At 43.8% G+C, this 72,089-nt stretch overlaps 1 protein-coding gene and 1 pseudogene across 3 annotated transcripts; both read right to left on the reverse strand.

Annotated features, from left to right (window-relative positions):
- Window positions 1-21,679: 21,679 nt before the first annotated feature.
- Window positions 21,680-24,132, reverse strand: LOC123111325 (glutathione transferase GST 23). Of its 3 annotated transcripts, none has more exons than XM_044532091.1 (3): window positions 23,679-24,132; window positions 23,258-23,580; window positions 21,680-22,390 (listed from the first exon to the last, which is right to left on the reverse strand). In XM_044532091.1, exons 1-3 carry the CDS (start codon window positions 24,015-24,017, stop codon window positions 22,150-22,152), a joined length of 903 nt encoding a protein of 300 aa, XP_044388026.1. In that variant the 5' UTR covers window positions 24,018-24,132; the 3' UTR covers window positions 21,680-22,149. The 3 variants fall into 3 exon arrangements, with proteins under 3 accessions (XP_044388026.1, XP_044388027.1, XP_044388028.1); XM_044532092.1 differs by having other exon boundaries at window positions 21,680-22,376; window positions 23,679-24,128; XM_044532093.1 differs by lacking the exon at window positions 21,680-22,390 and having other exon boundaries at window positions 23,098-23,580; window positions 23,679-24,119.
- Window positions 24,133-27,220: 3,088 nt separating this feature from the next.
- LOC123111326 (beta-galactosidase 15-like) lies at window positions 27,221-55,360 on the reverse strand (annotated as a pseudogene).
- Between the last annotated feature and the right edge of the window lie 16,729 nt (window positions 55,361-72,089).

Consider the following 72,089-nt stretch of genomic DNA (forward strand, 5'->3'; position numbering starts at 1 on the left):
AAAACTCAAAACAAAACTCGTAAGCTTCGTTAGTATAAAAAAATAAAACCACCACTTAGGTACTGTAATGAACTCATTCTAAATTCATATTGGTGTTAAACCTACTGTATTCCAACTTCTCTATGGTTCATACCCTTACATACTGCCATAGATTCATCAAAATAAGCAAACAACACAATGAAAACAGAATCTGTCAAAAACAGAACAGTCTGTAGTAATCTGTATCAAACGTATACTTCTGGAACTCCAAAAATTATGAATTAAATTGCTGGACCTGAGGAATTTGTCTATTAATCATCTGAAAAAATAATCAACCTAAAATCACTCTCCAGTAAATAATTACAGCTAATCTCGTGAGCACAAAGTATCTGTTTTTTACAGCAAGATCATAAAGACTTCACCCAAGTCTTCCCAAAGGTTCTACTTGGCACTTTATTGAAACAAAAGCTATAAAACATGATTACTACAGTAGCATATTCATGTGGACACACAAAAACAGTAAGGATAAATATTGGGTTGTCTCCCAACAAGCACTTTTCTTTAATGCCTTTCTAGCTAGGCATGATGATGACAATGATGCTCACATAAAAGATAAGAATTAAAACATAAAGAGAGAATCATGAAGTATATGACTAGCACATTTAAGCCTAACCCTTTTCCTATGCATAGGGATTTTGTGAGCAAACAACTTATGGGAACAATAATCAATTAGCATAGGAAGGTAAAACATGCATAGCTTAAAAAAATTAAGCACCTAGGGAGGAAACTTGATATTATTGCCATTCCTAATAGCATATATTCCTCCCTCATAATAATTTTCGGGAGCATCATGAATGAATTAAACAATATAACCAGCACCTAAAGCATTCTTTTCATGATCTACAAGCATAGAAAATTTACTATTCTCCACATAAGCAAATTTCTTCTCGTGAATAGTAGTGGGAGAAAACTCAACAAAATAATTATCATGTGAGGCATAATCCAATTGAAAACTAAAATCATGATGAAAACTTTCATGGTTATCACTATTCTTAATAGCATACAAGTCATCACAATAATCATAATAGATAGCAACTTTGTTTTCATAATCAATTGGAACCTCTTTCGAAATAGTGGAATCATCACTAAATAAAGTTGACACTCTTCCAAATCCACTTTCATATTCATCACAATAAGATTCAACATCCTCCAAAATAGTGGGATCACTACTTCCTAAAGTTGACACTCTTCCAAACCCACTTTCATCAATATAATCATCATAAGTAGGAGGCATGCTATCATGAAAATAAATTTGCTCATCAAAACTTGCGGGACAAAAAATATCATCCTCATCAAACATAGCATCCCCAAGCTTGTGGCTTTGCATATCATTAGCATCATGGATATTCAAGGAATTCATACTAACAACATTGCAATCATGCTCCTCATTCACATATTTCATGCCAAGCATTCTATGTAATTCTTCTTCTAGCACTTGAGCACAATTTTCCTTTCCATCATTCTCACGAAAGATATTAAAAAGATGAAGCGTATGAGACAAACTCAATTCCATTTTTTTGTAGTTTTCTTTTATAAACTAAACTAGTGATAAAACAAGAAACAAAAAGATTCAATTGCAAGATCTAAAGATATACCTTCAAGCACTCACCTCGCCAGAAAAGAGCTTAGTTGACGGGGTGTGAGTACCGTTTACCTAGCCTCCCCGGCAACGGCGCCAGAAAAGAGCTTGATGTCTACTACACAACCTTCTTCTTGTAGACGTTGTTGGGCCTTCAAGTGCACAGGTTTGTAGGACAGTAGCAAATTTCCCTCAAGTGGATGACCTAAGGTTTATCAATCCGTAGGAGGCGTAGGATGAAGATGGCCTCTCTCAAACAACCCTGCAACCAAATAACAAAGAGTCTCTTGTGTCCCCAACACACCCAATACAATGGTAGATTGTATAGGTGCACTAGTTCGGCGAAGAGATGGTGATACAAGTGCAATATGGATGGTAGATAAAGGTATTTATAATCTGAAATTATAAAAACAGCAAGGTAGCAAGCGACAAAGTGAGCGTAAACGGTATTGCAATGATAGGAAACAAGGCCTAGGGTTCATACTTTCACTAGTGCAAGTTCTCTCATCAATAATAACATAGATAAATCATATAACAATCCTTAAAGATGCAACAAAGAGTCACTCCAAAGCCACTAATAGCGGAGAACAAACGAAGAGATTATGGTAGGGTGCGAAACCACCTCAAAGTTATCCTTTCTGTTCTATCTATTCAAGAGTTCATAGTAAAATAACATGAAGCTATTGTTTCCGCTCAATCCATCATAGAGTTCATACTAGAATAACACCTTAAGACACAAATCAACCAAAACCCTAATGTCACCTAGATACTCCATTGTCACCTCAAGTATCCATGGGCATGATTATACGATATGCATCACACAATCTCAGATTCATCTATTCAACCAACACAAAGTACTTCAAAGAGTGCCCCAAAGTTTCTACCGGAGAGTCAATAACGTGTGCCAACCCCTATGCATAGGTTCATGGGTGGAACCCGCAAGTTGGTCACCAAAACATACATCAAGTGGCACATGATATCCCATTGTCACCACAGATAAGCACGGCAAGACATACATCAAGTGTTCTCATAAAAGACTCAATCCGATAAGATAACTTCAAAGGGGAAAACTCAATTCATCACAAGAGAGTAGAGGGGGAGAACCATCATAAGATCCAACTATAATAGCAAAGCTCGGGATACATCAAGATCGTGCCATAGAGGGAACACGAGAGAGAAATCGAGAGAGAGAGAGAGATCAAACACATAGCTACTGGTACATACCCTCAGCCTCGAGGGTTAACTACTCCCTCCTCGTCATGGATAGCGCCGGGATGAAGAAGATGGCCACCGGTGAAGGATCCCCCTCCGGCAGGGTGCCGGGAAGGGCTCCTGAGAGGTTTTTGGTGGCTACAGAGGCTTGCGGCGGCGGAACTCCCGATCTATCTTGATATTCGATGGTTTTAGGGTACGTAGGCTTATATAGGTGAAAGAAGTCGGTCGGGAGGTGCTCGAGGGGCCCACGAGACAGGGGGCGCGCCCAGTAGGGGGGGGGGCGCCCTCCTATCTCGTGGCCTCCTCGAGGCTCTTCTGACGTGAACTCCAAGTCTCCTGGGTGATATTCTTCCCAAAAATAATGCTGCCGAAGGTTTCATTCCGTTTGGACTCCGTTTGATATTCCTTTTCTTCGAAATACTGAAACATGCAATAAAACAGCAATATGGGCTGGGCTTCCGGTTAATAGGTTAGTCCCAAAAGTAGTATAAAAGTGTATAATAAAGCCCATAATCATTCAAAACGGATAATATAATAGCATGGAACAATCAAAAATTATAGATACGTTGGAGACGTATCAATCCGACAACCCCGAAGTGACAATAATCGGGATACTTCTCAGTGATGACCATAGTTTGAGGAGTTCATGTATTCACTATGTGTTAATGCTTTGGTGCGGTAATCTCTTAAAAGGAGGCCTTAATATCCCTTAGTTTCTACTAGGACCCCGCTGCCACGGGAGTGTAGGACAAAAGATGTCATGCAAGTTCTTTTCCATAAGCACGTATGACTATATTCGGAATACATGCCTACATTACATTGATGAATTGGAGCTAGTTCTGTGTCACCCTATGTTATAGCTATTACATGAGGAATCACATCTGACATAATTATCCATCACTGATCCAATGCCTACGAGCTATTCACATATTGAGTTTCGCTTATTTACTTTTCCGTTGCTACTGTTACAACTACTACAAAACTATTATCTTTACTTTTGCCACTATTACCTTTATTATCATACTACTTTGCTACTAAATACTTTGCTGCAGATACTAAGTTATCCAGGTGTGGTTGAATTGACAACTCAACTGCTAATACTTAATAATATTCTTTGGCTCCCCTTGTGTCGAATCAATAAATTTGGGTTGAATACTCTACCCTCGAAAGCTGTTGCGATCCCCTATACTTGTGGGTTACAACGACGGAACAAATCAGGCAGTGGGCCGCCCCGGGGATTGGGGTGACCCGAGCGATGTGGCGTCGGCGAGGGGCACGGGCAGCGAGCGGCCGCGGTGAGGAGTGATGTCTACTACGCAACCTTCTTCTTGTAGACGTTGTTGGGCCTCCAAGTGCAGAGGTTTGTAGGACAGTAGCAAATTTCCCTCAAGTGGATGACCTAAGGTTTATCAATCCATGGGAGGCGTAGGATGAAGATGGTCTCTCTCAAACAACCCTGCAACCAAATAACAAAGAGTCTCTTGTGTCCCCAACACGCCCAATACAATGGCAAATTGTATAGGTGCACTAGTTCGGCAAAGAGATGATGATACAAGTGCAATATGGATAGTAGATATATGTTTTTGTAATCTGAAAATATAAAAACAGCAAGGTAACTAATGATAAAAGTGAGTGTAAACGGTATTGCAATGGTAGGAAACGAGGCCTAGGGTTCATACTTTCACTAGTGCAAGTTCTCTCAACAATAATAATATAATTGGATCATATAACTATCCCTCAACATGCAACAAAGAGTCACTCCAAAGCCACTAATAGCGGAGAACAAACGAAGAGATTATGGTAGGGTACGAAACCACCTCAAAGTTATCCTTTCTGCTCGATCTATTCAAGAGTCTGTAGTAAAATAACATGAAGCTATTCTTTCCGTTCAATCTATCATAGAGTTCATACTAGAATAACACCTTAAGACACAAATCAACCAAAACCCTAATGTCACCTAGATACTCCATTGTCACCTCAAGTATCCATGGGCATGATTATACAATATGCATCACACAATCTCAGATTCATCCATTCAACCAACACAAAGTATTTCAAAGAGTGCCCCAAAGTTTCTACTAGAGAGTCAAGACGAAAATGTGTGCCAACCCCTATGCATAGGTTCATGGGCAGAACCCGCAAGTTGATCACCAAAACATACATCAACATCATGTGATATCCCATTGTCACCACAGATAAGCACGACAAGACATACATCAAGTGTTCTCAAATCCTTAAAGACTCAATCCGATAAGATAACTTCAAAGGGAAAACTCAATCCATTACAAGAGAGTAGAGGGGGGAGAAACATCATAAGATCCAACTATAATAGCAAAGCTCGCGATACATCAAGATCGTATCACCTCAAGAACACGAGAGAGAGAGAGATCAAACACATAGCTACTGGTACATACCCTCAGCCCCGAGGGTGAACTACTCACTCCTCGTCATGGAGAGCGCCGGGATGATGAAGATGGCCACCGGTGAGGGATCCCCCCTCCGGCAGGATGCCAGAATGGGCTCCCGAGAGGTTTTTGGTGGCTACAGAGGCTTGCGGCGGCGGAACTCCCGATCTATTGTTGTCTTCCGAAGGTTTTAGGGTATATGGACTTATATAGGCGAAAGAAGTCGGTCAGGGGAGCCATGAGGGGCCCACGAGGGTGGAGGGCGCGCCCCCTACCTCGTGGCCTCCTCGAAGCTTCCCTGACTTCAGATCCATGTCTCTTGGATCACGTTCGTTCAAAAAATCACGCCCCCGAAGGTTTCATTTCGTTTGGACTCCATTTGATATTCCTTTTCTTCGAAACACTGAAGTAGGCAAGAAAACAACAATATGGGCTGGGCCTCCGGTTAATAGGTTAGTCCCAAAAATAATATAAAAGTGTATAATAAAGCCCATAAACATCCAAAACAGATAATATAATAGCATGAATGCTTCATAAATTATAGATACGTTGGAGACGTATCAAGGAGCCGCGAGACAGGGGCTGCGGTGGTGGGGAACAGAGGAGGGGAGCGAACGAGGATTAGGGCAAACTGACCCGAACCGCACCCCGCGCTATATATGTGCCCTAGAAAACCCCAGACAACTGGTGCCTAGGCCAGGGAAAAAATTAACGGAAGACTGGATAGACCGGACGACCGGCCTGAGGGCAACAAAAGGCTTTTTATGGACGACCGGAGTTCTACAGACGTCTGGTGCCTGGGCCAGGAAAAATTAACGGAAGACCGGATAGACCGGACGACCGGAAGGGGGAAAACAGAAGGCTTTTTACAGACGTCTGGACAGTACCGGACGACCGACACACAGGAAGTTTTTCTGTAAAAGATAATGGAGATGATGACAAAGGTAGGAAATGATGATGACAATGATGATCTAACCCATGTGTAAGGGTACTAACGATGATTTCAGTATGGAGTAAGAAGAATTAGTATAGTGTCAAGTAGTGAGTATCCTATGTCAATGAAACAACAACAACAAACATAGATCACACCGATCTAACCCATGTTTGAGTATACGCGACATGGCACCGCAAGAATTTGAACTTTGGGTGCATAATCACTACTCCATCATTGTAAGGCACCGTAGTTAGAATAACATCATAGCTTTGAGAGTGTTTGTTCTATTTATGCATTGCATAGGGTGAGAGTACTCATGAGTTGAGTGTCCCCCCTAAATATATGCCTACATCAATACAAGACATTAAGTTCATGCATGAATGGGTACTATATTTCACATAATATTGTCAAGCTCCAAGATACCAAGTTCACGCCTAAGTCGACAAAACCTTGCTTCATCCAATGGCTTGGTGAAAATATCTGCAAGTTGCATATCTGTTCCAACATGAGCAATGTCAATATCACCCTTCTCCACATGATTTCTCAAGAAGTGATACCTAATATCAATGTGCTTGGTGCGGGTATGATCCTTGGGGTTCAGCAATATTGATGGCACTTTCATTATCACATAGAAGAGGCACATGTCTATAGGTGATACCGTAATCCTTCAAAGTTTGACTCACCCATAGTAATTGAGTTGCGCAACTGGCGGTTGCAATGTATTCAACTTCTGCGATAGAGAGGGCAATACAATTTTGTTTCTTCAAGGACCAACTTACCAAGGAGCGTCCAAGAAACTGACATGTGTCAGAGGTGGACTTATGATCCACTTTGTCTCCAGCCCAATCCGCATCCATGTACCCAATGAGATCAAACTTAGCATCCTTGGGGTACCATAGACCCAACTTTGAGGTGTGAGCAAGGTATCTAAGAATATGCTTAACCGCCTTATGATGACTTTCCCTAGGGGAAGCTTGAAATCTAGCACACATGCATACACTAAACATGATGTCTGGTCTAGATGCACAAAGATAGAGCAATGAACCAATCATAGAGCGGTAAATAGATGGGTCGAACGGAATACCATTTGTGTCTTCAGTGAGTGCAATTTTGGTTGGCATGGGTGTCTTACATGGACTAGCATCTGACATGCCAAACTTCTCTAGGATATCCTTGAGGTATTTTGCTTAAGACATGAAAATTCCTTCTTGAAATTGTTGAATTTGAAATCCGAGGATGAACTTCAAATCCGCATTGAGTGACATTTCAAAATTCTTGGTCATGGAAGCCGCAAACTTCTTGCACAAATGAATGTTAGGAGAACCAAAAATAATATCATCTACATAGATTTGACATAAGATCAAATCACCCTTGTCCCTCTTAGTAAAAAGAGTGGGATCGATCACCCCTCTCACAAAACCATCATCGAGTAAAAACTTCTTAAGATGATCATACCAAGCACGAGGTGCTTGTTTGAGGCCATACAAAGCCTTATGAAGTTTATACACATAGTCTTTGTGATCGGGATCAACGAACCTAGGTGGTTGTGATACATATACTTCTTCTTGTAGAGGACCGTTAAGGAAAGCATTCTTCACATCCATTTGATGTAATGTAAAACCATTGAAAGCAGCATAAGCAATTAAGATGCGAATGGATTCAAGACGGGCAATGGGGGCAAAGGTCTCACCAAAGTCCAAACCTTCAACTTGTGAGTACCCTTGTGCCACTAACCTTGCCTTGTTATGGATGATTACACCATTCTCATCTTGCTTGTTCTTGAAAATCCATTTTGTTACAATGACATTGTGCTCGGTAGTTGGCCTCTTGCCTAATGACCACACTTGGTTGCGTTCAAAACTGTTCAACTCTTCTTGCATAGCAACGAGCCAATCGTTGTCCATCAATGCCTCTTGTACCTTGAGAGGCTCAACACTTCCGATATGCCGGTGAGAATTTTGTCAACATCAACATGATCGGCCACATGAGGCATGATGGATGTAAGAGTTTCACGAGGTTCAACTTCATGTCCATCATCCACGTCCTCAACATATGGATCCTTAACGTGTGGTGGAAGATCTTCTTCATCTTGCATTTGTTGAGGTTCATCGTCAATGATTGCACTTTCTTGTTCTTTCCCGTGAGGATGATCTTGTTCTTGATGATTATCATGAAGTGGAACTTGATCATCATCTTGTACTTGGTCTACGGGCATTGGTTGAGCAATAGGAGCTTGTGGTGGTATGGGTGTTGAAGTAGTTTGATGATGCATGAAGCTTCCATCTTATTCTTCTTCATCATGAGGTTCTTGATCCATTGGAAGAAGTGCACCAACACCCATGGTCAAAATATCTTGAGAGGAATCTTCTTCACCTACATCCCTTAGATCAACTTGCTCCCCATGGGAGCCATTAAATTCATCAAACACCACGTCACAAGTTTCTGCAACACATCCATTTCATTTGTTGTAGACTCTATAGGCGTGATAGTTTGATCCATAGCCAACAAATATGCCCTCAATGGTTTTGGATTGAAATTTTCCTAACCGTTCTCTTTTGTTGAGAATGAAACATTTGCACCCAAATACATGAAAGTACTTGACATTCGGCTTGTTCCCTGTTAGGAGCTCATATGGAGTCTTTTCCAATATAGTGTGGAGGAAGAGTCGGTTTGATGCATGGCATGCGGTGTTGATGGCCTCGGCCCAAAAACTATGTGGCGACCTGTATTCATCCAACATGGACCTTGCCATCTCCACAAGTGTGCGGTTCTTCCTTTCTGCTACACCATTTTGTTGGGGAGTGTATGGAGCTGAATATTGATGCTCAATCCCTTCATCACTAATAAACTCTTCCAAGGTGTAGTTCTTGAACTAAGAGCCATTATCACTTCGTATTGCCAAGATTTCTTTGTCAAACTTGCGTTGTGTTTGCTTGGCAAAATAAATGAAGGTGGTCTTCGTCTCGTCCTTGGATTTGAGGAAGAAGACCCATGTATATCTTGAGTAATCATCAACAATGACAAGTCCATACTTTTTCCCACCAAGTCTATCCCATGAAGGAGGCCCAAAAAATCCACATGAAGGAGCTCCAAAGGCCTTGAAGTAGACACAATATTCTTGATGGGTGCTTTGATTGATGTTGCTTCCCGGCTATGAATGCACTACAAACACGATCTTTCTCAAAAGAGACATTGGTTAGTCCAAGGATGTGATTACCTTTTAAGAGATCCTGAAGACTTCTCATGCCGACATGGGCTAGCCGGCGATGCCATAGCCACCCCTTGTCAGCCTTGGCCATTAGACAAGTTGCATGGAATGTGCTCTCTTTCGAGAAATCAACCGTGTAAAGGTTGCCATCCAACTCTCCAACAAAGGCCACTTCGAGAGTATCTCTCTTAAAGACTTTCACATCCGTTAGTCCAAAGAGTGTATCATAACCAACATAAGCCAATTGGCGAACAGAAAGCAAATGGTATTTAAGGGATTGGACAAGCATGCCATTTGTAAGAGACATGTCATTTGTGATAGCCACCATGCCCAACCCGAGTACCTGTCCTTTTGATCCTCCACCAAACATAATGCTCATAAATGGTTGAATAGCTTCCATGAAATCGTAGAGCAATTTGCTATCTCCGGTCATATGATTGGTACATCCACTATCAATCACCCATTTTACTCCACCGGAGAAGATAACCTACACACAATTATTACTTGGTTAGAGGCACCCATTTTGCAATGGGACCTCTCAAGTTAGTCACAAGGGTCTTAGGGACCCAAATAGCATAAAACCGAAATGCATTTCTAGGACCAACAAAGTTTGCATAAACTTCTCCATCCTTAGTCTTACGAAGTACATAGGATGGAGGCATGAACTCTTTTGGCTTGTTGAGAGTGGGCATGCACCTTGTGGCCTTCCCACTAACAACCTTACCTTTCTCCTTGTGCCCTTCTTGTACAAATGTTTCTTTTAGAGGGGTGGTGCACTTTTGAGCGGACGTCTTCTTCTTGCTTGTGCTTGGGTCAAACCCGAGTCCCTCTTTGGAAAACACCTCATTGTGTTGGCTCAATACCTCATTAAGGTTATTTTGCCCTTGAGCACATGTCATGAGACCTTTCTCGATTTGAGCCTTGAGAAAGCGATTCTCCTCAAGAAAATATGCTAGATCACTACTAGAGTTAGTAGTACAAGCATCAACATTGATAATAGGAGAAGAATAAGCATTGGCTAGAGTTTCAAGATAAGTAAGCTTGAGCGTCTCAAAACTCTTTGTAAGAAGGGCGAGCTCTTCTTCCTTAGCCTTGAGACACACGGATAGGAGCTCACAATCCTTAGAGAGAGAAGCATAGATTTCACAAGCTTACTTTTATCATTCATCAACTCTTCGCAAGAGTCAATAGCCTTTTACAAGGAGGCACTATCTTTAGTATGAACATCAATGTTTGCACCAATTTTCAAGCATAGTTCATCATTTCGTGCTTCCTTATATTGGACTTTCCACTCAAGGATTTCATATTTTTCCTTTTCCTCGGTGACGAGGGTTTCGAGTTCCTTAATGGTGATGGTGTGCTTACTCACTGATGTCTACTACACAACCTTCTTCTTGTAGGCGTTGTTGGGCCTGCAAGTGCACATGTTTGTAGGACAGTAGCAAATTTCCCTCAAGTGGATGACCTAAGGTTTATCAATCCGTAGGAGTCGTAGGATGAAGATGGTCTCTCTCAAACAACCCTGCAACCAAATAACAAAGAGTCTCTTGTGTCCCCAACACACCCAGTACATGGGTAAATTGTATAGGTGCACTAGTTCGGCAAAGAGATGGTGATACAAGTGCAAAATAGATAGTAGATAAAGGTTTTTGTAATCTGAAATTATAAAAACAGCAAGGTAGCAACCGATAAAAGTGAGCATAAACGGTATTGCAATAATAGGAAACAAGGCCTAAGGTTCATACTTTCACTAGGGCAAGTTCTCTCAACAATAATAACATAGATAGATCATATAACAATCCCTCAACATGCAACAAAGAGTCACTCCAAAGCAACTAATAGCGGAGAACAAACAAAGAGATTATGGTAGGGTACGAAACCACCTCAAAGTTATTCTTTCGGATCAATCTATTCAAGAGTTCGTACTAGAATAACACCTTAAGACACAAATCAACCAAAACCCTAATGTCACCTAGATACTCCATTGTCACCTCAAGTATCCGTGGGCATGATTATACAATATGCATCACACAATCTCAGATTCATCTATTCAACCAACACAAAGTACTTCAAAGAGTGCCCCAAAGTTTCTACCGGAGAGTCAAGAACGTGTGCCAACCCCTATGCATAGGTTCATGGGCAGAACCCACAAGTTGGTCACCAAAACATACATCAAGTGGCACATGATATCCCATTGTCACCACAGATAAGCACGACAAGACATACATTAAGTGTTCTCATAAAAGACTCAATCCGATAAGATAACTTCAAAGGGAAAACTCAATTCATCACAAGAGAGTAGAGGGAGAGAAACATCATAAGATCCAACTACAATAGCAAAGCTCGAGATACATCAAGATCATGCCATAGAGAGAACACGAGAGAGAGAGAGAGAGATCAAACACATAGCTACTGGTACATACCCTCAGCCTCAAGGGTGAACTACTCCCTCCTCGTCATGGATAACGCCGGGATGATGAAGATGGCCACCGGTGAAGGATCCCCCCTCCGGCAGGGTGCCGGGAAGGGCTCCCGAGAGGTTTCTGGTGGCTACAGAGGCTTGCGGCTGCGGAACTCCCGATCTATATTGATATTCGATGTTTTTAGGGTACATAGGCTTATATAGGCGAAAGAAGTCGGTCAGGAGGTGCTCGAGGGGCCCATGAGACAGGGGGGCGCGCCCTCTATCTCGTGGCCTCCTCGAGGGTCTTCTGACGTGAACTCCAAGTCTCCTGGATGATATTCTTCCAAAAAATCACGATGCCGAAGGTTTCATTCCGTTTGGACTCCGTTTGATATTCCTTTTCTTCAAAATACTGAAACAGGCAATAAAACAACAATATGGGCTGGGCCTCCGGTTAGTAGGTTAGTCCCAAAAATGATATGAATGTGTAAAGTAAAGCCCATAAACATCCAAAAAGGGTAATATAATAGCATGGAACAATCAAAAATTATAGATACGTTGGAGACGTATCAAGCATCCCCAAGCTTAATTCCTGCTCGTCCTCGAGTAGGTAAATGATAAAAACAAAATTTTTGATGTGGAATGCTACCTAGCATAATTCTCAATGTCATTTTATTTATTGTGGCATGAATGTTCAGATCCAAATGATTCAAGATAAAAGCTTACAAAACATAAAAATAATAATGCTTCAAAGCATACTAACAAATAATCATGTCCTATCAAAATAGCATAGCCAAAGAAAGCTTATCCCTACAAAATCATATAGTTAGGCCATGCTTCATTTTCATTACACAAAATACTCCCATCATGCACAACCCCGATGACGAGCCGAGCAATTGTTTCATACTTTTTAACGCGCTTCAGCTTTTTTCAACTCTTACGCGATACATGAGCGTAAGCCATGGACATAGCACTATGGTGGTAAATGGTGGTGGTTGTGAGGACAAAAGGAGGGAGAAGATAGTCTCACATCAACTAGGCGTATCAACGGGCTATGGAGATGCCCATCAATAGATATCAATGTGAGTGAGTAGGGATTGCCATGCAACGGATGCACTAGAGCTATAAATATATGAAAGCTCAACAAAAAGAACTAAGTGGGTGTGCATCCAACTCGCTTGATCACGAAGACCTAGGGCATTTTTGAGGAAGCCCATCATTGGAATATACAAGCCAAGTTCTATAATTAAAAATTCCCACTAGTATATGAAAGTGACAACATAGGAGACTCTCTATCATGAAGATCATGGTGCTACTTTGAAGCACAAGTGTGGAAAAAGAGATACTAGCATTGTCCCTTCTCTCTTTTTCTCTCATTTTATTATATTTTTTTTCTTTTCTCCCTTTTTTTTCTTTGGCCTTTCCCTTTTTTGGCCTTTCTCTTTTTCTTTCTTTTTTTTTCTTTTTTTTAAGTCTGAAGTCTCATCCCGACTTGTGGGGGAATCATAGTCTTCATCATCCTTTCCTCACCGAGACAATGCTCTAATAATTAAGATCATCACACTTTTATGGATTTACAACTCAAGAATTACAACTCAAAGCTAGAACAAGATATGACTCTATATGAATGCCTCCGGCGGTGTACCGGGATATGCAATGAATCAAGAGCGACATGTATGAAAATTATGAAGGTGTCCTTGCCACAAATACGATGTCAACTACATGATCATGCAAAAAGCAATATGACAATGATGGAACGTGTCATAATAAACGGAACGGTGGAAATTTGCATGGCAATATATCTCGGAATGGCTATGGAAATGCCATAATAGGTAGGTATGGTGGCTGTTTTGAGGAAGGTAAATAATGGGTTCAAAACCGGCAAAAGTTGCGCGGTAATAAGAGATGCTAGCAAAGTGGAAGGATGAGTGTGCGTATATCCATGGACTCACATTAGTCATAAAGAACTCATATACTTATTGCAAAAGTCTAATTAGCCCTCGAGGCAAAGTACTACTACGCATGCCCCAAGAGGGATAGATTGGTAGGAAAAGACCATCGCTCGTCCCCGACTGCCACTCATAAGGAAGACAATCAAAAGAGTACCTAATGCAACAAATTTGTCACACAACTTTTACCATACGTGCATGCTACGGGACTTGCCAACTTCAACAAAAGTATTTCTCAATTTCATAATTACCCACTAGCATGACTCTAACATTACTACCTTTATATCTCAAAACAATTATCAAGCAACATATTGATCATAGCATCCAATTCACTTCCTATGATAGTTTTCAATCAAATTACCATGTTGTTTAAGACTCTCAAAATAATATAAGTGAAGCATGAGAGTCTAGCAATTTCTTCAAAATATAACCACCGCCGTGCTCTAAAAGATATAAGTGAAGCACTAGAGTAAACGACAAACTACTCCGAAAGATATAAGTGAAGTTCAATGAGTAGTCAAATAATTGTGCAACTATGTGAAGACTCTATAATATTTAAGAATTTCAGATCTTGGTATTGTATTCAAGCAGCAAGCAAAACAAAATAAAATGACAATGCAAGGATAGCACAACTCATGTGAAGAAGCAAAAACTTAGGCTCAACCGATACTAACCGATAGTTGTTGAAGAAGAAAGGTGGGATGCCTACCTGTGCATCCCCAAGCTTAGATGCTTGAGAATTCTTGAAATATTATCTTGGGGTGCCTTGCGCATCCCCAAGCTTGAGCTTTTATGTCTCCTTAATTCCTCTCATATCATGGTTTCTCTTTTTATCAAAAGCTTCATCCACAACAAACTCAACAAGAACTCGTGAGATGGGTTAGTATAAACCAATGCAAAACCTTATCATTTTCTACTGTAACAAATCACTAAAATTATTATTTAATATTAAATACTAAATGCCTCTGCATATTTAATACTCCTATCCTCAAATAGAATCATTAAACAAGCAAACATGTGCAAACAATGCAAACATAACAGCAATCTGCGAAAACAGTACAGTCTGTAAAGAATGCAAGAGTATCAATACTTCCCTAACTCCAAAAATTATAAGAAAAATACTACGCTGGAGAAGATTTATCAGACCTCAATATTCAAAAGTATTCAACATTATACCATTCTCTGACTTTTCTAGGGAATTTTTGCAACAGCGGTAAACTTTCTATTTTCAAACAGCAACATGTATACTAGCAAAATAAGCATGGTAAAGGCTATCCTTGACATTCTTATTGAAACTAAAGATGCAAAACATTATTCTAACTAACATCAAGCAAAAACTAACAAAAGAAATTGGCCCTCCAAGCAAAACACACATCATGTGGCGAATAAAAATATAGCTCCAAGTAAAGTTACCGATGAACGAAGACGAAAGAGGAAATGCCTTACGGGGCATCCCCAAGCTTAGTTGCTTGGTTGTCCTTGAATATTACCTTGGGGTGCCTTGGGAATACCCAATCTTGGGCTCTTACCACTCCTTATTCCATAGTCCATCGAATCTTTATCCAAAATTTGAAAACTTCAACCACACAAAACTCAAAACAAAACTCGTAAGCTCCGTTAGTATAAGAAAATAAATCACCACTTTAAGGTACTGTAATGAACTCATTCTTTATTCATGTTGGTGTTAAACCTACTGTATTCTAACTTATCTATGGTTCATACCCTTATATACTAGCCATAGATTCATCAAAATAAGCAAACAACACAATGAAAACAGAATCTGTCAAAAACAGAACAGTCTGTAGTAATCTGTATCAAACGTATACTTATGGAACACACAAAATTATGAAATAAATTGGTGGACCTGATGAATTTGTCCATTAATCATCTTCAAAAAGAATCAACCTAAAATTAGTCTCAAGTAAAAAATGGCAGCTAATCTCGTGAGCGCTAAAGTTTCTGTTTTTCACAGCAAGATCATAAAGACTTCACCCAAGTCTTCCCAAAGGTCCTACTTGGCACTTTATTGAAATAAAAGCTATAAAACATGATTAATACAGTAGCATAATCATGTGGACACACAAAAACAGTAAAGGTAAATATTGGGTTGTCTCCCAACAAGAGCTTTTCTTTAATGCCTTTCTAGCTAGGCATGATGATGGCAATGATGCTCACATAAAAGATAAGAATTCAAACATAATGGGAGCATCATGAAGCATATGACTAGCACATTTAAGCCTAACCCACTTCCTATGCATAGGGATTTTGTGAGCAAACAACTTATGGGAACAATAATCATCTAGCATAGGAAGGTAAAACAAGCATAGCTTCAAAAATTGAAGCACATAGAGAGGAAACTTGACATTATTGCAACTCCTACAAGCATATGTTCCTCCCTCATAATAATTTTCAGTAGCATCATGAATGAATCCAACAATATAACCAGCACCTAAAGCATTCTTTTCATGATCTACTAGCATAGAAAATTTACTACTCTCCACATAAGCAAAATTCTTCTCATTCGGAATAGTGAGAGTATCATAAGAGACTTGAACACTAAAAAATGTTTCCACATTAAAAGAGTAATGTTCAGAAAAAGGGTAATCATAATCATGACAAGATTTGTAAATATAATCATCACTACTTTTTATATCATAAGTTTCATCACAATAATCATCATAAGTAGCAACGTTGTTCTCATCATAATCGATTGAAACCTCTCCCAAGATAGTGGAATCACTAAATAAAGTTGACACTCTTCCAAATCCACTTTCATATTCATCACAATAAAATTCAACATCCTCCAAAATAGTGGGATCACTACTTCCTAAAGTTGAAACTCTTCCAAACCCACTTTCATCAATATAATCATCATAAATAGGAGACATGCTTTCATCATAATAAATATTCTCATCAAAACTTGGGGGACAAAAAATATCATATTCATCAAACATAGCTTCCCCAAGCTTGTGGCTTTTCATATCATTAGCATCATGGATATTCAAGGAATTCATACTAACAACATTGCAATCATGCTCATCATTCACATATTTCATGCCAAGCATTCTATGTAATTCTTCTTCTAGCAATTGAGCACACAATTTTCCTTTTCATCATACTCACGGAAGATATTAAAAAGACGAAGCGTATGAGACAAACTCAACTCCATTTTTTTGGTAGTTTTCTTTTATAAAATAAACTAGTGATAAAACAAACTCAACTACACAATCTTCTTCTTGTAGACGTTGTTGGGCCTGCAAGTGCATAGGTTTGTACGACAGTTGCAAATTTCCCTCAAGTGGATGACCTAAGGTTTATCAATCCGTAGGAGGCGTAGGATGAAGATGGTCTCGCTCAAACAACCCTGCAACCAAATAACAAAGAGTCTCTTGTGTCCCCAACACACCCAATACAAGGGTAAATTGTATAGGTGCACTAGTTCGGCGAAGAGATGGTGATACAAGTGCAAAATAGATAGTAGATAAAGGTTTTTGTAATCTGAAATTATAAAAACAGCAAGGTAGCAAGCGATAAAAGTGAGCGTAAACGGTATTGCAATGATAGGAAACAAGGCCTAAGGTTCATACTTTCACTAGTGCAAGTTCTCTCAACAATAATAACATAGATAGATCATATAACAATCCCTCAACATGCAACAAAGAGTCACTCCAAAGCAACTAATAGCGGAGAACAAACAAAGAGATTATGGTAGGGTACGAAACCACCTCAAAGTTATTCTTTCGGATCAATCTATTAAAGAGTTCGTACTAGAATAACACCTTAAGACACAAATCAACCAAAACCCTAATGTCACCTAGATACTCCATTGTCACCTCAAGTATCCGTGGGCATGATTATACGATATGCATCACACAATCTCAGATTCATCTATTCAACCAACACAGAGTACTTCAAAGAGTGCCCCAAAGTTTCTACCGGAGAGTCAAGAACGTGTGCCAACCCCTATGCATAGGTTCATGGGCAGAACCCGCAAGTTGGTCACCAAAACATACATCAAGTGGCACATGATATCCCATTGTCACCACAGATAAGCACGGCAAGACATACATCAAGTGTTCTCATAAAAGACTCAATCCGATAAGATAACTTCAAAGGGAAAACTCAATTCATCATAAGAGAGTAGAGGGAGAGAAACATCATAAGATCCAACTACAATAGCAAAGCTCGGGATACATCAAGATCGTGCCATAGAGGGAACACGAGAGAGAACACGAGAGAGAGAGATCAAACACATAGCTACTGGTACATACCCTCAGCCTCGAGGGTTAACTACTCCCTCCTTGTCATGAATAGCATCGGGATGATGAAGATGGCCACCGGTGAAGGATCCCCCCTCCGGTAGGGTGCCGGGAAGGGCTCCCGAGAGGTTTCTGGTCGCTATAGAGGCTTGCGGCGGCGGAACTCCCGATCTATATTGATATTCAATATTTTTAGGTTACGTAGACTTATATAGGCAAAAGAAGTCAGTCGGGAGGTGCTCGAGGGGCCCACGAGACAGGGGGGGCGCGCCCAGTAGGGGGGCGCCCTCCTATCTCGTGGCCTCCTCGAGGGTCTTCTGACGTGAACTCCAAGTCTCCTGGATGATATTTTTCCAAAAAATCACGATGCCGAAGGTTTCATTCCGTTTGGACTCCGTTTGATATTCCTTTTATTCGAAATACTGAAACATGCAATAAAACAGCAATATGGGCTGGGCCTCCGGTTAGTAGGTTAGTCCCAAAAATGATATAAATGTGTAAAGTAAAGCCCATAAACATCCAAAAAGGGTAATATAATAGCATGGAACAATCAAAAATTATAGATACGTTGGAGACGTATCACTCACCATCTCCATAAGCATACAAAACATAGTGAGCTTCTTTCCTTTGAGGGAGCACATGAACTTATTTAGTTTAGCAAGCATAGGATCATCTATATCATCATCCTGATAACTATCCTCCGCATCAAGATACTCATCACTAGAAGTAGGAGGAGTGAAAAGAGGAGGGTTAATTTGATCATGGAGTTACCTTGACCTTGTTAGGAGAGCTTTGGTCCTCTCCATCTTCCACCACGCCCTTTGTCATTAGGCATTTGTGAGCGTTGCCCTTGTAGTCCTTCATATAGTTGTAGCTGACAACATCACCACTCTTGTTGACTAGTCTCAACGTGTTTTGAGAATCTTGAGCAACTCCGGCAACACCACTAACATCATCCGGATCGGATTCTTAATGAGCAATCATTGCTTTCCCATCTTTGTTCTTGAGCTTGGAGTTCAAAGGATTTGGCAACTTCTTCTTGGGAAAGGTCTTGGGAAACCTTGGTTTATCTTCTCTCTTCTCATAAGGGCACTCGTTGGAGAAGTGGTTGGTTTCTTCACAGTTGTAGCATTTCCTCACTTTCTTCTTCTGGAATCTTCCCTTGAATTTTCCTGCGCTAAACTTCTTGATAAAGAGAGCAATGTCTTCATATGACGGGCTCTCATCTGAATCAATCTCATCACCATCCTCCTCCTCCTCGTCTTCTTCTTCTTCACTTTGCTCTTCTTCACATACATGCTTGGCCATCAATGCAAGATTGATCTTTGATGTTGAGGTACCATGCATGGCAAGATGCTTTGTGGCATTTGCCTTTGACTCTTAAAATTGTTGGAAAGTAGATATGATGTCACCCGAAGTCATTTCCTTGAATCCATGGTGTTTTCTTATGCCCCACACCATTTGGTGATGATATGGAGCAAGAGCATGAAGCAATTTATCCACAAGAAATCGCTTGGTCAAGTTAAATCCATCTTGAGTCTTGTCACATTCACATGACTCAATGTTGGCGGTGAGAGTCATGAGACGCTCAAGTAGTTTCTTGGGAGATTCACCTTTCTCCATACAATTTTTTTGTGATTGACCCTTGGCAATTTCATATTGAGCAAGCCGGAGAGTGGAGGTGCTGGTCTTGGTTCTCACAATGGTATCCCATAATTCCTTGGCACTTGTGATATGTATGTATGGTCTCCTTTTCTTGTCGGTCATACCTCTTCTTATGCACATGGTTGCTGTGTCACTGAGATTCTTGTCATATACCTCTCTTGGAGTAAGATTCTTCGGGTCAACAGCTTGGTAGCCATACTCCAAGATCTCCAACATCTCATCATTTCCATATCAAAGATGATCCTGCATAGCAACTCTCCACAAAGCAAAATCGGTAGTTTCATCAAGTAAAGGAGGTTTGCCTTGAGGGTTATACTTAGGTTTCTCTATTTGAGGTCTTTCATAAAGCCAAGGAACATTGGAGGGGAGGTTGTTGGCCAAGTGAAGGAGTAGGCATAGCTGGCCTCGAGGCCACACCACTAGAAAGTGGTGCAAGCATCGTGGTTAGTGTAGCTAACCTCATTTGGACCAAGGCCTCAAGAGAGGCATCATGCTCCTCCTTTTGCTTAGCAAGAGCTCGTTCCAGATCCTCTGAAGTGAAGGACTTGGCTTCCGTGGAAGCCGCACCCGTATTCTTCGGATCTGCAACAAGGGGAGTCCCATCAGGGTTCATCTCGCTCTAGGGCGGTTAAGCCACAAGAATAGAGCACGAGGCTCTGATACCAATTAAAAGGGATCGAGATGGACCTAGAGGGGGGGTGAATAGGTACAATTACAAATTTTAATTATTACTTAGCAATTTTAGGCAATAGTGTGGAATATGAAAGTGAGCCTAACAATTGCAAGAAAGAGCTAAGAAAGATAAACAAATAACCCAAGTATGTAAGTAAGCAAGCACAATATGGTATAAGTAAGTGCTAAGAGACAAGTAACCACAAGTAGAGAGTTAAGGTTAGGAATAACCGCAACCCCGGGAGACGAGGGTGTATGCCGATGTTCACTTCCTTGGAGGGAAGCTACGTCACCGTTAGAGAGGTGGATGTTATCACGACGGCACACCAACGCCACGAAGGCTCACCCTATTCTCCTTTTGAGACAACACCACGGAGGCGTTTCTCAACCACTAGTGGTAGACTTTGGGGTGGTCTCCAAACCCTCACAAACTTTTCCGGGGGTAATCACAATGGTCGATTCCTCTCCGAAACACTCCTACCGCCTAGGAGTCTCCAACCTCCAAGAGTAACAAGAACGATGGGAAAAGCTCAAGAACTTGCTCAAATCACGAATTCCTTTGGTGAGAAGAATGGGAGGGAGTGGATCTATCACTTGATTGGAGAACTTCTCTCAAATGTTCCCAAATCCCTTAGGGATCTAGGATTTGGTGTAGGGAATCAAGAGAGGGAGTGAGATGTGTTCTTGGAAGGCTCAAAGTGAATGGTCAACCTTATCCCGTGTGGGGAAGAAGGCTATATATAGTGGACGTGGAAAAGTAATCGTTTGAGCCATTTAAGTGCACTGTAGAGGTCGGACGTCCGGACAGGACCGGATGTCCGGTGGCATAGATAGGTCCGGACGTCCGACAACCATCGGCCGTCCGGTCGCTGGAGATCCACAGGCCACGAAACAGCACACAGCCATCGGACGTCTGGAACGTGCCGGTCGCCTGGGGACCGGACGTCCGGAGAAGACCGGAAATCCATAAATAATGTTCTGTTGAGAAAGTGTTGGACCTCCGGAGGAAAACAGACGTTCGGAGACCGGACGTCCGGAGAAGCTCGGATATCCGTAAAAATCGTTCTGTGAAGAAACACCGGACGACCGTGAAGAGCTGGAAGTCCGGGCAGCTGCGAGGGATCGGACGTCCGGTGAAAAAAGGAGTTGGTGGGTTTTGAGCAACTCTTTCACTAGATCCAACGATCCCCTCTTAATAGTGCGGGATTCCTATACTCAAGAAACAAAGCCGTAAAGAAAGAAAAGCTAAAGCTATTTTCTTGTAACTCCGATCTTGAATGATATGCATTTGTCCCTAGTTATGATCCACATACGCCCTTGAGACTTAATCCTGAGATACACTTGATAAAAATGATTAGTCCCTTGTATGCATGTTGTCATCAACATCAAAATAAGATTAAGGACATGATTGCACTTCCGGCTCTGCTTATGATGTGTGCTACATGGTTGTGCTGGAGTGTGCTGGTAACCTTACCAACTAGCAAAAGAGGTTACCACACACCAGGCGTTGCATACAACCAAACATCATGCCTTGGGTTTGTCCACTAACATGCAGGCAACCAAACACCAGGCAGTGTGGTTCTGTCCATGTAGGCAAGAGGGCATGCAGGCAACCAAACAACATGCAGATGATGCATTTGAGGCTGCATTTACATACAGGCCCGGCCCTGATGGGGGGGCAGGGGGGCGGCCGCCCCGGGCCCCCGAAACAGAGGGGCCCCCACGTATGTGTGTTCTCTGTATCAGGCCCATGAGGAAAAATGATTCTAGGCAAATTTTGATGCAACAGACCTGTACATGCGAACATTACATGCGGTAAATCAGCGATTCCCTAAATTGGTGGAACTTCCGTTTCCCTCGCATAGGTCCGTGCATGATGATATGAGCGATATCACGCACGACTCCTCAAGTCCCGCAAGTCCATGTCCGACCCCGCCGCCGACACAGCCTCCTCCCGCAGATCCCTCCCCCGATGGTTCCTCCTCCAATGGCGGATCGAGTAATTTCATGTTCATCACCATGGAAAGGAGTAACAATACCACCGGCCCTGGCAGGCAGAAACTACAGATTGATCAGGTTAGCATCTTCCTGATGCATCATCCAACAAAGCTAGATAGATTGATATGTGATTTATTAGTGGCAGAATTAGGAGATAGTGAATTAGCGAGAAGACTAGGATGCCCGTCTGACTAATTTTTGAATGGCAATCCTTCTGACTAATTAATCTGGTTGTGTTGGATATCGATGAAAGACGAGGGTAGAGGATGTGTAGAATCTATGGAACAATGATGATAGCCAAGCTTAAATTAATTGGAGGATTCATGGTCGATTCAATATTATTAGATGGCAAAATTAATTTTTAATGTTGCAAATTATAAAGTTATTCCAGCTATGCGGGGGAGCTCAAATTATTTTTGTTTGCCAAATTATGATGAAATATACAATGGATGAAACTTCCCTGTCAAAATCTTAACAAAAGTGAGAAATACTTAATATAACAATATATAATTAGATCCTGGAACTAGGTCGCAAGCTGGTTTTGCACCCCATGATAAAAAAAAGAGCAATTCATGTTTAAAAAATTATCTTTTTTTGAGTTGATTTTTAAAAAATTAGCTAAGCATGCACATAATGATTATAATTTTGGATAATAAAGGACCCCAAGTTTTATTTTCGCCCTGGGCCCCCGAAATCTCAGGACCGGCCCTGTTTACATAGCCAGGCTGAGTGAAAAAGGTACGCAACGCAGGTAGTGTAACGCGCGGCAATCAAACACGCCCAAGATGCACTGGACTGTATATATCTTTTTTTTGCGGGGTAGGACTGCATATATCATGCTAGTACAAGCAATCTTATTTTAACTGAAAGACGCAGACAGTGGCTTTGATCTAGCCCATGTTCAGAAAGGCTTCACGCATGGCTCGGTACCTGGGTTTCAGCCTCTCCACTGGCGGCGGGTGATCCTTCACCGGCGGCGAGTCCAAGAATCGGCCCATCCACGCCGACAGAGACGGGAACCTCTCCTCGGTGACCAGCCTCACGCCGATGATCTCCTCGTACATCGGGACCACGTATGCCATCGCGCCCAGCGACAGGTCGACGAGCCCGACGCTCTCCCCGGCGAAGAACTCCTTGCCGCCGACGGCGAGCAAGTCCTCCAGGACCTGCAGCTGCTCCACGGCGGCCCCCAGCGCGGCCTCCTGCCCCTCGCCTGGCGCCGCCGTGAACCACTTCCAGATCGGCGGCGAGAGCTGCATGCAATATATTGCTCAGAGTCGGATCATATCGTCTGCGACGAACTAACCGACTTGGATCGAACTTGGGAACAGAAGAAAACCGCTGCGCTGACCTTGTCATGCACGAACCTCACCCAGAAGCGGGCCATGGCGCGCTGGTAGGGGTCGTCAGGGAGGATGCGGCCGCCGCGGTGGCTCCACGCCTCATCAACGAACTCGACGATGACGTCGGACTCCGCCACCGGTCTGCCGCGGTAGAGCAGCACGGGGACCTTCTTGTGCACGGGGTTGTGCTCCAGGAGGTCGCTGCTCTTGTTCCTCAGGTCCTCCTCCACGTACTCGTACTCCACGCCCTTGATGCTCAGCGCCCATCTCACCTTGAGCACGTAGGGGCTCGCCCACATGCCGAAAAGCTTCACCTTCTCCGGCCCCTCCTCTTGATGATCATCCATGGCGGCGATGGCTATCTAGTATTCTAATGATCCGTTTGGCCAGTTTGCTGGATTTGTAGTGTTTTCTTGTGGCGGAGATATTTTGATGGCTCCAGTGTTTGATTAGTCAGGTCCGGTGGCTTGACTTCCGACTGAGCAGTCTGGACGATCGACGTTGCTTCCTTCGTTTTCACAGTTAATGAAAGGCCCAGCCAATTCAAACATGAAGACCTGCAATACCAGATCACCGTATTTTTTTTGGCCATGCTTCAGCCGACAGATCTTTTCAAAAAATCTGCCGCCTCGACGGCCGTTAGATGTGACGCATCACCGTCTTCAGCACTGTAACAAATGTAGTATTGCAGAGATCTAGCTCTTTGCAATAGAGCTCATGTTGCAGAAACCATTTGCAATATGGGTGATGTTGCAAAAGGAATTCGGCTTCACATTTTTGCAACATGGGTGTTCTTGTGGAAGGAAATTTTGCAGCACAAATGATCTTGCCGAAAAAATTGCAATGGAGATGATGTTGCAGAAACGCCGCCGTCGTTCGCCGTCGCCCCTTGCAACCCGGTCGTCGCAATTACAACAGGGAGGCGACCGGTGATGGTCAAAAACGTCATGGAGGAGGTCGGCGGCAGCCGTGCCGAGCTCAGGCGCACCGCACGGCCGACGGTAGTAGTGGAGGCGGGCGGCTGAGGCGGTGACCACGACCGACCCTAGCTGCAATAACGCACCGCAACGGCTGACGGCCATGGTGGAGGCGAGCGGCAGAAGGACGGCGGACGATGGAGGTCCCCAGCAATGGAGAAGAGGAGGTCGGCCATGGTGGCAGCTGGAGTTCATGGTTGGCTGCAAAGACGAGAAGAAGAGAGGTGGAGGAGGCAGGTAACAGGGTGCAATGATGGAAGCGGGGCTCGCCGGCGACGGCTCTCCCAGCGATCGGCCGGATGGAATCAGGCGATGAGGTATCGAGGGAAACGTTGTGTTGACATTGTTTAGTGTCTGATAGACCTGTATTACGTCTGATAGACATGTATTGCAAGAATTGCAACAAGGGCCGTATTGCAGAAGTTAGCCTATGGTGTGGGTTGCTAAGTATCGTCTGATCAAACGGTTGTGGAGGTGGTGCAGGGGGCTGGACGCACGCGGTATTATCAGTCGGGTGGAACATAGCGTTTCTGCTTTTTTATAGTTATTACTTCCTCCAATTCGTATTAATTGATGGTATTTTAGTATAAATACACTAAAACAACATCAATTAATATGAATTGAAGAGAGTAATATATTAATTCAAACCTATTCACTCGATATATAAAACTCCCCCTGTAAACTACTCCCTTCATTTCAAAATATAGTACGCTCGCGCTTCTTGAGGTCTAACTTTGACCATAAATTTTAACCAATGAGACCGACTGCAGTAGGAGAAAAAATTATATAACTGAAAACTTCTTTTGAATAAAATACAAATTAACTGGTATAACTTTTGCTCCCGCCGCAGTCGGTCTCGTTGGTTAAATTTATGGTTAAAGTTAAAGCACGGGGATAGAGGAAGCACTATATTTTGGAACGGAGGGAGTAATATAAGAGTAAACGCCTCACTTCTTTTGGGGTAATGTTGGAGATAATCATAAATACCATTTGGCCAATTGGGGGCTGATTTCTCAAAGGAAAGAATGGGGTGGTTTGGGTGTCCCTAATCTTAAGGAGTTCAATATGTCTTTCTGCATGGAGTAAACATTTTTTTGATGATAGAGAGAGTGATTGGAAAAAAATTCTTAGATTTAAGTACAGTGTGGATAAACCAAATATCCTTTGGTCCAGAACTGGGGTGGGCTCTCCTTTTTGGAAGAGTATCACTTCGGCATTTTCTGCTGCTAATTTTTTTTATAAGTGGATCCCTGGGAATGGGAGGAATGTATCCTTTTGGCATGACACCTGGATGGTGATTATTCACTTAAAACCAGGTTATGGGATTTGTTTGTTATCTGTCAGCAACAAGATGCCTCGGTGGCCCAGGTTTGGGATGGATGAAGATACTTTACGTTCCTGGGAGGAAATGCTAAATCTGGTTAGAGGGTTCTCTCTGTCTAATGCTGCTGATAAGCCTGTGTGGACCTTAGAAAGTAGAGGTGTTTACTTGTGAAATCTCTTTACAAAATGATCAATTTTTGGGGAATGGTTTCTGTTTGGAAAGATTACATCTGGAGAATTAAAGTTCCACCTAATATCCATGTTTTTCTTTGGTTAATGGTGCATAACAAGAGCTTAACTAGGGGTAATTTATCAAAACGTCAGTATGTGGAGGATTTGACCTGTGTCTTCTGTAATGAACTTGAAAGTATTCATCATCTATTCTTTGACTGTGTGGTGGCCCGACAAGTTTGGCCGGTGATAGCTGAGTGTGTTGAGATTCCTATACCTGAATCATTCAAGTCTTTTATTCCTTTTTGGAAGAAGAAGAAAAATGCTATGATGCAATCAACTTGATCTCTACTACTACCTTGTGGAGCTTATGGTTGCTTCGGAATGAATTTGTTTTCCAAAGGAAAAGTTGGCGAAGTATCAGGTGTGTGCTGGATTTGGTGGGAAGACATATTCGCCAATGGAAAATCCTGTGTGTGGACTCCCAAGCTGCGCTACTCCTTCGTTGCTTGAGGCTGCTCGACCATCATCGCGGGGAACTGCTTAGAATCGCTTGGTGGATGGATGGCTCCAGGAGAGTCATGTAACGGAGCTGCTAGATCATCTTTGTATCTCTGTTGCTTCTCTCCGTTGGGGCCATAGACTCGTTTGTAGTTTTTCTTCCAAGGGGGAGGTGTTTTGAGACTGTTAGCTATTCTCTCCTGTAATAATTCTGCTACAGCTGCGTTCTAGCTGGAGCCAAGAGCTGTTAACAGTCTGCTACGATTGCCTTTGCTTTTTTAATAAAAAATTGAGGCAGGGGGCAACCCCTTTCATTTAAAAAAACTAATATAAGAGTATTTAGATCACTATTTTAGTGCTTTAAATGTTCTTATATTAGTTTACGGAGGGAGTACAGTTCTAGAATTTTATCCTTCAGCTTCTTCAGTTTCATTTCGGAAAAAAAAAAAGCTTCAGGCTCTTGCATGGCTGATCGATTTTATTGTTTTTCTGATCAGAGTCATGGCTGCCGATTAATGAAATCAAATCTACAATGTTCGCACCACGTTTAGGACTGCATGGTCGGCCCACAAAGATCATTTCCGAAGTGTTGTTCAGCATTAATCAAATCCAACCTCCAGTAACAAACAATGGTACAATGGGGGTCGTATGCGGTTTTTTTCCTGTCCTTATTTCTTCACTTGTAGGATTATCTTTTGAGGATCATTATCTTTACACCACGCACAACCATGGGTCGAGCCTTACACCAGTTTGTCACGAGAATTCCACATCACATCTCGTCTCGAGGTTCTTTGGTGGTTGATGACGGCGAGCACTCAGCCTCAACTGCCAAATCCTTGACGACTCGTCGGCATGGATCACCAAATGCATCATTCGAAACACTGATTGCACATTCGTTGTTGCCCACACACGCCTGGAAACGAGGAAAATAATAATAGTATTATGACATCTGGTAGATATTCAGATTAGTGTAATGACGCCTGGAAACACTGATTTGCTTCAAGTTAGTGAACAAAGTTCATGCATCTGTTCCTTATCTAACAGACTGAATAAATAAAATAAATAAACATATAGTGTAATCACCGACTTGCTCGGAGTCTCTTCTCATTTTCGGGATCAAGTTTAGCCTTGCGTTGTACAGAAACCACGGCAAATTAACCCCTCCAAATCTTTTATTTTCTTCTTTATTAAGAATTTTGCAAACACTGATTGATGCACATGAGCGTGGGAAACTAAAAAGGTGCTTTCACATTCGTCCATTAGAATTTTGCTAACACTTTTTATGATTGATGCACATAAGCGTGTGAAATTAAAAAGGTGCTCTCGCATTCGTCCATTTAGAATCAGAAGAAATTTACTAGGTTAGCAGTCGTGACTTGTCAGCTTACCTCTGATACCAAGGCAAGAGTACTCGAAGCATGGCACTTTCCTTCGGAGAAGTTCTGGCAACCACCTGATGGAGTTCCGTAGCTCGCAAATGTAATCTTAGTGATCAAATGCCCATCATCGCACCGTAAGCGCAGTTCTGGTGCTATAGTATCAACCAAGACACGACCACTGGTAAGGCGTGACCAAGCAGAAAGGGGAGGATAATAGCTTTCTGATATCCTTGAGCAGATTGTTTTGGTATAATGAACCTCCAGTGATATCTTTGAAGGGTCACCCCCTGTTTCTTCAAACAATACCAGAAGATTGTCCGACTCCTGCAGCCATTCTCGTGGTATGTGGTACCTGATTGGAAATAACAAGGTTTGAGAATATAAAAAATGGTTATGTCAAAGTAAAAGGCTAGTTTTCCAAACAAAAAAACACACTGAAATAAAAAAATACACATTAATCTTATCAAATGAATGCAATCATAAGAATTTAGAGTAGACTAATCACATTCCATCAGTAGGGGCTATGGAAGGATCTACTACTTGCACAAGCCTAATCACTGTAAGCAGATAAAATAAACGATGATGTTCTTCTCTGTTGAGAGGGTCGCCCCATTATGTACTCCCTCCGTCCGGAAATACTTGTCATCAAAATGGATAAAAGGGGATGTATCTAGATGTGTTTTAGTTCTAGATACATCTCTTTTTATCCATTCTGATGACAAGTATTTTCGGACGGAGGGAGTAGTAGATAAAATAACCAGCTTGTGGAGCAGTAACTCTTCAATTGACTCCCAGGAGACCTTGGGCGCCACGCTCACCAGTGACCCCGGAACACAAGTTTCGTCACAGTTTTCTTTTGTGTGGATAAAATCTCGTCACAGTTGAAGCAAAGACCCTGACGATGACGTTCTGGCAACTCAGCTGGGGTGAGGTGCCAAACTTGCCATGGTGCCGAGCTAGGTGAGGCGCAAAACAGTTGCTAGTGGTGCTAGCGGGGAAGGCGTCGGAGTTGTGTTTACTGCAGGAGGAGTGGAGGGGCACAAGGGTCCCGTGGGTCCAGAAGGCTAGTGTGGTGACGTCGATGGAGGGAAATGCCTCTCGTGATGGACCTTGGGAAAGGAGGTGGCGGTGTGGAGGTCGGATGGTTACTGAAGCTCGACATCAACGCAAACACCCTCGGGCAGCCCTGCTGTGTACAGAATTGCTGGGACGGGATTTGTCGGTGAGTAAGTGTACCCACTCGGAGGAGGATCGCATACAGGCGTATCCCGGCCATATCACCGGCCCAAGCGTCCAAGGGAACTACATTTCAATACAAATTGAATGGTATAAGTTTTGTGATGCATAAACCATGTTTTCTTGGTCAAATTGATGGTCAACGCCGAATCTCAAAATACATGCACGGTATGTAAATAGGGACGGAGGGAGTTTATTTTATGTAACTAAAAATATGATGAAATTCCTTGACTACTCCTATGTCTATCAATATTGTACTCCCTCCATTCCCTTATACAAGGCCACAAACTCAAATTACAGGTACCTAGGTAAAATTTAATGACTATTTTGCAAGCCAACTTTTCTTCTTGTTATATGGGATCATTAATACGTCCGCATGCATGCAAGGAAGGAATGAGAAAGAAGTAGCACAATGTCATTATGACTACATGCATGTAAGTATTAAATAAGTTGCTAGTACGAGAAAACATCATTGAATTTTGCCTCGGTTACTGTTGGTGGCCTTGTATAGATGCAAAATGTATTTTTCATAGTGGCCTTGTATAAGGGAATGGAGGGAGTATCATCGCTTTAGAGTTCCAGTTTGTGGCTTATCTGCATGTAATGCTTACACTACAGATATGATAAATATAGACATAAAGAATAGACAAATATAGAAGAGAAACCCGGCACCATGCAATGAATTATACTAAAATCTTAATACCAGCTTTGGGTCGGCATTCCACAGTTTGATTGACATTTGCTCTCACTATACGCTCCCGGGTAGTTGCATGAAGATGAGCACCCAGATTCTGGCGCTACTAGTGACCAGTAGCGCCCAATTAGATGCCCATTCACCCATGCCTGGCCCTTCCCCATGCTCCCAAGATAGATGGCGACAGGGTCGGTACCTTTAGGGGCATCAAACATAGTCTGCATATAGAAAACAGTAGTTAAGAGACAACCAATGTGCAGATTGCACGATCTTGCAGTAAAATCTGAAAATAAATTTGATGGATTAGATAAAGATTGGCTTGACCTGGGTAGGTAAAAGTTATATGAAAGACATGTCCATGCTAGCGCTAGAAATGATGGAAAGCACTAAGGAACTAATACAATACCTCAGCCGTATATAATGGTAAGTTTATGGAGGTGAAAGTCAACTTACCTTGTACCATGTAAAGGGTGACAGTATATCGTCAATCTGCATGCCACTCCACTCAGCACATGCCTGCTTCTCAGGAGCATAAATCATAGAAAACTCACCTTTCAGCCCCACCTGCATTTCAAATATACATCTTAATGTGCATGGTATGCTCAAATCAGGATAAAATATTTTAAGTCCATGGCAACTCCAGAAGCTTACCTGGAACAATACTAGGTAAAGAACACATGGTGAGAGATACTGTATGCAACATTTCCTTTGGTGGAGAACAAAACATGGAAGAACTGTAGCAGTTTCACTACCAAACTAAGCTGTAATTTTTTGGCTATATTTTCAGTAGTTAACCAGTAAATTCGGTCTAACGATATAGATGGTTTTGGACTACTTGTCATGTGTGTCAGAAGAATACTAGTACAGTATTCTAGTACCTTTAACAATCTAATGTAAAAGAGCGAAGTGCATTGTAGGTCGTCAAACTATTTTTCGGAGTCTCACGAGGCCCTGGAACTTTAAAGATCGTCATCTGGATCCTGGAAGTGCATTCTAGTATCTAGCATGAGTAATTGCACTTCCGGGACACAGATGATGATTAAAGTTCCAGGACCTAAGGGAGACCCTGAAAATAGTTTGAGCACCTATGATACTCAACGCAAAGTCTGCATGCCTGCATCAAAGTGTGAACAAGGTAGAAGTGTGGCTGAAAATTCCAATGCTTTACCTGATATGTCCAAACGGAATGAGTCAGGTCAATGTCCCCATTTGGCAATCCAGTGAGTTTTACTTGCCCTCTAAATCCAGCTCCATCCTTCTCCAAGAAAGCACCATAGTTCTTTGCGATTGTCCAAGACAATATGAGACGTCAAATAATGTATCACGTTTTGTGCGTGATGATCATACGTGCATATGTAACAGAACAAAAACATACAGCTAGCTAAATGAAGACGATAGCATCACATGCATGCACAGCATACAAGTAGCTCACTTCAATGTAACTGAATTTCTTTCACCTATTATACCTTCAATCCCACAGTTTAAACATGGGTATAATATGAGAACAAAAAATGAGTTCTGTGGTAGAGGAGCCCCATGGAATTGTCAGTAAGGTAGAAATGACCATGAGACACCAGAATTCGTTCCTAATGGGAGTTGAACCCTAGTCGGGAAGGACACACCACAAACTTAACCAAGAAAGCATAAGCCTGATTGCTGGACTAAGTGATATGGTTGCTAATTATTAATTACAGGTGAGTGCACAGATGTTTTGAGGCAATAACTATGTACGCGTGATCTCTCAAATGCTATAAATAATATTATTTAGCTAAAAAAGGCATCATAAAATTACGAAATACCTGCAAGCCAACAATTTCTGACAACAATGTCAGCTTATTAAGACCTTGAACAAATTGAACCGGTTGCTTCAGTGATACCCAGTGACCAACTTGACTACCTTCATATTGAAAGATTCCATTATGAACAAATGAATCTTTCATCTATGCATTGACACAAAAACATCAACACCAGAGCATGTCATGCTATGTTTCAAAAAAAAATCAGACAAGTTGCTTGTAGCTAACCAAGACCAAAGTTTTTTACCAGCGATAATCTGTGTTGTACTACACAAATATATTTATATATTTATAGAATGAAATCTTGAAACAGGTGGTTCAACTATTTAAAGCATATAACAAGTACTAACTAATGTTGAACTGCACCGATGTTACACAGTTCTTAAACGGGGTTAGTAAAATTAAACAACAAAAACATCTCAATTTGAATTCATAAACACGTTTACTTGAAATAGTGGTCCATTACCACCACAATTAGGAATTGAATAATTGACCATCACCACCAAGGAACTAACGACTATGATCTAGTGTAGGATACATTTTTTCCACATAAACAGGATGTCAGCAAATAAGTAATCATTTTTATGTAGATTGATAGTCCCAAATAAATACCTGCAAGCTCTCCATTTACAAATACACGGGCTACATCACGAATTTGGTCTATTTTTAGTGCAGGAAGAACCCCTTTTGAACTCCAAAATCCAACATCCTCATCCGAAATGTTTACACTGTTAAATCCAAAAATGTATTTATATATTAAATCTTCTCAATATAAAGGGTGCATTATCAACAGAATCAGAATGTGAAGTACATGACAATCAAACTGCATACTGATCAAGCATTCTGAAGGCACAACAGATCTATTGCAACCCAATAGCTGATGCAGATGATCAAGCAAACCATATCATTTTGAAAATCTACAAACATGTAAATTTCCAGAAAAATGTATTACGGTTTCTCAATTCAATCAGCCTCCAAGGAGAGAACCCAGCCCAATCAGTCATTGGTTAACTAGAGAAGAGAATACTGGTAGTTTGTTCCCTACAGAATGTAAGCACACAAAATTATATATGCTCTAACAGCTTATATAGGTCAACATTCACCTGGTAGTATACCACAGGTAGTCAGATGTGTCCTTTGTTACATTCAAGTGCTCTAATATTCCCTGCGCAGCAAAGCTTTCACCACCCCATGTACCAATGATCTCTTTAGAAGTCCACCAAGTACTCGAGAAATAGGACCCATCAACCCCAGGTAATAAAAGACTAGGCTTATGTCTACTTGAATGACTTGGGGACCCAGATTCAAACGTAAAAACCGAAGTTTGTGCACCAACCTGAAATATAACAAGTAAACAGTTAAGAAGCACCACAAATGTCAAAAAAAATTAAAAAAATCAGTGACATCTACCCAGCATGTTGATGTGGAACATCTAATTCAGATCCAAACGATTACAGCCATCCATATGTTCTAACATGACTGTAAACATGGAAATGCACGAATAATCAAATAAAGTAAGTCTGATACAAAGGTTAGACATTCCGATGACAAAAATAAGTTCACCCAAGTAGTTTCTAAACTTCTGAAAACATTGTTGCTGGTGTTTTTTTTATGCTATTAGAAGTTCAAACCTAGAAACTCTCATGTTTAACAATTTGGTATCTTTGTGGTCCTGAGGACAGGTGAGATTGCGGGGTTATCCTTGTGTATGTACATGAGATCCCAGTAACCCTGAGAACAATTACAGAATTATTAATTATGCATGTTTTGTCATGAACCAGGAACAGCCTCCAGCTGAATACAGAAACTATGTTCGACCGCACTTCTAGACACACCTCTGCTTGCATGGCCACCTGATGCGGCAGCCATGCCTGCTCAGCCTGCCTAAGCTGCAGTTGATGTGGCCTGTTTCAGTTTCCTGTTTCTTAGTTTTTGGCTCCTATTTTTCCCTTTTAGCCTTCGTTTTGGTGCCCTGTACATGTTCTAAATGTTTCCACTATTTCCACTATTTTTGCAGTCTTCTTCTAATACAATATGACATGCATTCAGATGCAACTAGATAAAGCAAACATTGTGCTCATACATAGGAAAGAAATAATGTGCACAGTTATAGATTACTCACGTGAGCAGTATTGAGAGCTACATTCTCACAGTCTGGTAGTATGCTCACAGACCATGGTGGCAGATTATAAGATTTACCAAAGATCCAGACTGATGCATATTTATGCTCATCAATATTGGCAAGAAAAGCAGAGCAAATCAGTCCATTTCCTGTCATGCTTCTGTTTGTTTGAACTTTTCCATTGGAATATACATGTGCCTGAATTAAACAAGAGCGTAAGCAAAGTATTAAGAGGCAATTGCATTGGAGATGCGTGAACTTGGTGCACGCGAACACTTAAAACTAATCTGTCCACTGCAGCGTGCAGCGTGTCAAATTGCACATGTGTACACACTCCTGTCCCTCTTTCAGGCCTGTAAATTACCAAATACCTACCTGAGCTGTGTATGATTCATACCAATAGCAACACAGATGCTAATTGACACCCTAAGGGCCAAACCCATCTCTTCAAAATTCCCTTCTTCAAGACTCCGGTGCCCGAATTACCCTCTCTGCTCTCATGACCTGGGGGCGACGGCGGGCTCCCTCTCTGCTCCTCGTGGATGGGGGGGGGGGGGGGGGGGGATGAGCTGGGAGGTCGTGCAATATATGGATGGCATACCGCCAGAGATGGGAATGATGAACGACCTATTACGGCTTCCATTTGCAGGTAAAAAGTTAACCATTAATCAATTTAGGATTATTTGGGGGTATTCCGTGAGCTTTTTGGTTGAGTCTCCACAAACGATCCATATAGGACTTCGACAGCTCAGTGATGTCGTCATTTGGTTTGTGCTGCTGGGTCATTGACGTCATGGTTCCATCTCTGGCACTCTTAAAGTCGCTGGCGTCCAAATCCTCCACACCGTTGCCGCAGTTCACCGCCTCCTCAGTAGCTGTGGATAGCTTGACAAGAAGAACAGAATGGAGGCACTGGTAAGGATTGCCAAAAATTGGGAGTCCTAATCGAAAAAAGTATGATGCGTCCGAAGATTCAAAGTCCTCACAAACATGGAATGTGTGTGAGTAGCCAGACATGGCATGCCATGTAGGCATGATTAGCCTGGCGGGCCTCAGTTCGGACCAAAGTGAACCCGAAAGCCAAGTTGATGGATTAGTCCATTGCATATTCCAAGTTCGTGGGGTAGTGTTCCCACACGCCATGCTGATATATCTCCATTGCAATTAGCTCAAATGTTAACATTCACAACCTAAATTGTACATAGAAACCATCACATACAAAACAAAACTCCCAGTCGGAGTATTACCTAAGAAGTGAGACTGTTAGCTTCTAATTATAAAATAATTTTTGGGTAATAATTGTGAGGAAATATGCAATTGTATTTCCATGAGGCCAGAGGCGGAGAGGGTAGTTACGGCAAGTAAGAGGCCGAACCCCTAGACCTCTCTGACGCGGCGCTAGTAGGAGAGGGGTTGTCGCACATCATAGGCAGGGGAAGAGGTAACATGGGGGGATAGTAGATTGATTTATTGCTCGATTGATAGGAGACTAGAGGTAAGCATTATATAGCCAACGTTACAGGACTTAAGAGGCCTAATCCAAAACGTGGAATATTACTAACTAGACATGTAAACAAACTACAGGGAATAAATCCTGTGAAACTAAGAGGATACAACTAATCTTTTCATTTAGCGACTACTGCATGAATCTGGTGACATTGTTGCCACTCGTGTCGGCCTCCTGCGCCTATAGGGGATGCCCCACATGACAAGTAGAGGGACAATAGGTTACACGTTCCTATAACCATATATTAGAAGGTTTAGACTATTTGCATGCACTAACCAGTAGAACCAAAAGCCCGAACTCATGGAGAAGGTTGGGCAATCCACACATACTCCACTAGCCTTGCTCATGTATGTCTCAAAAAGTCCTAAACATGGACAGAAAGAGGGACAACAATTTTCTATTCAAAACTGCGAACGCCAAGACTTGAACCAAGACCTCTTGGTTCTGATACCCTATCAAGTTTCATGTACAGTAAAACCAAAAGTCCGAACTCATGAAAAAGGTTGGGCAATCCACATATACTTCAACATATACATAGCTTATGAAATCAAAAGCAAGAAAATCGGCAACAAACCTCTTGCATTGATCCTAACTTTACATATTGAGGTGAGCCATCCACTGCAATGAGAGCTGGTTCACAAAGTTTGATAGCTGTGTGTAGATCTTTCAGATGTCCCCACTTAGGCTGCCTTAAGAAACCTGAAAATAATAATACCATGCATTCTGAATAGTAACTCTGGTGTTTTATACATGCAAAGACTAAGATATAACTTAGATGCCTACTCTTAAGTCACTTGATGATATACACATTTACCACGTTATAATAAGGCACCCACATGCTACCATATGACACAATTTGAATGAAGAAATGCTAAAATTGTAAAAGTTCACCATAATCCGTTTGTGGCTTCTATAGGTTCAACTTGTTAAGGAGTATTAATATTAGGTCAGAGTCCTATTAGGCTAAGTTTCCTTTCCTTGCACCCCGAGTCTTGTGTAATATGTACATGCCCCTTGGGCCTTGCAATACAATCAAGTTACATCCATAATACAACTGACTCTTCTAGCACTAAGAGACCACCTTCTATACAGTCAAGTACATCCACGTAGATTCTTGATTCTGGAGCATCTATTCATATGATCTATGATTCTTCCGCGCTGTTAATAGATTAGATCTATATACTTCTATTCATGTTCTTATTGCTGATGGTACTTATCTTCCCGTTGCTAGTCATGGCACGCTTAGCACCTCATATTTTCATGTTTCCTCTGTTGGTCATGTTCCTTGGTTTACCATGCAGCTCTTTTCAGCTGACCAGCTTACTCACTCTGGTTGTTGTGTTCAGGACCGTCACCCAGGGGCTCTAGTAGGGGCTGGCTCCGGCGTTGTGAGTCACGAGCCCTTTGAGAGCTTGAGTGGTGTCACGGTCCCTCTGCTGCCATTGTTGCCAGTCTCTCTATTCCGGCACTTTGTCTACCGTCTATTCTCAGTAACGGCATCATCGTCTTGGTCATCTGTGCAACTCTCGTCTTTAGATCATCATGACTTTCTAGGGTTTATCTCCGGAGATGTATCTTTAGATTGTGAGGGTTGTAAGCTTGGTAATCAAATTCAGTTGCTTATCCTCATAGTGAGTTCATGTCTTCCTTTTGATATTGTTCATTCAGATGACTGGAGTCCGGCTCCCCTCATTTTGAAAGGAGGTCATTGCTATTATATTATTTTTATAGATGATTTTTCTCGCCACTCAAACAAATTTTATGTCTTCTCGCAGTAAGGTCTTATCTATCTTTAAGCAACTTGTCGCTATGGTTCGTACGGAGTCCTCTACTCCTATTCGTGTCTTTCGTGTAGATTCTACTAGTGAGATATCTCATGTTCGCTGCGAGGATTTCTTGCTGAGCAGAGTACACATGCTCACTTCTCTTGTCCCAGTGCACATTCTCAGAATGGTGTTGCTGGGCCCAAGCATCATCGCCTTCTTCAGACAGCTTGTGTTGATGATCCCCGCCTCTCTTTCACCTCACTTTTGTGGCTTAGGTGATTTCTACTTCGACCTATCTCATCAAAATTCAACCTTCTTCTGCTCTGCGGTGTGGCATTCCTCTAAAGTGTCTATGTGGTCTTTCTCCTAGTGTGGCATTCCTCTAAAGTCTATGTGGTCTTTCTCCCGACTACTCTGCGCCTCGGCCATTTAGTTGTGTTCGCTATGTTGTTCTCGTCCGTCATAAATGAACTAAATGGACTGCTCCATCATTTGATTGTGTCTTCTTAGGATATAGTGTTGAGCACAAGGGCTATCGGCGTTGGGATCCTGTCGGTCATCGAATGCGAATTTCTCAGGATATGACCTATGATGAGTCTCATCCTTTCTATCCACCTCCATCTTCTCCTTCAGCCTCCTCTATCGAGTCTATTTCTTTACAGACTTAATCCTGACACACTTATTAGCTATTACCACTGCCGAGGCTCCTTCTCGTATTGTCCCCACTATCCTCTCCACTACATTCGTCGTCCACGAGTTGCAGATTTTTCTGATGGATCGACCTCTCATGATGGGTCTTCTTTTAATGCCTCGTCTTCCCCTACCGCTTCGTCGTCCCCTGATGTGACTTCTTCTCCGCACGTGCCATGTTTTCCTGATGAGCTAACCCTAAGGTCAACCACTTCATTCCAAACATTCCAGATCTAAGAAGAACACTCCCCATGCTCTCCCAACCCCAATCCTTATTTTCCTTGAGAGATTTGTGAGGAATTTGAGAGAGGAGCTAACCCTAGCCAAGATCCAAGCTTCCTCCTCTCTTTTGACCAATCACTTTTGTGATTTGAGCAAGTTCCAAGCTTCCCACATCGTTCTTGTTACTCTTGGAGGTTGGAGACTCATAGGCGAGAGGAGTCACTGGTGCTGATCCAAGTCCGTTGATTATCCTAACGTATGTGAAGGTTTGGAGATACCTCGAGGTCTATCACGAATGTTAAAAAGTTATCCCGACGGTCACTTCCTTGGGCCCCTCGAGTGATCAGATCCAGAAATGCATGGAGGTGCCACTTATGGTTGAAGAGTTAACCTAGTAAAGGATTCCGAATCACATGATCAAGAAAGAGAGGTTGAACTTGAGCTTGACCAATATCGTGAGGCGAAAGGAGTGGCATGTACGTCGCTGAAGTGTATATGTGGATTGCCTAACCCTTTCCATCAGTTCAAACTTTTGGTTGCGTTGGCTAGTACATGAAGCTAGCATCACGCATGAGAGGGGGTGTTGAAGTGTATATTTGGATTGCCTATCCCTTTCCATCAGTTCGGACTTTTGGTTGCGTTGGCTAGTGCATGAAGCTTAACATATGCAACGTTGTGATCCGATACGGTCTTTATGTGTGTTTAGGAGTTGGCATGTCTTGCTAGGGGCTAATACCAACTAGTGACCGGGTAGGGGTACTCGTGTCATGTCCAAACCAAACGTGCATGAACCTAAAGGGTCACACAAGTAATGGTCCGAAGTTGAAAACGGATTTGACCCGAAGGAAGAAAAGTGAGTTGATTGGGCCTAGACCATTAGGGAGGGTGCCCCAAACCCTAGAGGGGGTTGCCCCTTATAAAAGAAGGGCATGGGGAGGCGTGCACACCCTGACGGCTGCCATGTCACCTACCTCCACTCTTGCCCAAGGGTTTCAGAAACCCTATGGCGGCTCCGCCTCCTTGACTGATGTTCCTGTTAAGCTTCATGCACTAGCCAACCCAACCAAAAGTCAGAACTAATGGAAAGGGCTAGGCAATCCACATATACACTTCAACCAAAAGTCAGAACTAATGGAAAGGGCTCGGCAATCCACATATACACTTCAACACCCCCTCTCACGTGAGACGCGGGAAGTCAACATGTGGATAGACTCAAAGGTATGGCTCAAGAGGCCTATACGTGGACACAAAGGGGGGAACAACAATTTTTGGATAAATTGCGAAAGCCAGGACTTGAACTCAAGACCTTGGACTCGATACCATGTTAAGCTTCATGCACTAGCCAACGCAACCAAAAGTCCAAACTGATGGAAAGGGCTAGGAATCCCCATATACACTTCAACAGTTCCGAGTTGCTAGCACATCTCCGCCCAAGCACCAGCCGGTTGCTGATCCCACACGTATGCATATCTTGTAGGCATTGCAGCTACAACACTTGGACGGATTGTTGGAGGGATCCACGAGGACACGGTAATACAACTACTCTACATCGACGTGTTACACTGACTTTACTTACGCAAACAGGACTCCATATCTAGTGGTACACCCGTCTCTAACAGCAGCATGTTCCTGGGCGTGTGCGGTAGAGTTCTTTATTTTGCACTAGTGTATCCTGCCGGAAACAGTGATAGGTAACACCAAGCACTTCACGAAGTTGATACACAACCCTAATGTGTGCTCGAATTATGCGAGCAAGTTGCAAGCAATAAGTAACTCCATCCTATTCGGGTGGCAGAAGATGACGACGTTGTCCGCATACAGCAAAACACTGGTCGGCAGGTCATGCAGCCTAAGACACGAAGAGCTAGCTCAGGGTATCGGTCACTAGCAAGTCCTCTTATATGTTAAAACAAAAAAACACATTAAATCTTTATAGTTCTGAAGTCTTGCACTTACAAAGAAACTCACATACCATACTCGTTAACTGGAGCATCATAATCATAACTTGTTATCTGAAGTGGACCACCAGCTGTTCGGGCAAAATTTGTTCCACCAAAATACTGCGAGCAAAATATTTAGAACCATCATATTCATGGTAAAACATTTTCACGCTACAAATGAACAATTGTCTGACATTTTACTAGAAGTACCAGAATTAAGTCAACCTAGTAAAAGGCTATGCAATGTAACTTATGATATCAAGCTAGAATAAATATCTGTCAAACATCTAAGGGAATGTGAACCAAGGATCACTACACTGCTTGAAACATCTGTTTTGAAACTTGAAATATGCTCTGAACTTCGCCTTATGAAACTTTAGAAAAATGAGACCTGTAAGTTGTAATGAACAGAGCTCATTGTACTACAGGTCTCGAGTAATGCTGATAGCACATGTATTGTCAGGAAAAAGAGTAGTCATGTAGTGACAGAAACTCTAAAATCTTCAAATAACCACCGTAAACAAGTCACCTCTTGTATCAAAAATGTTGTAGCTTACAACTTAGTCTATGCACTTAAACGAGAAACTGCAGTCTTTTCTTCGTCTTCTAGGCAATGAGAGAACCACCAAGAAAGCCACAGTAAGCAGAAATCGACCGGCAATCCAAAGGATCACTAGCCCAAGTAGCATAGAATATGCCTGAAGCTGTAGGGAATTGGAGCATGGAAATGAAGACGGTGGGAGATAGTTCCATGAAGATATCGCAGAACCTGAAGGAGGTGATTCCAACGAACTTGAGAGGGAGAAGAGGCAAACTGACTCTGAACATGAAATCGATAGGAAATATCTGGACAAGCGAAAATTGCAGACTAACGCATAGCCTAGTGGTCGGAAGGGGCTGATGCCTTCCCACCCACCCAGGTTCAAGGCATGGTGCTTGCAATTTGGGTTTGTTGCACCAATTATACTGTAGGGGGTTCCCTTACAGTCTTTCTGTCAAAAAAAAATTGATGATAAAATTGGGATCAGGATGGGCGACAGGGGAACTAGGGCAGAAATACGATCAGGAAGTCGATAGAAAATCAAAGTAGAGATGATACCAAGATAAGAGAAAACCGATCTGTGTGTGGCGACACTATGAGTTGCACGTGCGGTGGAGAGAGAGAGAAACTCTAAACCTGGGGCTTTGATGCCATGTTAGGAAAATAACAACTTGTATTACTCCAAGGCCAAGGACATGTATATATAGAGATACAAGTAGAGAAGTAAGCAAGATACCCCTTATACAGTGGGGTATATACACACCACTAATATATACATCAACAAGTGACAGCTCAAAGGACTGAAGCTAGGGCTCCATTCAAACTATGCATATGCCAGTGATATGAGTCAGACTAAGAGCCTGGGGCGCAAACATATTCAGATTCCCCAGCCAGATCAAAGTGCATATAAAGTAGATATTTGAATTTGCTGTTGGAGATAGTGATTCTTTTACAATCTCCCTTTTTATTTCTCTTATCGAGGAACATCTTACCATATAATAATTCTGCAAACTTCCGCCACGTTGGTAGAAACGAGCAACAGCAAAAGCACTGTCTTTGGCAGGCCTATGAGGCAATGGTCCACCCCAGTTGGCATACCTGCGCAATACATCAGGTCACATTTTTCAAGAGAACAAGAATATATCTTCAATAGAACATCGAAACTAGAAGGTGTTCAATTAGTAATTCTTGAAGAAATATAACAGAAGGGTAGTCATAGTGGGTTTAGCTACATCATTCATTTGGCAAACATTATTTATCGATGTGCATATGGTTACACATTCGGTTTGCTACTACAGCAAAACCATAGAACTCAGCAGACTTCTAAATTTTTGGCTTTAAAGCTAAACAAATACATGGAAGAAAGATCGATCATGCACATGCATACAGGAAAAAAAAATACTCCCTCTGTCCCAAAATGTAAGTCGTATTTTGATTTGTTAAGACAAAGTTTCGCGAACTGTTTCTTTTTTAATAGGTAGTTTGTGTGCACACTGTCAAGAGTTAAATGTACATAGCCATGTAGCCTTTGTATTTTCCCCATTGTATAGGGGACTTTCTGCATATTGTACCACACTTGGTACGTGTATATATATTGGCCTATGGCCACCTGGGAATACAAGTTGCTATTCTATCGAGGGTCTTGGGGACGCATTCGTTCCTCTGTTTCCAGATCATCCAGGGGACGAGCATTGTGATAGATTGCAGAGCTTTGCGTAGTGTAGGAGGGGTCTGTGCCTTCGCACGCAGCCACCAGTCCAGCATGGTAAGTTCGTTGGCTGGTGGTTGGGCAGGTATGCGCCTAGTCCAGGATGATGTGCCAAGTCTGCTTAGCGACCGCGACGCCGTCCAGCACCACCCCAGGTGTCTCCTTTGCGATCAAGATCCGGAGACCATCCAACACCTGCTCCTGGCGTGTCCATTCGCTAAGCAGACTTGGCACATCATCCTGGACTGGGCGCGCATACCTGCCCAATCACCAGCCAATGAACTTACCATGCTGGACTGGTGGCTGCGTGCGAAGGCACAGACCCCTCCTACACTATGCAAAGCTCTGCAATCTACACAATGCTCGTCCCCTGGATGATCTGGAAACAGAGGAACGAATGCGTCTTCGACAATGCAAGACCCTCGATAGATGCGTTAGTCGATAGGATTAAAGACGAGGCCAAATGTTGGGCACGAGCTGGGACACAAGGGCTTTGTCTTGCCGGCCTCCTGGGATGTCCACTGATCGGGCGCTGGGACTCTGTAACTATAACCTCCTAGGAGGCATGTACTCTCTCTCGTCTTTTCAATGCAATGAAAAGCAAAGATTCTTTTGCATTTTCTCGAAAAATTTCCCTAATACACACCAGGCCGCCTGACCAGGCATGTTGGAACAGCAGCACACCTGTATAATTTAGCCCTGCGGCTGTGCTTATTTATCTTCCGTGTTCCATATTTGTTGTTCTTGAAAAAGTGTTCCACAGATCTCTCCTGCCTTTTGTTTATTTGTTTGTGCAGTTCGATTTTCTGTTTGCAGTTGGACTTGTACATTTTGCCGACATCTTGATAAAAAGAAGGGCAGCCCGGTGCACGTAGCTCCCGCTTGCGCAGGTCCAGGGAAGGGTCCGACCACTTGGGTCTTTTGTACGCAGCCTTTTCTTACATTTCTGCAAGAGGCTGTTTCCGGGACTCGGACCCTTGACCTCATGGTCACAAGGCAACAGCTTTACCGCTGCGCCAAGTCTCCCCTTCATTTGGCGACAGCTTGATGTTTCCCCAAAATACAAAATGATATGCACTTGGGTCCATGTTCGAGAAAAAAAATGTTTTATGCGACACAAAATTGATATCACTAGATTTGTATTTGTTAGTACTTACGACTGCTAGTACCGCATGTTAATCAAGTGTTGGTCAAAGCCTTGCCTTGGCAAATCAAATTACACTTTACATTTTGTATGGAGGGAGTATACTGCATTAGGCAGCAATATGTTTATGATTTTGTTCCCGAAAAGGGGTGGCTGGAAAATTCCTGCGATATAAGGATTATAAATGGAGCAAAATCATAAAACATATTTCTGCACTGATGCAGTATACTCTGCGTACAAAACAGAAGGTGTAATGCATGGAGCAACAAAAAATTCAAGAGCTTCCAATAATGTGAAAAATGTAATGTTAATCACCACCCAACAATCTTGTTTATGATATTTGAACATTTTACACCATACTTGCCAAAAAAAAGGAATTTTATTTGCAGATATCTGGCACAGGAAGGGCGGGCCTGGCACGGTGGTAGTCTCTCCACTTGTGGCCTGGAGGTCTTGGGTTCGAACCGGCCTCCTTGCATAATAATGTCTAGAAATTCCCTTCCCCATACCCCACCTTGTGTGGGAGCTTTCAGCACTGGGTATGCCCTTGTATGGATGGTTTTCCAAAAAGAAATCATGCCAATGCCTCTTTGGCCACTCTAGTTTCTTTTTCTAGCCAACCAACTCATGAGCGAGCAAAAGATAAACCCTAGCCAAATATTTGTAGGGCGAGGTTGGGGTAAAGCCAAACATACCCTCAATGATGTTGATGTCTGAACATGAACTAGTAGACCTGCCTAATCACTACACCTAAAGGAGGAGAATATGATGTTCTCCTCCTGCCTAACCCCATTGTATTAAAGCCATGTTCATCTTGGGTAGATTAAACACACGGGTCCGTACCCCCAACTATCACAGTTCACACAACAAAGTACCTGATTATGCCATTAAATGTTCATAATAATGGCTGAAGGAAACCAGGCACAAACCACATACCATCCATCCCAATCCTCAGTCCATATCTTTGGCTTATTGTAAGAATTTGGCTGAAACCCATCGCAGTAAAATGCATTGCAAGTATCAAGCTACCAAAAAAAGTATCGAGTCAGAACTCTGTTACATATAGTAAACAGAAGGAGTGGAAATTATCACAAGGTTGTGAGGTCACCTACAATTTGTTCCGGAGCATCAGTTTGCCGGCACATCACCCAAGGAATGCCAGTATCAAGCCCAAGTGCCATCTGAGCTGCCCATTGCATATATCTCTTGCCTGCTTGACCATACTTGCTTTGAATATTCCCATATTCATTTTCAACCTATATAACAATCTCCAAAGGATACCCAATAAGAAGAAAGGTATGTAATCGTGTTTGCTTCTAATGCATGCAACACAACTAACATATAGCATCCTAGTCAGCTTCATATAAGTTGTTGCACATATATGTTGGTTTTCGATAGAAAGAGGTCCACTTTTCTAGCGTGGTTTCATGCTGATTCGGACGACGCCATATGTGGCCAACAATTAGAAGTTTAGGATAACTTCTTATCCACGTCACGTCTACCTCCCTCCCTGGCCACCTGTCTGCTCACTTTCCCCAACCCGAGCCAGCCCAAATCCTAACTCTGGGGGACCTAGTGATCGGCAGTGACCAAGGCACCTAACTCTGGGGGACCCAACGATCGGCTGTGACCAAGGCACCTAGCGCGATGGCTTTCGTTGGCCTGTCTTTGAATGTCTTAGAACGGGTGTCTCTCAGTCTCGAGGCTGAGGTCTGTTCTGGCGGCATGAGAATGATCTGTGTGATGCTCTCAACCAGGAGAAGCAGGCCAATCCGGAGCTGCGAGCAGGAAGAAAATGTAGATCAGCTTACTGTTTGGTCTGCAATTTGGGGAAAGTTGGGAGAGAAAGGGCCACATGGGAGGGAGGGAGGGAGAGAGAGAGAGAGAGAGAGAGAGAGAGAGAGAGAGAAGACAGAGCTCTAAAATGAGAGGGACAGAGATGTGCTGACATGACATTTGTGGATGGCGTCGTGTACTGCTGACATGGACAAATTGTCCTAGTTGTCATCACATGGCATCTGAGTCAGCAAGAAACTAACAAACACAGGACCAAGGTTGTGAAGTGATTATAAGTGAACAGTTTGTTTAGGAATTGAAGGTTGAAAAGTGAACTTCCTGAAAATTTGAAGGCTGAAAAGTGGACTTCTTTCTTTCCAATATACTAGATGGCGATCAATTCTTGAATGAGACGATACACGAGTTTCCAACAACAAGAAGTTTCATGTAACAAATTTGGTACCACAATATACTGACGATGGGTGGTCATACTACTGTATATGTGTGTACGGCATAACATGCCATACGGGCCTAGGTGTACGCAGGACTTACAGGCCCATGCGGAGCACCACCGACCAAGGGGATGCATGTTCCAGATATGCAATAAGGAAACCGTGCGGGTTAAAAGGCAATGGGGCCATGGGTTCTACTCGCATCCGATCTAGACTCCTACCGGTATACGAAGAGGATATATGTATGAGGGAAAAAGCCACCACTAACCAGAAACAATATAAAGGCATCCAAGACCCCGTAAGAGGGATCAATCAATCCAAGAGTCAGCAAAACCCTTAACGATTAGGCGGATCTCACCTAGATCAATCATCTTAGCCCGTTGGGCTGCCTACAAACTTGCCGGATCCATCCATTCTTTGTAATCCAGATTGTACTGGGCCCGAACCGGGATAAATCGTGTCCTAGATTCCCTGGTAACCTGAGTTGAGGGCAACTCCATCGCGGTTGACCAAAACGGACACCACCAAATGTCCACGGATACGTCCGAGCTTGTCCGTGGACAGGAATAGGGGCGGACGCCTCCAACCGGAGTCACCAAATATGACCAAATGTCCACCCTTTCCTACTTTTTTAATAAAACTAAACCAATGACCGCCTTTGGTCACTTTGCAAATCCATCTAGATCAATAGCAATCCAACCATACATTTAAATCCAAAAGTACTCCTTGAAAGATGTTCAACAAGTTTTTAAGTTTCATCGATCCCAAAAGTAGCCTTCATCTCAAGCTTCCTCTCCTCAAGCTTGCACTACTTCATAGGTAATTGATCCAGTTACCATGGTCATTGAGCTTCATCCAACAATGCATCATTGTTAAGGGCTTGCACTCCGTCCTATGGTACACTATGGTACAACGCGCATGCACATACGAGCTAGCAAAGGAAGACAAGGGATGGTCAACAACTTGCAACATAGAGCAAATCAATGAAATGACCAACATGTAGAGCAAAAAGAAGCAAAACTCACAAGCTCTTCGAGTGACGCAGCCCTTGGCCACCTTGTTCACACCAGTGCATACGCACTGCAATATTTGTAGACGACATTTTGAATGGCGTACCATCGATGGAGTAGCGACCTCACACCACAATCATGGATCACTTCCATGTTGTAGGGCGCGTAGTGCTTGTGCTCATTGAACCAAACATGCACACTTTGCCAAAATGCCACATTATGATTCATGCCTTGAAACTCCACACTTGTGGTCAACCACGCATCACACAACAATTCATCCTCCTTCACCGAGTATGCGATTATCGTGTTTCCTTCAAAGTCAGCAACGACAATGTCAAATATTCTGCTATGGCATTTGGCTGAACGCTTGCCAGGCGTGGCATTCGCCATGGAAGGCGGCGACAGGGGCAGATGATACATGGGCGACGGGCAGGATGCAAGGTGGAACGACCACGTAAGCCAAAGCGGGCGCCTGGTTGGAGTGGCAGCGAAGGTCCGACAAGGCCTGGGTGGCGGCCGGGGTGGTACAGCGGCGGCAGCAGTCACCGAGGGTGCGGATACAGAACACGGGAGAGGGACGAAGTGGAGAAAAAAGGGCTCCCGATGGGGGCATTTTGGTGGGCCAGCGGTGTCGGAGTCCGACGTGGCGGATGTCCGGAATCCCCCAAGCCTCCCCTAGGCTTGGTGTCAGGTTTGTGCAATTTTGGCCATCCAGACCGGTCCGAACAAATTTGGTGACCGGCGTTGGATGGCAAAAAATGCGTGGACAGTCCGGTCCGGATATTTAGGGGTGGTTTGGTGAACTGTGTTGGAGTTGCCCTGGCATTGCCACGACTACATAAATCATGCACAACTACCATACCACTATGAGGCACCAAGGAAATTACCCTCGACAACTGGCATCGGCCTTGGGGACTTCGTGTCATCAAATCGAACCCTATGGAGAAGTGGATCCAGAGGAAGCAGCGGACTCGTGAGAATTGTTGCTAACTTCACAACAGTGGCTCCCATGCTCGAGCCAACTAAGGCGTGTTCTGATAACTTATCGACTTGGAGATTGAGGAATCAAGAGACAACTCTCCCAGATCATCGTGCGGCGACCACTTGTGGGTGGTTGGGCTTGCTACAAGTCGAGGAGGGAAGCCATGGTCGTTCTTACCCAAGCCTCTACTCCCTCTTACCCAAGCCTCTACTCCCTGATCAAAGTGGTCCAAGGTGCATATTCTCTTCGACGAAACTGATTGCCCGATGAGCTATCGCCTCTCAAGTCGCTACCCTTTGGTCGTATCACCAATGATCGACATAGCTCGAGTTCACCGCGTCTTGATCGGCGGCGGGAGTTCCCTAAGCATTATCATGATAAGGGACCTCGAGCAGATGCAAGTCTTGCAATCAGAGATCAAATCAACGTCGTGATCATTCCATAGACTTAGGCCAACCCGGCAGGTGGTGCTCCCGGACATCTTCAGTGAAGGGGACAATTATCACAAAGAGTACGGTGCTCCTTTCAAGTAATTGACTTCAAGATTCCTTACAAAGCATGGCTCACTAAGTGTTTAGGCGTTTCAAGCTACGCCCACATGGTAGTAAAGATCGCAGGACCAAAGGTATCATCATCATTCACGGCTCCCTCGAGCATATGGTATAATGCGACAAAGCTTCAAGTTGGGACAAACTCAATGGGATTGCTGATAACGCCAAACCTAATGTCTGAACTCACGCATGGGTCATGCCGACCTCATTGACGAGTTAACCCCATCTCGCTAGAAGCCCAAGCTCTCAGTCCTTCCTCAAGACGAAGTCAAGGAGACAATCTTACGTGATGATGACCCTATTGCGAGTAGCTAAGGTGAGAACTCAAGCTTGTCACCTTCCTTCGGGACAACGCAGACATCTTCACCTGGCTACCCGCCCATATGCCTGGAATTCCCAGGGAGGTGGCCGAGCACAGGCTTGGCATTGACAAATCCAACAAACTAATCAAGTAGAAGCTACGGCATTTTAACCTCGAACAACAGAAGGTGATACTTTGAGAAATCAAGAAGCTGCGGAAGGCGAACTTCATCGAGCCAGTCCTATAGCCCACCTGGCTATCCAATCCGGTGTTAGCACCGAAGAAGAGTGGGGAACTTCGACTGTGCGTCGACAAAACACGTCTAAATAAAGCCTACCCACCGAAGAAGAATGGGGAACTTCGACTGTGCGTCGACAACACCCGCCTAAATAAAGCCTACCCTGAGGATTCATTCCTACTACTCCCTCTATCCATCTATATAGGGCCTAATGCGTTTTTCAAGGCTAACTTGACCACGTGTTACAGCAATAATATATGACATGCAAGTTACACAAAGCATACCGTCAAGTTCGTACGTGAAAGGATGATAGAGTTTTCGCATTATACATCTCATATACTACTAATCTTATCAATAGTCAAAGGCAATATTGGCAAACTCATTAGGCCTTACATATATGGATTGAGTACCCTAGATAGACCCGATCGTCGACTCCACATCAAGCTGCAAGTACCTGTGCTTCCTGGATGCTTACTCCCTCTGCCACCAGATCCGCATGAGAGAAAAGGATGTGCCCCACACCAACATTATCACGCCCTTTGGCACATTTTGCTATAAAAATGCGACCTTTGGGTAGAAGAACGATGGTTGCACATAGCAACACGCCATGTAGGAAACCTTCTACACCCAGATAGGTGAGAAAACGTGGAAGCTTATATTGACAACCTGGTCATCAAATCGAAGATCAAGGCAATCCTCGATATGCCATCACCAACCAACCTCAAGCAGGTTCAGAAGCTCATGGGATTGATGGTTGCCCTAATTCGTTTTATCTCCCCACCAGGCAACAATCTCCCTTTCATCAAGCTGCTACGCAACACAATGGTGTTATGTCAACCACATGTTAGAGTTCTTTTCTTTTTGCGAATCTTGTACGTTTCATTTCATTGGAAAGGAAGGGTTTTGAGTTACAGTCCTACTAGGAGGCAATTACAAAGCCAAAATATGAAATCAGCGGATGTCCAAGGTCTGGGCGATGACAGCTCCAGATAGATTTTTTGCTTCCCATCTTTCCTGGTCCAATTTGTTGTTTCCCCAACCTCGCAGCTCGATTCCCTCTACCACGACGAGGGTTTCCTCCGACCATAGCGCGTGCTAGTTCACCCCTCAGCAAGCCGCCCCAACTCTTTGTCCAATTCGAGTCGATGTTGAGTCGCTGCCTCTACGCCTACGTCGGGCCACTCCATCCAGCATGGATGTCGCTACGACTGCATCTGCACCCATCGTATTGACACGCTATCTCCATGCGTGTCGCATACTGCCATCGTCACCCTGGCTCTGCGGACCGTCCGCGCTTGCAACCACCCAGCAAAAGCCAGCCGCTGGTGCCTCGCGCCGAGCGCTCCCTCTGTCGAGCCTTCTTCCATCTCTGCGGGCACTGTCGCCCCGAGTTGCCTTCCCCAACAACCGTCATCCTAGTGCCCGCCGCCTGCTTTCCTACCTAAGCACCCACCTGCAAGATGCCACCGAGCTGGTTCAACACTAGAGTTCATGCCAGTTCCACAGTAGGAAAACACACCAACACATGCATGCCTTGTAGGCAATTCCACTGTCTTGATCATTCGCGACTTGGGGGCTCGACCTCCTTGGTCCCTTCCCCGTTGCTCCTGGTGGGTGGGTTCAATTCCTGATTATGGCCATCAACACATTCACAAAGTAGATCGAGCCCCTAACCAACATCATCGCAACAAAAAAGCCTTTGTCCCAAGCAAGTTGGCAGAGAAATGTACATAATGCAACGTCTTTATACGATTTGGCATCCCCAGTAGGATAATCGCTGACAATGGCTCCTAGTTCACCAGCTAGAGGTTTTTGGGATTCTGCAAGGACTATGGGACAAAAGTGTGCTTCGCATCCGTGGCACGTCCCTAGAGCATGGCTAGGTCGAGCACACCAAGAACATATTACTACACAGGCTATCAATCGCGAGGAACCAAAAGGTTGCCCGGCCTTGGTAAAACTTGGGTGAGTGAGCTACCTACAATGCTTTGGGAGGCATGCATGCAACAAAGTCACGCCGTTGGTCAAAAGCCTTTCTTCCTCCTCTATGGGTCCAAATTTATGATCCCTTACGAGCTGAAGCTACAATTCCCTCGAGTTGCACGTTTTAATGAAAATAAAAAATGCAACACCACTTGGATGAGTCGAAGTACTTGAGGAGCATCGAGATATCGCCTTCACACATGCAACCAAGTATCAGCAAGATCTACGTAGTTGTCCAGAAGACCAGAACGTCACATGAGGAAGCGGATTATGGGGGTAGGGGTTCTCGCCCTACGAATATTCAGTCAACTGTAAGTCCTCCCCCATTTCCTCGATGAAATCAACAACGCAGCACAACAACGTTCCACAAACATAGCACGATCTCAAGGGTCATTTACACAAACTGGGTTGCGCCTTTTACCTCCAAGCCTCCATAATCAAGTCCAAGAGCAAGCAGACCTTAGATGCCGAAGGCCCCGACTTGTGAGTCGAACCTCTAGTGTCTTGGCTTTGTGCTCTGAAGTCCGAGCCACACCCCGTGTCATGCTAGCATCCACTGCCGCCAATTCTTTCCTCTTCCCAATCTCAATGAATTCGTCCTTGGCCTTCTGAATGTGAAACTTAGGCCCCAATCGGGTTCTGGTGATTAATGACAAGGAAATTAAGAGGACTAATGCTTTATCAAGTCTACTTCAGGAATGGACTAAGTATCCTCCATTTTGATGAGCGCAAACATCATTGGTGGCCCCTTGCTTTCCGTGCTATCAAGGGTTGGTTCTTCAAGCTCATAGTTTGCAATTTATAGATTTTTAGTGGATCCAAGATCCACATTGAGTTCAAGGACAACCGCACTATCAAGAGGGCACATGAAAAATAACTAGGGATGCACTCTATCTCAAGATCCACAACCAAATCCCCAAGTTTTGCACTGCTTCCACTCAATTCCTCAAGTTCTCCACTTTCTCGGTACTTCTGAGTATTCCGTACCTGGTACTACTGACCCTGTGAGCATCGAGTGAGCCTGTCAAATGAACCCTGTTCTACAAGTGTTTGTCGAAACCGCCTCCATTTTTCTCCGTTACCATCGAGCTTTGATCCTGCCAAGAGAATCTCTCTTAGCTCCGATAACCCGGGGCCTAACCTTTTTCAACACTTCCAAGCACCTCTCAGTTTGTATAGGTCCAATACTCCCGAGCAAATGTTATTCGACACCTCCGAGCTGAGAGATTGTCGTTTTTGCACCATTTCATTCTAAGGCTTGCTCTTTTTCTCCTTTTCTTCAGTACTTCAGAGCAAGTTTCTCCTTCACGCTGAGATGAGCTTCTTTGTGTTTGGTACCTCCAAGCTTTTTGTTTCCAGCACCTCTAGGTATTTGGACTTCTAAGATCATGGATGCAAGGTGCTTAATTATTTTTCTTAAGTAACATTGCTTATTTCAATAGCAAGGGTGCCAAATTAATCATCTATGTTCTATAAATAAGCACCGGTGCTAGGAAAAACTGGTTCTCTTTTGTACATGGCCTAAGAGGCTTACTAGGCAGCCCAGTACCTCCAAGCTCCAGGTACATATAGGAATGTTCGTTTTCCTACCTAACAGTTCAAATTTTGAACGGGTCCACTACTACGAAGAATACCATGTGGTACTTCCAGGGTGATTGTCTTTTACTGTTCAACGGTTAGATTTCTGCTTTTTCTATAAATAGACCCCACACCCCTTGAGTGGGTGAGCACTTTGTGAGCATTTCCGAGAATAAAGCTTCTCGGCTGCTGAGCCGGAGTATAGTTATTACTGGAAGTACAAAAGGCAGGACAAAAACAATGTGTGCATCTCCGGTGTCAAGCTGTTCCTTGTTGCCGCCCTTGTGTCCACCTTCCTCTTCCTCTTTTCCTTGCAATGCTTTCCCGAGGAAAGATGGGAGAAGAAAAGCAGTGTTGGACTCTGTCTCCTTCCCTTCCCCTCCCTCTCGCTCCCTCTCAAACAAAAAAATATATCCAATAACTGAAATTTAAGAATTGGTTCATACCTGCTGCAATATAATGGGACCACCTTGCCAAGAATAAAGCTTCTCGGCTTTCATTATGTCTACAATTTTTGTCACGAAAGTCTGCATTTCAGCCTGTTGAAACATTTATACGGCTTAGTGGTTAAGGAGTGCTTGAGGATGCCCCTCCCACTAAAATCAGTGTTGTAACTGTACATCGTTTCTACACATATAAGTGCAGGAATCATGTGACTTTATGCAGCATGAAACTCTTATAAGATGGAAAATTTATGATCTGAAGAAAGCCATGGATCAAACAGTGAAATGTTTTTTTTTACCTTGTATGGCTCATTGTCAGTACGAAATTCTATGCCAGGGATATCACGTAACCAAACTGGGAAACCACTGCACAAATGCATGACAAAAGGATAGATTAATAAACATCATGAATAATACTAAGTGTTTTTTTTCTCAAACACGCAGGAGAGTTGCTAAATAGGGTAAACGTAATAAAAATTAATTGTGCAAAACTGTAACCATGCAATTACTAAGATAATGTTTATTATTACAGAAACTACTGACGTTATGTTTAATGTAGAGGGAGAGAAAACTCAAACGACAATCTACCATCAAAAGCTCAATTGCACAAGGAAGAAGAAAATTTGTAACTCTGAAATATAATAACTGGGGCCTCTAAAGTACATAAGTGTAGCTCGTAACGTGTTTAAATTAGCTGCATTTATGAGTGCAACAGTGAAGTTTGATTGCTTTGATAAGTGGCAGTTATGAGATAAAAATAAGGAGGTATACCAATTATAGAGCACCTCCTATAATTAACCATTTCCTTTTTGTGTGTGGGTGATAATTAGCCTTTTCCAGTGCCACTGTATATTAGTAGAAATAAATTATTTGATTTGATGAACTCTTGACATACACCAACTGTGGTGTTCCCTTACGACAGTAGAACTACATTTTTGTTCACAAACACCTCTTCCTCTACGTTTCCAGAGCTTCACCAGCTTCCCTTTTTTAATGAAGGAGGGCAAAATATGTCATCCTCCTAAAATGTAGGACATGTGAAGTGTCATCCAAATGCTATGGAAATCATGCGTATTCGGCCCATTTAACATCCAATGGTTACTTACTGAGGTAGATAAGGTAAACGTTCTCAGACATAGTGATTGACTTAAGCCTATACAGACAAGCTAGAAAGGATTATGTTAGTTGTAAAATGATGCGTATGTGCATGAAGACAACAAACACATGTCCGTGTATACCAATAATCAAAAATAGAGCAAGAAAAAAAATTATAACACAACTGAAAACTCTAGTAATTAGTACGGAAGTGATCAAGATATTTCAAAAGTCCACTGTCAAGATATAAACAGACCCGAAGTTCCATTCAGCACAAGCATATGGGCCGATACGAAGGAGAAAAAATAGGCCTTCAGCAGCAAGCAGCTTCACAAATCTCACAAGATCAAATCTGTCTTCAAAGTAATACTGGGAAAAATGGAAGATGCATAAGTTCATATTCAAGGACAAAATATGTACAACTGAAGTAAACAAGTAGGCAACTACATTACCTGACCTTTGGCTGGTTCATGCCCATTCCAAAAGACATGTCTCAATTACATCTGCACCACCTTCCTTGCACTTTGCAATTATACTAGGCCACATCTAGCACAATTTGCAAGAATTTAGTTAGAGCTACAAGCAATACAAACACCGTATTCCTGGGCAAACAAAGAACAATGCACAGCAATTAATTTCATGCAACACCCAGCTATTTGAAGCACAAGAAAACTACCAAAATCTGATGTCCATACTAAAAGTGATAATGAAACTCAGTCTCACACGGACGCCTCAAGAAGAGCCAGTGTGAAAATCTCTTGACACCCTCACGCACACCAGTGTCAGTTACAGTTCCTTTTTTTTTTTTGCGGGGGAAGTTACAGTTCCATCTGACTCGCTAACCGCAAACGAGCTTCGAAGGAAGTTCATGGAGGAGCTATCCATGGTTATCCACGGTGCTATGAGGAAAAAATACTCAGGTTTTCAGTCTATCCTAGTTTAACTTCTTTTTATTATGGGAAAAACACCAATTCTGTTCGTCTCTGCTCAATTGCAGCAGCCCCGACCACCACGGATCAAACCACACAAATCCCACATTTCCGCCGCCCCAACTCGAGCCTGATCAGGCATGAGTAAGCTCTTTGGCGGGGCGGCCTACGATATTGCGGCATTGAGGTAATGGAATAAACTCGCTCCGATAAGAGGGGGAAAACTACAAGGGGTTCCGCCCGATGCCAACAACTCCACCAGACGCTGCATTTTTTTCCGGTGGCACCAGACGCTGCCCTTGCACAAGCCGCGGACGGGATCCTCACCTCGGGTGTGGCGCGGGGGTAGTGTACTCCCGCTGAGACGAGCATCCTCCGCTGCCCGCCGATGCGCACTGCGCGATGGTCGTAGCTCACGTTGAACGGCTCGAAGTAGGGGCCATCCGACTCCGTCCCCCTCCCCACCACCTGGCTCAGCTCCCCGGCCGCTGATGCTGAGACGGTGAAGTAACCGACGACGAGGAGGAGGAGGAGGGGGAGCAAGGGGGGCCCAAATCGCGAGGGCGGCGGCGAGGCGGCCATGGCCAGAAGCAGAGTAGAAGCACAGGGGTACGGAGATAGTACTCACTCCTGGCTTATAGGGCTCAAAAGTTTGTTTTTCCGTCTTATAAATGAGCCCTGGGAACGAACCCGACTCATTACATTCCATTCGGTGACACCAACCAAACACAAAGTCTCAATTCTACTACTACCATCATATATTCGGATTTCAAGGTGTATTCAATCATTACATGTAAGAGCATCTTCAGCCGCGCCACCAGAACGGCTTCCCCAGACGCTTTTTTCGCGCCGGCGCCGAAAAAACGGCCTAGTCGCGTCCCCGGAAACTCGATTTTTGCCGGCCTGGGCCGAAATCAGCGTCGGCGGACTCAGGCCGAACCCGGCGCGCTGGGGCGCCGGGGTGAGTGGTTTTGGCGCGAAGCAACCGCGGGCCCGCCGAGTCAGCGAGACGGGCGCTTCGTCGCCCTCATCGCCTCGGTTCCCGCGGGAATCAATGCCAAGGCTGTCGCGCTGCCGCCGCCGGTCAGCCTTGCCATTGATTCCTCACGGGCGGCGCTTCACGGGACGGCGCGGCGTCGCCTCCCCTCCCGCCACGCGTACATACGGGCGCGGCTATATAAGCCGACGCCCTCCCTCGCCTCAGGCCACACCAGCCCTCACCGCCGAGCCCTCTCCCTCTCCCTCTGCCGTGCACTGCCGCCTCCGAGCCCTCCCTCCCCTGATTTCTTTTTTTAGTTATATTTGTTATGTAAACGCGTCGCGAACATGTAATATATGCCAAAATTTGCCGAAATTTAGCCGTGTTTAACCGAACTTCGCTGAACGTTTTTTCTTTTGGAAAAATTAGACGCGCCTGGGGGCGGCCCTGGGGACGGCGACTGGGGGGCAACTCGCCCTCAAGCCGTTTTTTTGCGCCGGCTCGCCCTCAGGCGGCGATTTTAGACGCCCTTGGGGGGCCAACAGCTGGAGATGCTCTAAGGATGAAGAAAAAATTCACCAATGCATGTAAAAGTTCTTGGTCATTAAGTGGTCATGCATGCATGCGGTGTAAGTAATGCATTGATATACATAAATTTTTAAGAAAAATAAGAGTATTAATTAGTACTTTTGCAAACTACGGAATTAATTCCACCATTCATCATCTACCTTGGTTGAAGAGATTTTCAAATTAAGCCCTATAAACCAGAAAGGAGGGAGTATAACAGAGGCGAGCGGCGGATGAAGGGAGGTTTTCTTATTTTATTAATTTATTTTGGATAATTTTGTTTTAGGGGAAGCTCTGACTAGGACAATGGATGCAAACAGAAACAACGGGAAACTTCACAAGATCAATCGGTAAATTTGCAATTTGGAGAGCATGAAACAAGATCCTAAATCTCAGGCCCAAGACAATTTGCAGTCCGCAGGCTACATCGAACGAACAAAATAACCTCACGCAAAATAAAGAAATTCTTGTCCCCTATGGCTCTTTTAACCATTGGTATTGGAAACCATGAGAACGGGATGACTGTCAAGGATCAAAAGTAAGGAATCGGACTCATATTCATCATGATCTTTTTTCATTGTTCGTATCCTTTTGAACCGGTCTCTTACTTTTCCTACTGGCAGACAAATCAAATTTACCGATCAGGATTATATAACATCTATGCAAATATGATTGCCAAACATTTGTATCATGTAGACACAAAACGAATAGCCACCCAATCATGATGAGTTTTGCAGACTTTGAGCCTCAAAGGTTTACACTAAAAATTGCGACATCATTTGAGTACTCACTTGTGGCAAGGGCACCTACAAGGAAGAATCGGAATTGCTAGGAGCTGATATGCTTCTGGAAAAGAAAATGCATTTGGTTTAACCTGGACGCCTTGAGAAAAACTCATATATAAAAAGATATTTTCTGCTATGTACACCTACCCAATAGAGATTGCTAATGTATAAGAAGTGCAACACTATTTACTTATAGAAATGAAACAAACTTATATCTAAAAGAATCACCTGGTGTGGTACCATGAACTATGTGAGAACCTATAAGTAACAAGTATCAATATATTGATAAAAGCAAACAACTTTATCTTGGAAACAAAACAAAACAAAACAAGGTCGGCGAGGAGTTGCAAATTTACTTTGAATTTCTCAATAATACTCTTATGATGCAGGTAATCTGTTTTTGAACCTTGATTCATAAATCTAATTGCAAGCATATGTCTATTAAGTAAACTGTAGTATGACCAACACCAAACTTTTTTTATGTTGCAACTTATGAGACAACTCCGCCTCCGCCTCCGCCTACGCCTCCTAGCTGCGCCTCTTAGCCGCGCCGGTGGCCACTCCGGCCCCGGCGGCCACCACCTAGCCTCCACCAGTGGTCACTCCGGCCCCGGTGCCCACATCAATTCTCTGCCTCATCGTCACTCGCTCAAGTCCGATCTCCATCTCCGTGATGGCTCTCTCTGACCTTAAGTTTGAGCAAGGTTTGGCCTTTGAAGCCTACATCTGGAAGCAATTTGGGGTTCCAATCAATCATTTCGACGGGGGAAAACTCAAGGAATTCTTCCTGGTGGCACAGGCGACTCGTTCTAAACTTCGTATCAACTCTGATTCGATCAGTCTCATGCTCCAATCTTGCTTTGGGGGTCATGCTTCTCGTTTCAAAGTTTCGTACTTTCAAAATTGGTCGTTCAAATTCAGCGCTTCCTCAAAAAAGTGTGGGTTTTGCCATCATCAAAGGGGGAAATTGCGTCAATGATCTCTTTAGTTTGGGGGTTTTCCTTTGGGGCAATGGTGGACCAGATTCCCGCAAAGAGTTCAGGCTGTACCAGCAAGAACTTGACCAGGAATGGACTGTGGTCAATCGTTCTGGTGATCGTCGGTCTTATTCCGAAGCTGTTCAAACCCCAAGAATCTTTAATGGAAATAATTCCACCATTCGTTCTCCGGTTGGATCTCCGGTCAGATCTCCGCCTGGATCGCCGATCAGATCCGGTGCTAATCGATCCCTTTCAGTTTCCCAGCGCCTGGCTCAATCAGTGGCACCATCACACCAGGTGTTAACTGCGCCCAATAATGTGGCGATCGGAGGGGCGGGATCCACGGGTTTTCAAAATTCTGGGCCGGCCCATGCTGCTAGGGAGCCCAGCACTCTTTTCTGTATTCGCTGCCTTGATGTGGACCACCTTCGGCCTGGTTGCAAGAATAAAATCCGCTGTAGAGGATGCCGTTGCCTGGGCCATATCAAAGAGAATTGCAGATTTGGAGGTGCGAATTCCGAGCCGACGCCTCGCATTCAACCGCCTCTACTGCAGCAGCCACATTTGGCTACTGACCGTGACTCGCGTCAATCGACGCATTTAACCCTACCTGTCAGAGAGGGCATCATCCTCCCTGTTCAGTCAAATCAAGCCATTACCGCCGGTGCCCACTCGCATTCCCACCACTCTCCTCCTTCTTTACAGCAACCAGCTCGCTCTTCGAGGGTTTCGGCGGACGTGGCGACTCTGCTCTCGCTGGCAATGGCGTCGTTCCCCTTCGACCCTACGCCATTCCTCCCTGAGGGTTTCCATGCGATTGAGGTGGAAGGAAGGCCGGCGTGCCATCGCATGCTCCATGGCAACCTTGTGCCAGCCAATGAAGATCTTGCCATTGCAACAATCATCCCCATGCCCCAAGGAGAAGTAAGTTTTCTTAACATCCGTGAGATCCTCCTTGAGTTTCTGCAATCCAAGCGCATTGGGGTCTTGGAGGTGACGAAGTGTCCCTTTGGACAAGCTTTTGTGAGGGTTCGCAGTGCGGCTGACAGAGATTTTCTAGTTAATAGAGGGACGCATGCGTATGATGACATTCATATTGTCTTTCAAAGGCACAATGAGGGGCTGAATTGGAAGAACTTTAATCTAAATCGTGATGTCTGGCTCATGGTTGTCGGTTTCCCTGCTGATTTAAGGAGTTTTCATGAGCTGTCTAATGCCACTGCAAGTTTCGGACAGTTGATGGTGTGGGACAGATACAAATCAAGTGATGTTGCGGTAGCACTGAAAGTGAAAGTTGATGCACTCAAAGATGTCCCGGCTAGTCTTGTGGTCTCTGGGGCCAAGAATTTCAGTGGCCAATCTTGGACTTGCCCTGTTGTGATTGTCGACGACAACCCTATTGGAGTTCCACCACTTGATGAAGACCCACTTCCTACAGATGGCAACCCCCACCCAAGGCCACCACAACAGTTCCACCATCCCAATCAGAACAATCTTATGGTTGGGCTGTTGCCTTTCACCTCCTGCAACCTGAGCAACAGATTCTACCTGTAATTGAGGAAGTTCCAGCTCACAATGATGAAGATGAAGGCTGGGGTCATTGGGCTATGCCACAACAACATCTTCCTGTTGATGTGAAAATTCAAGCTGGTGAGTTTCTGGCTCTAGATGACTTAATGGGGCCTCTTGAAGTTCAGGTTGTGCAGCCTGAAGATGATCACAGTGGTCTCACTCTTTCCTTGGGTCTGCCAAGTGCAAATGTCAGTTCTGCTGAGTCTGCTATTGGTGCACCAGGCATTCCAGATTTGGATGAGCTTCTGGCACCCCTTGTTCTACCCGAAGTCCAACCAGTTATACCTGTGGCACATATAGCTTTGGATCTTAATCAACCCATTGAACAGCTACCCCTGGAGGACTTTGCAATTCCTCAAATTTATCTGCTTGCTGATGACAATCTTCCTCTGCCTCCAAGAGACATGCCAGTTCTAGAGCCACTCTTGCAACATATGCTGCTGCCAATAGATGTTGCTGCTGCCACCAATTATGCCGCAGATGAGATTGGGGATTCTGCTGCTGCCCCTCCTACTGTTGCAGCTGAAGTTGCAGTTGCACCTGTGACCACTAAAGATTTGGCTGATGCTGCTCCCAAACCTGCTACTCCAACACAGATACCAGGCATGGAACCCAGCATTATGGCTCGAGTCCCTTTGGCCAATATGGATGATGCTGATCCTAAGCAGCTTGTTCCTCACAATCCAAATGCAGAAATCAATCAAAATGTAGAGATTTCCAGTTCCTCAGCAGGTAACAGTTTAGAGGCCCCTCCTGGATTCCCTTACCCTATTTTCAATGCAAGCTTTGCTGGCAAGGACATTCAGTTACTGTCATCTGCATCCTCAGGTCAGGATGAGGAGTTCCTCTCCAAAGAAGGGTTGGAGCTTTGGAAGGCTCGCTTTGCTCCTATGGACTCAACAGATAAAGTTACTCAGGTACCTATTGAGTGGTGTAAATTCATCATTTTTTCCTTAATGTCTGTGGATAACTTTGACTGGGCAAAATCTTTACTTGCATCTCAATTATGGACTTATATCATTGAAGGTTCTGTCAGTAATCAAACTCTACCATTTGTAATTCCTGAAAAGTGTCAAAGTGAGCAGATTCTTTGTTGTAAGAATTTAGTTGAGGAGCCAGAAGTTTCTTCTAATGTTGCTTCTACTCCCCAGGCTCTGCACAGGAGCAGCACCCCTCCTCTGCCACCTGCCAGTACCTCTCTTGCTCACACACAAAGGAAGAGGAAGGATAAAGCTCCTACGGTGGAAACTGAGGTAAGAAGGAGCTTCAGACTGAAAGCTTTAAACAATGGTTTCAGGAGGAAGTCATGCTCAGATAATGCTTTCCCTGTTCTACTGATCCTCCTGCCATTACCACTAAGATAGTAAAGAACCTGGCTGTTTCCTTTTGCAAGGCTGCTGCAAAGGACTGTTCTGAGGAGATGTTGCACCAGCCCAAGAAGAAGAAGGAGGCTAAGGTTGCTGCCAAAGGAACCTCCAAGAAGGTTGTTTTCAAGCCTTAAGCTAGCTTTCTGAAGAAAACATGTTAGCATCAAGAAGTTTTAGATCTGGGGATATGTTGCACTTTTGGAATGGACTTTTAATGCTGCTTATGAGAGACTATGCTTTTGTAATGACTCTGAATTCTGAAATGAGAGACAGTTGCATTATTATTTATCTATGTGCTGAATGGACCTGGTGTATTGTGCAAAGCTATGGTATCTTGTTCTGTTATGTTGAAAGATTGCTTGTTATCTTGCATGCTTGGTGTTCCTTACAAGGTTCCTTGAGAGAAACAGTACTAGTTGCAGTCCACACTTTATTTGAACATGAATCGAGACTGGAATATTCTCAATTGGAATATCAGAGGTATTAATGACAGTAACAAATGGCTTTCACTTCGAAACAAGATTGCTGAGGCTAATGCAGATATAGTTTGCCTGCAAGAAACAAAGAAAGAGCACTTTGACTTTAGATACATCAAAAACTTCTGCCCCAACAGGATCAATTGTTTTGATTTTCTACCCTCTATGGGTGCTTCTGGTGGTCTTCTCATTGCCTGGAATGGCAGCATTTTTGAGGGGGAAACTTTGTTTCAAAATGAATTTTCTCTCTCAATCAGGTTTACATCTAAGCTCTCTGGTGAGTCCTGGATTCTCACCAATATTTATGGCCCTTGCCAAGGTGCAGTCAGGGAAGAATTTCTCAATTGGTTCAGCAACATCCAAAAGCCTGATGAGACAAAGTGGATGATTTTGGGTGATTTCAACTATATTAGGTACCCACACAACAGAAGCAGGGCTGGGGGTAACTTCTCAGATATGTTAAAATTCAATGATGCCATCAATAGCCTGGCACTGGTTGAAATCCCACTAAAAGGGAGGAGTTTTACCTGGAGCAACATGCAGCAAGCACCTTTGCTGGAAAAATTAGACTGGGTGTTCACTTCTGAATCCTGGACATCTCACTTTCCTAATACTCTGGTTCTTCCTCTATCAAAGCCTGTCTCAGATCACATACCATGTCAGGTGCAAATTGGAACTCATATTCCCAAGTCTAAAATCCTCAGGTTTGAAAATTATTGGCTGCAAATTGAGGGTTTCAAAGATATTGTAAGGCAAAATTGGGAGCAGGCCATCCATATCCAAGACAATGCAAAGAGAATTACTGCCAAATTCAAAAGACTAAGGACATGTCTCAAAATCTGGGCCAAGTCAATTTCTCAACTCAGTATCTCTATCAAATCCACTAATGAGGTAATTCTGTTTCTAGATACAATTGAAGATTATGGAACTCTCACTTTGCAAGAATGGAATGGAAGAGAATTTCTTAAGCAACATCTTCACACACTTCTGGAGAGATAAAAGATTTATTGGTAGTAGAGAGCCACAATTAGATGGGTCAAATTTGGAGAGGCTAATTCAAAATATTTCCAGGCCAAAGCCACCATCAAGTACAGGGTTAATCACATTGCCAGCTTACAGGATGAATTGGGTAATACTCACAGAGAACACAATGCCAAAGCCAATATTCTCTTCAATGCTTTCAAAAAGAGATTAAATACATCTGTGTCCACCTTCAACCCTCTAAATTTGGGCTCTTTACTACATAGAGATGTGGATTTATCTATGTTGGAAATCCCTTTTCCACAGGAGGAAATTGATTCTGCTGTCAAAAATCTGCCTAATGATAAGGCTCCAGGACCAGATGGCTTCAACACAAATTTCATCAAGCATTGTTGGGATATTCTGGCACCTGACTTCTATGCTTTAATTGAGGACTTCTATCATGGAAGGATCAGCTTGCAGAGCATCAACTCCTCTTTTATTACTCTCATTCCTAAGAAAGATGCTCCAGCCACACCCAATGATTTCAGGCCAATCTCATTGCTCAACTGCTCAATAAAGATCATCGCTAAGCTTAAGGCAAATAGACTCCAAGAGGTCATTTTGAAACTAGTGCACACTAATCAATATGGATTCTTAAAGGCTAGGTCCATCCAAGATTGTCTTGTCTGGTCTTATGAATTCATTCATCAATGCAAAATGTCTGGCAAGGAGATTATTGTTTTTAAACTGGATTTTGAGAAGGCCTTTGATCTCATTGAACATCAGTCCATTAGAGATGTTCCCATTGCAAGAGGATTTGGCAGTAGATGGCTTATGTGGATTGATATGCTATTTTCATCTGGATACTCTGTTGTTTCATTAAATGGGGTCCCTAGCAAACAGTTTCTATGCAATAGAGGAGTAAGGCAGGGAGATCCTCTCTCTCCGTTACTCTTTGTGGTTGCTGCAAATCTCCTGCAATCTAGTCTGAATGAGGCCATGCATAACAATTTGATATCAAGACCACTTGAACAGCACCATTGTCCTGATTTCCCTGTCATTCAATATGCCGATGACACAGTTCTAATTATGACAGCTTCTGCATTGCAAATGGAACAACTTAAGAACCTCATTCTCCATTTTACAGTCTTTACAGGGCTCAGAGTTAACTTTGATAAATCAGCCATGGTGCCTATCAACACTGAGAATGAGGCTATTCAAGCTTTAGCTGCCAGATTGGGTTGCTCTATAGGTTCCTTCCCTTCACTTATCTTGGATTACCTTTGTCACTTTACAAGCCTAAGATGGAAGATTTCTCACCTGTCATCAAGAGGATTGACAGCAGACTGTCAGGTTGCTCAACACTCCTATCTTATGGGGACAAGCTTACACTCATCAAATCTGTCTTCATGCATCTGCCTATTTTCTTCATGTGTACCCTTGATCTACCTAAAGGCATATCTGAGCAAATCAACAAAGCTTTAAAGCACTGCTTCTGGAGGAAATATGGATTGGAAGGTAGAGGCCCTGCACTCATTGCCTGGGATAAAGTTTGCTTGCCCAAAGATCAAGGAGGATTGGGAGTTCTCAACATTGACATCCATAACAAATGCCTTCTCATGAAACATCTGCATAAGTTCCTACATAAAGAGAATCTTCCTTGGGTACACCTTATTTGGGATTCTTACTACCCAGATGGAGTGATTACCAACAGGAATGTAGGTTCATTCTGGTGGAAAAGTATCTTCAAGCTGCTCCCTGAATTCAAGACTGTGGCTACATGGAGGCTGGGCACAGGAGACACTATTGGTTTTTGGACTGATAACTGGGGGCATGGCATTGCAGAACATAAATTCCCAAAGCTTTACTCCTTTGCCATCAAAGACAATTTGAGCATTCAGGAATTTTTGCAGCAGACAAACATAACAGACAATTTCTTTCTACCACTTTCTGCTCAAGCACACAACCAATTCACAGAACTTCAGAGCATCATTGAGTCTACACATCTTTCAAATCATGGTGATAAATGGACCTATCCATGGGGAACATCTTACTCCTCGATCAAGATGTATAAAGTGTTGCAAAGGGACAACAAGCTGCACCTCTTTTTCAAAAACTATGGAAGAATGCAACCATGCTTTGATACAAGATATTTTTCTGGCTCCTACTGCATGACAGGGTCAACACCAGGAACATGCTCCAAAGACGATCCTTCCACCTACCAACCTATAATTGTGCTCTTTGTCAAATGATCACGGAGGAAACATCTCTTCATATTTTTTGGGACTGTGATTTTGCCTTCAATTGTTGGCAGTCTCTCCTGGGACACAGACGCAGATGATTTTCCATCTTTGATGAGGTCTCTTTGGCCATGCAGAACTTGCCTAATGCATTTTACATGGAAATTATGATCATGGGATGTTGGAACATCTGGATTCAAAGGAATGACAAAATTTTCAAGGCAAAACCAGCCACAGTCCAAGGTTGGAAAGCTTCACTCAAGACTGATCTTCAGCTCCTATTACACAAGCTGAAAACTAAATTCAGAGATCAATTTTCAAGCTGGATTGAGCACCATTTAACATAATAATGCTAGCTTCAGGGTTCAACAAAACAGGAGTGGGTTGAACCTTTTTGGGTTTCACTTTGTACATATTGTAAAATATTTATTTTAATGAAATACCCGTAGAATGATTGTTCTATGGTTTCGGTTCAAAAAAAACTTTTTTTATGTAACCTGACGATGGAGCAACACGCCTGAAAAGAGCCGCTGGATGGCGGCCATCTTCCTAGCGTGCCACGGCCTCCGTCTTGCCGCCGCCGTAGTCTTCGAAGGCAGCACAACCACCACGGCACCATGCACCTCCTCTTGGCCGGTGGTTCAATCCGATTCAGTCCCCAGCTTGTGCTATCGCGGCCTGCGGTTGGGAAGAAATTCAGGCTTGAGGAGAAGGACAACGACGATAGCAGAACGACACCGAGGTGACAAGGCGGCGGCTGGTGGTTTACTGGATTTCTCCGCCGCATCGGCCGTCGAAAGGGGAGGAGAAAGGGGATGAAGGGAATACATACGGGGAGATGAGAATATGGGAGCTTCGTGATTTGTTTTGCTAGAAAAGAGACGTCAGGGAGGAAAATCCTGAAAAACGTTCAATGAAGAATTGACGATGGGGAGCACAAGGACGGGAGTGGGCAAGCCTCGTTCATTTGAAACTCGGAGTTGGGTGGAAGATTTGCCGATACCTCACGCAACGCATTAATGATTGGAGTTCATTTACACGGGGAAATGATTGCGATACGTGGCTTACCAAGAAATAAATACTCTCGACCAGAATAATTTTGTTCAATTGGTTTTCCCCTGGCATGTGTCCCCCCCCCCCCGCGCGGGCGACCCGGGTGCGCGAATCCTAGCCCCAGTCTTCGATCCCCCCTCCCTCCTGCCCCCAGTCGCCGCTGCTGGTGAGGCCGCGCCGGGCAATGTTGGGGAACGTTGCATGGAAAACAAAAAATTTCTACGCACGCGCAATGATCTATCCATGGAGATGCATAGCAACGAGGGGAGAGTATGTCTACGTACCCTCATAGGCCATAAGCGGAAGCGTTTCACAATGCGGTTGATGTAGTCGAACTTTCTTCGCGCTCCAACCGATCTAGTACTGAATGCACGGCACCTCCGCGTTCTGCACATGTTCAGCTTGGGGACGTCCTACACCTTCTTGATCCAACAAGAAGGCGAGGTAGTAGATGAGTTCCGACAGCACGACGGCGTGGTGACGATGATGCTGATCTCCGGAGGGTTTTCCCTAAGCACTACAAAAATATGACCAGGGGTGTAAACGGTGGAGGGGAGCACCGCACACAGCTAGGCCATTGTCTGTTGTGTGCTAGGCGCCCCCCTCCCACATATATATAGCATATATATATATGTGGGAGGGAGGGAGGAGCAGCCAAAGGAGGTGCCCAAGTAGGAGGAATCCTACTTGGAGTCCCTCCCAAGCCGCGCCCCCTACCTTATATAGGTGCGGGGGAAAGGCAGGGAAGGGTGGCGCCCCCCCTTCCTTTCTCCCATGAGATGGAAAGGCAGGAGAGGCTAGACCTTCCCCCTTTACTTCCCTTAGGTCATGCTGTCCAAAGAAGGGGCGTGCCAGGGGCTGGTATGTTCCCCCTTTGGCCCATTAGGCCCATATCTTTGCCGGGGGTGCCCGAAACTCCTTTCCGGTGACCCGGTAAGTATCCGGTACCCTCCGAAACACTTCCGGTGTTTGAATATCATTGTCCTATATATCAATATTTACCTCTCGACCATTTTGAGACACCTCATCATGTATGTGATCTCATCTGGGACTCTGAAAAACATTCGATCACCACATCACATAACTCATATAGTACTATATCGTCAACGAACGTTAAGCGTGTGGACCCTACGGGTTCGTGAACTATGTAGACATGACCGAGACACCTCTTCGGTCAATAACCAATAGCGGAACCTGGATGACCATATTGGCTCCTACATATTCTACAAGGATCTTTATCGGTCGAACAGTTATGACAACATACGTAATTCCCTTTGTCCATCGGTATGTTACTTGCTCGAGATTTGATCATCGGTATCTATATACCTAGTTCAATCTCGTTACCGGCAAGTCTCTTTACTCGTTTCGTAATACATCACCTCGTGACTAACTCCTTAGTCATTTGCTTGCAAACTTATGATGTGTATTATCGAGAGGGCCCAGAGATACCTCTCCGATACTCGGAGTGACAAATCCTAATCTCGATCTATGCCAACTAAACAAACACCTTAGGAGATACCTGTAGAGCATCTTTATGATCACCCAATTACGTTGTGATGTTTGATAGCACACAAGGTATTCCTCCGGTATCCGGGAGTTGCATAATCTCATAGTCGAAGGAATATGTATTTGTCATGAAGAAAGCAATAGCAATAAAACTGAACGATCATTATGCTAAGCTAACGGGTGGGTCTTGTACATCACATCATTCTCCTAATGATGTGATCCCGTTATCAAATGACAATGCATGTCCATGGTAGTAAACCTTAACCATCTTTGATCAACAAGCTAGTCTAGTAGAGGCTTACTAGGGACACAGTATTTGTTTATGTATTCACACATGTATTTAAGTTTCCGATCAATATAATTCAAGCATGAATAATAAACCTTTATCATGAATAAGGAAATATAAAATAATAACTTTATTATTGCCTCTAGGGAATATTTCCTTCAGTCTCCCACTTGCACTAGAGTCAATAATCTAGTTCACATTGCCATGTGATTTAACACCAATAGTTCACATCGTCATGTGATTAACACCCATAGTTCACATTGCCATGTGACCAACACCCAAAGGGTTTACTGGAGTCAATAATCTAGTTCATATCACCATGTGATTAACACCCAAAGAGTACTAATGTGTGATCGTGTTTTGCTTGTGAGAGAAGTTTAGTCACCAAGTTTGTTATATTCGGATCCATATGTATTTTTGCAAATTTCTATGTCTACAATGCTCTGCATGGTGCTACTCTAGTTAATTGCTCCCACCTTCAATACGTATCCAGATTGAGACTCAGAGTCATCTTGATTAGTGTTAAAGCTTGCATCATCGGAAATATGCCCTAGAGGCAATAATAAAGTTGTTATTTTATTTTTCCTTATATCATGATAAATGTTTATTATTCATGCTAGAATTGTATTTAACCGGAAACTTGATGACATGTGTGGATACTACGACAAAACACGTTCCTAGACTCTACTAGATAGCCTCGTTGTCAAAGTCATGTTAAGGTAACCAAATATGTGTCTGTCATTTGATAATGAGATACTCTTAGAGAATGATGATGATGGACATAGACCATCTGTTAGCTTAGTATATTGATCATTCAGTTTATTCTTCGTTCGTTCATGTCAATACTATTCTCGCTATGGATTATGCAACTGCCCGAATACGGAGAACCCTTATTGTGTCATGCAACCGTCACCACGTAACTGTATCATTATAAAGATGCTCTACAGGTATCTCTGAAGTGTTTGTCTGGGTTGGCTGATCGAGATCTTGATTGTCATTGAGTATCGGAAGGTATCCCTGGGCTCCTCTCTGAATAAACATAAGAGCCTTGCAGCAAGTCGATCTTATGGCTTTGCATGTGAATGTATTACAATGATAAGAGACTTGCGATAACGAATATGACTAGTTACAAGATACCAACGATCGAATCTGGCAGTAACTACCGATGACAGGATAATGTTGTATTAATACACGTTCACCGATAATAGTCTTGTAAAATATGAGAGCCAATATGAGCATCCAGGTATTAGCTATGGGATATTGACTGGAGAGGTGTCTCGCGACTAGCCTAATGTTTCAACCGGTAGCGGTCGCACAGCTTACGTCGACCTGGCGATATCTATTATGTGAGTTATGTGATTTGAATCTGACTTGTGACGCCCCCGATTCAATCGTACACTAATCATGCACGCAAATGTGTACGATCAAGATCAGGGACTCACGGGAAGATATCACAACACAACTCTACAAATAAAATAAGTCATACAAGCATCATAATACAAGCCAGGGGCCTCGAGGGCTCGAATACAAGTGCTCGATCATAGACGAGTCAGCGGAAGCAACAATATCTGAGTACAGACATAAGTTAAACAAGTTTGCCTTAAGAAGGCTAGCACAAACTGGGATACAGATCGAAAGAGGCGCAGGCCTCCTGCCTGGGATCCTCCTAAACTACTCCAGGTCGTCGTCAGCGGGCAGCACGTAGTAGTAGGCACCTCCGGTGTAGTAGGGGTCGTCGTCGACGGTGGCGTCTGGCTCCTGGACTCCAGCATCTGGTTGCGACAACCAGAAAGAAAGGAAAGGGGAAAAGGGGGGAGAAAGCAACCGTGAGTACTCATCCAAAGTACTCGCAAGCAAGGAACTACACTACATATGCATGGGTATATGTGTAAGGAGGCCATATCAGTGGACTGAACTGCAGAATGCCAGAATAAGAGGGGGATAGCTAGTCTTATCGAAGACTACGCTTCTGGTCACCTTCGTCTTGCATCAAGTATAAGAGAGTAGATTGAAGTCCTCCAAGTAGCATCTCCAAGTAACATCTCATAGCATAATCCTACCCGGCGATCCCCTCCTCATATCCCTGAGGTAGAGCGACCACCGGTTGTATCTGGCACTTGGAAGGGTGTGTTTTATTAAGTGTCCGGTTCTAGTTGTCATAAGGTCAAGGTACAACTCCAAGTCGTCCTGTTACCGAAGATCACGGCTATTCGAATAGATTAAACTTCCCTGCAGGGGTGCACCACATAGCCCAACACGCTCGATCCCATTTGGCCGGACACACTTTCCTGGGTCATGCCCGGCCTCGGAAGATCAACACGTCGCAGCCCCACCTAGGCAAAACAGAGAGGCCAGCACGCCGGTCTAAACCTAAGCGCGCAGGGGTCTGGGCCCATCGCCCTGAGCACACCTGCACGTTGCGAGGGCGGCCGAAAGCAGACCTAGCCTAGTGGCGTTCCAGTCCAATTCGGCGCGCGCCGCTCCGTCGCTGACGTCTGAAGTGCTTCGGCTGATACCACGACGTCGGGATACCCATAACTACTCCCACGTAGATGGTTAGTGCGTATAGGCTCGTAGCCAGACTCAGATCAAATACCAAGATCTCGTTAAGCGTGTTAAGTATCCGCGAACGCCGAACAGGGCCAGGCCCACCTGTCTCCTAGGTGGTCTCAACCTGCCCTGTCGCTCCGCCACAAAGATCCACACAGAGGGCCGTCGGGACAAAGGTCCTTTCAGCCCCCAATCCGTGAATCACTCGCGGGTACTCTTCGAGCTGACCCGACTTTAGTCACCATCTGTATAGTATGTATGTATGTATAGTATATACCCGTGATCACCTCCCAGGTGATCACGGCCCGATAGTATAGCAAGGCAGACTGACAAGAATGTAGGGCCAATGATGATAAACTAGCATCCTATACTAAGCATTTAGGATTGCAGGTAAGGTATCAACAGATGTAGCGACAATGTCAGGCTATGCATCAGAATAGGATTAACGGAAAGCAGTAACATGCTACACTACTCTAATGCAAGCAGTATAGAGAAGAATAGGCGATATCTGGTGATCAAGGGGGGGGCTTGCCTGGTTGCTCTGGCAAGAGAGAGGGGTCGTCAACTCCGTAGTCGAACTGGGCAGCAGCAGCGTCGGTCTCGTAGTCTACCGGAGAGAAGAGGGGGAAGAAACAATGAATACCAAGTAAACAGATGCATATCGATGCATGACATGTCAAGAAGCGATGCTAGGCGTGCCCTAACGTGGTATGAGGTGGTACTGGTTAAGGGGGGAAACATCCGGGAAAGTATTCCCGGTGTTTCGTGTTTTCGGGCAGAGGAGCCGGAGGGGGAAAGTTGCGGGTTCGATAGGTTAGGGGGGTGTGGTGGACGAACGGACTGCGTATCCGGAATCGTCTCGTCGTTCTGAGCAACTTTCATGTTGAAAATATTTTAATCCGAGTTACGGATTAAAAGATATGATTTTTAAAAGATTTTATTAATTTCTGGAATTTAATTAATTAATTAATTAATTCGAAAAAATGTATTTATGACGTCAGCATGATGTCATGCTGACGTCAGCAGTCAACAGGGGTTGACTGAGTCAACCCTGACATGTGGGTCCAGTGGGACCCACCTGTCATTCTCTATTTAAATTAATTAGGGTTTAGGTTAATCTAATTACAGTTTAATTAAACTTAACTAGTTAATTAATTTAATTAAACCGGATTAATTAACTTAATTAATTAATTAATTAATTAATAATTTTATTAAATCATTTTAATTTTATTAATTATATTTATTGTTTTTATTTATTTTATTATTTATTTATTTATTTATTTTATTATTTTTATTTTTTATTATTATTATTTTTATTATTATTATTTATTTTTATTTTTTTTTTAACTCCGTTCTGGGCGTGGGGCCCCCTGTCATAGGCCAAGGCCCCCAACGGGCATACGGGCAGGCTGGTGCGGGCGAAGCCGCACCCCTGCCCGACAGCAAGGCGAGGCCGGTTCGGGGCCGGAGTGGGCGCGAGCAGCGCGGGCCACAGCCGGCGGCGACGGCCGCGGTAGGTGGGGGCAGCAGCGCCGGCGGCCAGGGGCCGCGACGGCGACCGGAGCGGGGCAGGGACGGCGAGCGGCTGTGGCGCGAGGCGAGGCGGGGCGATGGCGCGGTCGGTGGTGCCCGTGCACGTGGCCGAGGCGACCAGGGGGAAAAGGGCGCGGCGGCCGCGGCAGGGGAGCCGCACGGGGGGAGCGGGGAGGGGCCGGGGGTGGGACGGCGGCGTGGCGCGGGTGGCCGGAGCCGGGGCGGAGCCGGCGACGGGGCTCCGGGCGCGGCGTCGTTCGGGAGGGGGGAGAGGGGAGCGACGGGGGGGGGGGAAGAGCTCACGGGAGGGGCGCGTAGGGTCTAGGAGGCGGGCGCGGTGAAGCTTGGAGGCGACCGGCGAGGAGGGAGTCGGGGAGGCGGTCGCCGGCGTCGGGGAGGGCGTCCGGTGAGGCGGGGGAGGCCGGGGTTGACCCCGCGGTGGCGGGTGCCCCGCGCGTGGGGGCGACGGAGGGGAGGAGGGGGTCCGGGCGGTGGAGAGGAGGAGGG

This window comes from Triticum aestivum, chromosome 5B (assembly GCF_018294505.1).
Source record: "Triticum aestivum cultivar Chinese Spring chromosome 5B, IWGSC CS RefSeq v2.1, whole genome shotgun sequence".
NCBI classification, from domain to species: domain Eukaryota; kingdom Viridiplantae; phylum Streptophyta; class Magnoliopsida; order Poales; family Poaceae; genus Triticum; species Triticum aestivum.

Coding starts and splice junctions, on each gene's coding strand:
- LOC123111325 (XM_044532091.1), bottom strand. CDS start 24,017: ATGGATGATCATCAAGAGGAGGGGCCGGAGAAGGTGAAGCTTTTCGGC. Junction 23,581..23,678: donor TGAGGTTCGTGCATGACAAG/GTCAGCGCAGCG, acceptor TATTGCATGCAG/CTCTCGCCGCCGATCTGGAA. Junction 22,391..23,257: donor GTGGAGAGGCTGAAACCCAG/GTACCGAGCCAT, acceptor ATCAATCTGTAG/TTTCTGCCTGCCAGGGCCGG.